Consider the following 70,008-nt stretch of genomic DNA (forward strand, 5'->3'; position numbering starts at 1 on the left):
AGTCTTATTGTAATATGGAAAAGATGGAAAAATTCATCTAATTCTATTTCATTCTAGAAAATTTTCAGTTGTGAAACTAAAATACAAAATCTATGATAAAGAACTGCTTGCCATTGTGGATTCTTTTCAAGAATGGCACCACTTTCTTGAAGGCACCTCTCATCAGGTGATTGTATATACAGAACACAAGAATCTTGAATATTTCATGTTAGCTCAAGTCTTGAATAGTCACCAAACGTGTTGAAATATATCTTTATCATGATTTGACTTTTATATCATATATCCATCCGAGAACCAATAAAGATTATCAGATGCATTATCAAGACATTCCAACCTTAAACTAAAAGAAGGCAAAGCAACGTATGATCAATAATGAGCAACCTTGTTAAATTCTGAGGAATTTCATCTTCAAGCAACTAATATATCAATGCCTATGGATTTATCATTTCTTGATCAAGTTTGTAAAGCCTTAAACATGGATCTTCTTGTTCTTAATATCAAGTGTCTTGCCAACAACCTTCCTAAAGAATCTTTTAAATTTAAGTATGAAGACAATTTCTTATTCTTTAAAAAATGTTTGTTCAATCTTGAAGGGCCAATTCGCTTGCATGTTCTTCAAACACGCCACGACTTCCCTGTAGTAGGATATTTCGGATTCAACAAGACCTTTGATCTTCTATCTACAAACTTTTGGTGGCCTAAAATGTAAAAGAACGTTAAAAAATTTGTATTATTATGTGATACTTGTTCAAGATCAAAGAACCCTCAACATTAGCCATATAGAATTTTTCAATCCCTTCTTATTTCAAAACAATGATAGTTATCTATTTCCATGGATTTTATTATGGATCTTCTACCATCAAGCTCATTTGATACTATCTTCATAGTTTTTGATCAATTGACCAAGATGGCACGTTTTATACCTTGTAAGAAGTCAATTATCAGTGAAGAGATAGTAAGATTTTTTATTGAAAATGTCTATCATTACCATGGGTTGTCAGATGACATTGTGTCATATCGTAGGCCACAATTTGTATCAAGATTTTAGAAGGTACTCTTCAAGATTCTTAAAGTTGTCATCAATCTTTCATCTACCTTCTACACTCAAATAAATGGCCAAATAGAATGAGTCAACCAAATTCTTGAGCAATATTTGAGGTACACCATCATTTATCAATAAGATGATTAAACTTCCTTCTTGTCATTGACAGAATATGCATATAACAACACAATCTATGCATCTATGCAATAAATGCCATTCTAATCAAACTACAATCATCATTCAAAGTAGGATATGATAGAGCCTTCAAAGTCAGAAATTCAACAATAAAGAAATTTGTTACGAAGATGGCTAAACTTCAAGCAATCATGAAGATCCACCTAGAAAGGATTCAACAATGTTATAAACTAGTGGCCGATGAATTGACAAAAGAACATCCTCTATTCTAAGTTGGTGACAAAGTATGGCTTCTTTGGCACAATATAAAAACCAATACGCCATGTGATAAGTTGAACTATTGAAAGTTGGAACTATTTGTGATTCAGAAACAAATTAATAATGTAACTTATCGCTTAGAGTTACCTTAATCCATGAAGATTCATTTAGTCTTTCATGTTTCACTTTTCGAAAAATATAAAGAATTGAACATACTAGGTTAAAGACAACTACTACCTCCTATGATTGAAATCAATGATCATGTTGAATTTGAGGTAGAAGAGGTACTAGATTCAAGGATAAGACATAAAATACTTGAATATTTGGTTCATTAGCACGGATATGATATCAACAATCGCTCGTGGAAACTAATTGGCAATCTTATAAATGCATAAATGAAGGTTCAAAAGTTCCATCAATGACATCCATCTAGATCAAAAGCAGCAAAATGAAGAATAGTAGCTTAGTAAGATGGCTTCACCATGAAGATTCTTAGTTTTTGGCTTTATAAAGAAGAAGAAGAAACAGCCTCTAAAGAGAGATTTTTCAAATATTTAAAATAGTATAAGTCAATAGTTTGTGTTCACGACCATAGCCTATTAATATTCTTTTAGACTTGTCTACTATATATGATATGAATAGTCAAGAGATAGATACCTTGCTAATCATATTATTTCACCTAAGTAGCTTGCAGAGATGACCCTGAGATGAAGAATCACATAAATCACAAAGATATCAAAGAATACCTAGTAATAGGTTGCTAGTAATTGTGTTTGAAGTAGAATATGCCTATGAAGGATATTCAAAATAAATGTTTGTAGGATAATTCTATAACAAAGATATCAAAGTTCATGCTTGAGCACAAGTAGAAGGCTTGGGGTACTATCGATGGCTACAGGGGCCTATAAACCATTTGCCTCATAAAAAAAATTGGAATATATAGTGGACACCATGTGATAGACCTTCAACTTCTTCCACATATGTTGACTTGCAGCAACATTACTTCTCAGAGACTTGGAAGCTAGAGGACGAAGTGATGTCAAAGACGTAGAATTGAAGAAGATTTGACAAGATTCTAGGAGATTCTAAAAATTTCTAAGAAGGTTCTTATAGATCCCAAAAGATTTTAGATGGTTCCAAAAGGTTTCAATAGGTTCTAAGAAGGTTCTAAAAGCTTCTATTAGATTCTAAGAAAGTTTTAGAAGATCATAGGAGATCCTAAAAGGTTATAAGAAACTTTAGATGATTTAGGAAGTTGTCGAAGAAGGATCTTAGGCTTGCTTTGTTCTCAAGCCTCATCAAAACTTTTCAAGAAGCCTCCTAGGACCTAATATATATAAGAGTGAAGGCTAAGGAGATCCTCAGTCTCAACAACTCACTTCTTGTGGTCTAGCTAAGACCTTCTTACCTTATATCTAGTATTGTTCTAATATCAAGTTAACTCCATTTCTTGATCTTGAATCCTTATCTTATATATAGTTTCTAATAAGTGGCTTCTAAGCATCTAATGCACTTTGATATAGTTAAAAAAAATTATTACAATAATATGTTAATAATGATGGCACAACTAAATAGAATTTATGCCTTTGAGCTAGCCACAAGATAAAAAAAACAATGCCACAAATTATTAAATACTAGATAATTTTTTATACTTAGATTATTTGATAATCTAATCAAAGGTCCAACTAATGTCATAATCATTAAATTTATTACAATATGAGATGAACTTGCAGTGTCTTACAACACTTGTGGTCCAACTCTAGATTAAACACATTTAAGAAACACACTACAATCTCTTCTTTTTAAACAAAATAAGGTAGTTTATTAAATATTATAACTTATTTTACATTTATAAAATAAAAAATAGAGGCAAAATGAGATGGATCTACAAGCTTGTCTCGAATATGTAATGACAGCCTTACAACAATAATTCAAGAACACAATTTTGCAAGTAGAGCTTTCTTCATGCATAGACCATTTAAAAGTCTTTTAATCAAGTAAAATCGATGTACAAATTATCAAAAGCTACCTTCATTAGAAACAAGTTGGCGGTTGGTACTTATATGAGTTTTTTTAATGTAAACTAAGAACACTCTACTATCTCTATGTTGTTCTCATTGTGTTCAAGCTTCAATATACCAAAGCAATTGAATTAATAGAAGTGGATTTGAATACGGAGAAAAACTGGTTATATGAATTGGGTCTGTTAGTATCACAATTGACTGTACTCTAGCTATCTGAAATCAATTATCAAACTACAAAACACCAAGGCTTACTACTTCTATCTTAATTCAACACATAATCCATTATACGACTATCAATTCAACAATACTTCCATATTCTTATCAGTTCATCTTCCACTTATTCTTTTTATAGTTTATATATATTCAATTATTGATCTCCAGCTTACTATTATATTCAGTTTCTCAATTCATCACACAGAATTGAATTCGATAATCTCAATTCTCAAGGTTATAGATTTTCTCCAAAATGGTCAGTCCAAAGTTATATTCCATAATATTCTAATCACACTTTCAACAATACTTCTCTCAATCACAATTCTTCATAAGCAAATAATAAAAGCAAAGAAATCAAAGAGGTAGCACCAATCTCCCACTTTTCAACCTCTTTATCCTACAGATCAGCAGATTCCAAAGGTTATGATCCTTTGAATTCTTAACCATTTTTTCCTCTAATAACCTACTATTACCAACTAAATTGCCTAACCATAAGTTTAATTCTCAAGGTTATCAATAATCAACCAGTAACTTACCAAAAAATTTATTTATCTATTCTACACTCTAATATAACCAAATTAGAAGATTTAGCGAAATAGATATACACCAATTAAGTTGCAATAGCTTACATATGCTCTACTTATTATAGTCACTTATATTCTATTAGACAATCCATTCATACATCATATGAGATGAATAACTAAGTACTTTGGTTGATAGCAAATTAATTAATAATAAAGATGAAAGCCAAATTATTAGTATCTTTTGTATTCAAAGAATTCTTAATAGCACCATAAGAGATGTCATGTAAGAAGTTACTAAGTCTTTATGACATAGCTTAGAATTTTATACATTGTTTTGGAACCTAATTAGACAAAACTATCATAAGATGATTATACGTAACATCAACACATGACATCTTCTATAAGGAGTTACAACAAGAATAATAGTTCTATTACATAAAAAGGCTTCTAGAAGAAATTTTATAAATTAAAATTCTATCACTTTATTCAACATAGATTACAAAATTTATACTAAAGCCTTATAATTAAGCCTTCAACTTCTTCTTATAAATATTTTTAGGTCGAATCAATCAACTTTCTTGTCTCAAAAGTCCATATTAGATAATTTGGTGCTTATTCAAGAAACCATGGCATAGACAAAAGAATTGAAATAATCTCTTTTCTTCCTCAAGTTGGATTTTTCTAAAGCTTGTAATATAATAGAATGAGATTTTTTATTTAAAGAAATATAAAACCGTGATTTTTTACAAAAGTTTGGATATAGTGTGATTAATCTTCAAAGATGCATTAGTATGTGTTATACTCAATGAAACACTTTCTTCTCCATTTCCAATTGAAAGAAGACTAAGACAAAGATGGCCATAAGTTTCTTGTTTTTTTTCTTATAATAATAAAAGTAATAAATACAATGATAGTTAAGGAAGTTTATAGCAGTAATATGAGAAGAATCCATCTTTCTATCAAAAGCATGCACTAAGTGATAGCCTAATATATTAATGATACCTCTCTAATCTTATTCAGAGAGATAAATTCAATAAAAAAAATTCATATATACTTTAGACACATTTTTTCTTATATTTGGATTAATATTAAATTAAGAGAAATCCAATGGCTAATAGAAGTTCAAACAAAATAATCTCAAATCACCATAGACAGATCAAATGGAGATATCATAGATAGAGAATTCAGAAGTTAGCTAGCTCTTAAGTGCCTCTTTTGGGCTTTCTTTCACTTTATCAAATATTAGTGCCTTTTTATTTAATAAAATTCATTATAAACTCACATATTGGTATATTACAAAAGTGAATGTTATAAGTAGAGGCATAGTGATTAATAATATGATCTCATCAACTATATTTTTTTTATGTTAATATGAGGTGGAACCCAACGTGACATTGCCAACATAAAAGTATTGTTAGATAATTACCTTACAACTAGATTAATGCAAAGGCCACAATCTAGAATATAATGGTTTTAGTGATGCCAAGAAAAAAAAAATGAGAGCATCAATTTAATTCTTCTATAGGATTTAGTAGCTACTCTCTTAATCAAATGGATGGTTAAGGCTTTAGAGCTTGGACAATTCAACCTATACACAATCCTATAATATCAACTACTCGAATGTCAACCCTATTCCAAAAGTAAGTAGAATCTCAATATGGACTACTTCACCTTATAATGCCATCAAAGCAAACAAGGTTTACTAGTCTAGAATAAAGTATCACATGCATAGAAACATATGTTCTCTAAAATTAAATTTGTGTCTTTAAGCTATTACAAAGATCTTATAAGTTGTAACTATTGGTTTTACTTATCAATACAAACCATATAGTTAGGCTTTTCTAAATCTAAAGCAACCAAACTACATAAGACTAATATGATGAAGATTTGGAATGTTTTGATAGCAAATCACTTTATGTCATATGCAAAAGTCTTCCAAATATATAGAATATTGCTATAAAAAGAAAGAGTATGGCTAGTACTTACAATTGACCTTCATTTAATATAGAGGGATTTTTTACTGCCATCTAATACTAGATGTTCAAAAATGATCTAATTCAATCTATTTGATAATGAAATGGGCAAGCTCCACCCAATCTTTAGTCAAGATTTGAAAAATATATAAATATGGTCAATGGCACAATTAAAAGATTTCTTGTTAATCACCAATCCCATTAGTTAGTAGCCTTACAAGAATCTAGTATATCAACAATTATTAAAATGGATGATTGAATGCCCCCTCCTTAAACCTAGATAGAAGATTAACTTTATCAAATTAGAGTTGTTGTAATTCAAAGAAGACAAGGAAAACTTTGTATCCTACTCTATTATAGTAAAGTTGACAAACTTGAGTGGGATTATAATCAATTTACTTGATGTTGTCGTGTTGTGATTTCAAGAGTTTTGTAATAGATCTATAAGTGAAATTTTGTGAGTTAATGGTTATAGTTGTGTTCAATATATATTGTGAATTTAAGCTCGATCTAACGGTTGAGTTGAAGATTATTGAGGTTTAAATGAATGAAGGTCTCAGAAAGTAGAATTTTAGGTCTAAAGAGGATTTTTAAGATTTCTTGCAATCTACTAATTGGATTGGAGTGAAATTTATGTAAGAAGATACTAGACTTGTTTTTCTATGTGTATGAAAATTTTGAAATCAATCAAATAGTAAAAGAGAGATATTGGCTCTGAGAGATTGGCATCAAGGTTGGAGAAGGAGGCCTATCAATATCCGAGCACGTTTTTGAGGTTATCGTCTATTTAGTAACTCCGATTCTTTTCAATTTTTTTGTCCTTGTTTTACACTTAGTTTTTAAGAAGTGTGCAAAATTTGAATTAAGACCAACGGTTCATTCACTAGTTATTGAGGTTTAAATTTGTTATAGAAATTAGTAGGGTTTGGTTAGGATTTGATTTAGGGTTAGGGTTTGGTTAGGATTTGATTTAGGATTAGGATTTAGTTTAGGATTTAGAGTTTGGTTAGAGTTTGATTTAGAATTAAGTTTTGGTTAGGATTAGATTTAGATTTAGGATTTAGTTAGGGTTTGGTTTAGGATTTAAGATTAGGGTTAGAATTTGATTAGGATTTGATTTAGGATTAGGATTTGATTAGGATTTGGTTTAGGATTTAGGATTGGAATTAGGATTTGATTAGGATTTGATTTAGAATTAGGATTTAGGATTTAGTTAGGGTTTGGTTTAGGATTTAGAGTTTGATTAGGATTTGATTTAGGATTTAGGATTTTATTTGAGTTTATTTAGGATATAAGATTTAGTAAGTTTTTGGCCTAAAAGTTGAATGAAGTAAGGTTTCAACTAGGATTATATTAAGATTGAATTGAGATGTATTTGAGATATGTTTGTAATCATTCTAATATTTCTTTAAGATTTTTTATTGTTTCTTTGGAATTCCTTTGAGGTTTCTCTGAATTTGATTAAAGCTTGTTTAGCATTATTAGTATTCTATTAGAATTAGGATTTTGTTGTTGCAATTTCCATTCTACCTCCCATAGTCAGGTGCCCAAAGCATGCTCAAGTAAGACTTCATGTATTACGACAACGTGATACAATACCAATTATGGCATATATAGCTACAATTGATAGAAGTTTGTTCAAATCAATACACATATTATCTACCATGGTGCTATTCAAATAGCAAAGCATTCTTTAAGCTAACTATTGGTTCAATTAGATAAATTCTTCAAATAAAGAATGTATAAAGAAAGAAGCAAGCTTATTCGTGAATGTTGGGCAAAGACAAACAAACAACAAAGTGGACCAAAGTTACCTTGTCTACTTACGTAAGAAGCACGAGATGGTATTGTATTAATTTTAGCAATGTCTTTCCACCTAAAGGGTGTAGAAATGGAACATCCATATTTTACATTTATTCATAGAAGAACCACCTATACCTAAGCCATCATTGAGAAGTATAAGTGAACAAGCTCACATAATTTTAACAAACAACAATTGAAAGAAGCATCATTATTGGAGTTCTCTCTATCATAAAAACATTATATTTTTACTCATTGTAAATATAGACTATTCAAACAAATCAATTGATTGTGGCTCCTTACTTATAAATCAATTACATAATTACTATAGATGGAACAAAACAATATTGTAATTAATAATACATTCTATCCATAGAATAGAATGTACCATAAAATTTGATTGAATTTGATTGATTACAAATAGAAAACATGGAATCAAATCAAAAACTATTGCAAGCATAATCCAAGAATATGTGTTGCTACATATTTCTAGTTATTAGTTATAATTGGCTACTTGTACAAGTCATGTGTATGATTAGTAATTATAATTATTAATTAGAAACGTATTGACAAAAGTTTGAAGGATTGCTAAGATAATTGCATTGAGATTTAAGTCTATCAACAACTAATTGGATACAACTATGAAATTTATAACATAAACACAATCTGATACATAAAATGTGTTAATTATCACTCTGGTTGAAATTTGTATTGTACAATTTGAAACATGAATATTTCTAAATAGCTTAGAATGCATCACATGTAAACTTTTACTTCACTTTTTGGTTTTTTTTTAAGTATTTATTCTATTTTTGTTTTCAGTCTTTTTTGAAAATCTTGAAAGATATATCAAACTTTAAATAAACACATAAAAATTATAAAGACTTTGATAGCACTGATACTTCTTTACAATTACTGATATTATTTTTCAAAATCCTTAAAAATAATAACAAGCACAATAAAATATTTAAAATATAATGCAACTTGATGGTTAAAATTGGCACACTAATTCTGAGCTTCCTTATGCTGCAAACCAAAACACACTCATGGGGATGGTCATTTTACAATAAAAAAACCAAAACTTGACTGTAGCTTGAATGATAATAGAGAAAGCCCAAATTTATGGATGGAAGGGAACAGTTAAAAATCAATTGATGACGCAATTTGGGTCAGACCTTAAGCTCAAGAGCACTCACCCTCGAACCCTTAATTAGGCAAGATTCTGAAAGGGCATCACACAAAAAGTTTTGAACTTACCAGTTCTGCCCACAATTAATAATCCAGACATATCTTGGTAGTAGAGTCTCTTGAATAATAGCAGGCAATACTAGAAGTGCTTCTCCCACCCTCACATGGTTTTGTCCTAACCAGTGACGAACTCGTGCCCGCTAGACACAATTGTGCACGACCTCTTGGCAAGCCTGCAAAACAGCTCTGGGCCTTCATAGAGGGAATAGTTCACGAGAGGGAACATCGCATAAAAGAAAAAAGCAGAAGTAACGCTACGTATTGCAAATAGGTCGGGACATCTTGTGCATGCCTTGGGCGTGCAAAGGGCATGAATCTACAACCATGATTCATACAATATGACTCTGCATGAACTGCGTAGACATGCCTCCTCCCACCAGAGGCTCGCAATCAGAATCGGCCAATCAAAAGAAAAATGACCAGCAGAACTCGTAAGCCAACTACACATTCTCAGATGAAAACAAATTTACTTCAAATGCAAGTCCCCTTAGCCACCAAGGACAGCACAAGACGCAACTCAAAAGCATCGTGGAAAATTTGCTGAACCTCACGAGTGTTAATGTAATAGGTGGCACGCAGCAAAAGGCACCTCTCAGACAATAGAGTTCCGCGTATATTCTAGATAATGGTGGCCAAGAACTTGTCTAATGATTCCTGCTGAACTGACTGCCGATGATGCTGCGACTAAAAAGATAAAAGCTTCAACAGAAGAAAGTGCAGTGTTCCAAGTCGAAGACTATGATTCACAAGATAACTAGGATGATTTTCCTGAATCCGTAGTACAAACCAAACAAGCCTAGATTCTTCAAAAAAAGATTGCGCCACAAGAGAACTGAGACCAAGCTTACCAGCTGAGAAATCCTGGGTAGTTGAAGCAAACGAACATGAGCATGATTTCTAAGTTATTGAGCAAACAAAATTCATGATTACCACCAAGTCTGGCCAAAAAGTAATAAGGACAACCACAAACTAAAGAAACCATTCAGCATCGACCAGAATCGATGACGTTAATATTAAGCACGCCCAGTCGTACAAACAATATTTTCTTAATAGAATTAGAGAAAAGAAAACCAGTTTGCTACTCCCCCGACAAGGAAAAAATCGCAAAGGAAAAATAACATGAGATGTCAAGAGGACATGAACAACATTAAGCATTAAGATACATGCACCATTTTGCATTGAAGCAAAATATTGCCGCAACATTATTCATAAAGAAATGTTCAGAAAAAGAAAGGTTTGAACTAGTACTGCCACTCCTTGGAGCTTTTACTGTGCATGTGGCTTCTTTAAATCTGTCCAGTTTGAGATTGCACATAACCCTACATCGATTCGACATGGATTTTGATGGTTCATTGCAAAAATGTTTAACGTTGTTGAAATTTTTTGAATGAATTCATTTTCATGACTTGAAGGACAAACAGTCAATTAAACTGCATGGATACGATCAGGAGTCTAGAGGATGTTACCAAGTCGCCTGCCGATGTGCTTGTTGCAACGGTGCTGGTTTCCCAAAGCTGTCACTGAAATTTGCAGGCACTTACAACTCGACCATATTCAATAACCTGCTTGGAACGCGTTAACGATCAGTAACTTCAGATAGAGAAAGTTGGCCACGGAAAAAATCGCCAATATACTCCTAACCCTCCACGTAAAACAAAAAGCAACAATCAAATACAACTTTGCTAAAGCGTAATAGCAGGCTAGTGAGTTGGAATATAACATCGACCCACTCTGTCAAGATCTAATGATCAGCTCCAAAAACTATGTTTGATATCTCAAACACCCATACACATATACGCACACGCACCTGACCGATACTAAAGAGGTCCCTCTGGTTGCCAAGGACCTGCGCAGAGTACGCACTACATATCAGAATCACGAATCTTGTCCACCCAATACTGGAAACCATATGCAGCTTATGCGCAACTTGATGTTAAATAGAATGAAGAAAAAAGGAAACCGTCCGTCACGAATCTAAATACCGTTCATCTTAACCGAATGGGAATGAACAACGCCGTCACTACTGGCTACAGACTCCACAGGTGGTGTATTTACAAGAGACAACAGCTTCCGCCCTGTTCTTCAATGTTCTGGTCATGGATTACTGTCAGTTGGAGGGATTAATGTTAGCAAGTACCTTGGAGTCGTGACGTCAGAATTCTCAGCTAAGTCAGAGGCATGGGTCAGAGAGACATCAGATTCGCTTGGTCAAACCTCAAAATAAAAACTATGTCCACCCGATCGTGACAGGTAAAAATGAAGAACTTCACCATCCTAACTCCTCGATAGTTTGAGTCAACAATTCCATATACCGAAAAGTTGCATTTGGACGTCTACCGCTCACCACTCACGCTTCGAGCATTAGCAAAAAAGGGACTTGCTAGCAGACTGTTATCCCAAAATCACATGAAATGGAAATTTTCCACTGCCAGCATGCACATTGGACACAAACGTTGCACACTAAACCTGACTTCTTCATAATGCAAATATAGACATCCAAACAAACTTAATTTAAAAGTACTCACCAATATCCCTCTTTAAAGCACATGGTTGTCAAGGACACCGTATCACAATGAAAACCTCTAAAAAGTCAAGTTCGACAATACGTAGTCCAAACTACTCTATTTCTGGTCAGTGGAATTTGCAAATCCTCAATATGAACCCTCGATACTCGGTCGTCAATGTCCACAAACTGAGCAAACCTAAAAATTTCAGAGCCATCTAAGAAAACTGGGTCGCAGAAGCTCTGGGACATTTGTTTACGGTGCTAGTTCCTGCCTACACCTACATCACCACTACCTGGTGGATAATTGAACATCTGACAAGCAGGAGAAGAAACCATAGAGTCGATTCTTCAATAGGGTCTTATATAGTTATTAACTGCACCTTCTTGAAAGCAAAGTGATGCCGCAACTTGACATGCTTCACTTGTCAGCGATACTCATACATCGATGTCACCTCAGAAAGGATCCTCGAGAATGAGCAGCAGGAAATCTTAGCGATGATATTCCCAGGATGGTCCTGAGAAATCATTAAATTAGAAGAGTTCTTGGTGACACTTATCGCCGAGTTTTGGCACGTTTCATTTCTGGGTTGTTGAAGGGGGATGCTAAGCCACTCATGAATGCAGGACTCTCCTCACGTAAAGTGCCATTTAACATAGCTAGTTCACGAAGCTGAGCCTTCTTCACAATATCGAATGTCTCATCCTGAAGAAGTTGTACATCAGCCCACACTCGTGAGTGCTTATTCACAATTTGGGTCTGTCAACATTTTTCAAAACAGATAAAAGCGATAGAAAAGACCTGAAACAATAAAATGTGATAACTTTAGAACCTTTCGGTGCAATAATTTCCTTTTTTATTTTATTTTTACTGGCTAACATATATCCGACGTAAACATACCACAGGCTTGAGCAGATCCAGAAGTATATCACGGGCATGAATAAGTTGCTGATCAATTATGTTAGCTGGGAGCTCTGCCTCGACCAACACATGCAAAGGTTCATTCAAATGCTCGAAACCAGGTTTGTCTCTCATTTTATCTTCCTGCAAACACAAATACCCACCAATTTAGGAAATTGGGTCCAAGCAAAAACAAAGAGTACCAAAATGGAGGCATCATATACGATCCTTTGCTGCTGTTTCAAAAGAGTGACTGTTGCCTGTACACCTGGTATCAGCACTACATTAAAGATTGGAAAATATAAGATTGAAAGACATGAATTGTAAAAGTTGGAAGATGCTCAATCCATCGAAACTTTCAGAACTGAACTGACCTTAGCAGTGTCTTTGATTGAACCCCGGCCGCGAATTAACACACGGCAACCTGTTGAAGCCTCAACTCGCTTAAGGGAATTTCCACGAGGACCCAAAATTCTCCCCACAAAGTTGAACTGCGAGGGTTAATGACGACCTCTTAAGCCCGAATGTGCCGCGACCAGTGAATAACTAAAAACTCATTTGGAGATTGAATACTGAGGCAGCATCGTTCACATAAAGCCCCTCGATTACAAACTATTCAGCACATGAAATTCGATACATACATTAGGGAACTTATCAACAGGAACGTCGATGCGTTGGGTCCTCTTCACTATTGGCCCGGCAGGAGTAGCAGGAGTCCCATGCCAACCTGATTGAGATAGTCCAAGCCTCTGAAGCACCACATCCACAATTTATGAATAATCGTTACTTAGACTCAAGTATTCAGGAAGAACACAACGCAAAGCAACATAACTATAATTACATGCTGAGCAAACCGATGCACCATAAAAAAAGGAGTGATCAGGGGCATACATCTCCCCAGCCATTCAAGTCGCCTGAACCACCATTATTTATACGTGTGCCTAATGAGAGAGGACTTCCATGATCCACACCATCTTGGTCGAGAAAGGACGAATTTCCAACAAGCGCTGTTACTCGCACAATCTCTGTCCAACACGTGCTCCGATTGTTAGAAACCATCCTATACAATAATGCATTATAGGGGTATATGTTTCCGTAAGACAAGACTACAAAACCACTTACTGATTGTTGCATATAAAACTGGTGAGAATAAATGAAAATCAATGAGTCGTGAAGAAGTTATATTTTGAAGAAAGGATCCATAAAAACACCTAATAATCACCTTGACTCAACAAACGACTGCAGTTGGGAAGCACTTGCATGAAAGGTCCTAAATTCTGTCTTTCCGCGAGCAGTTCAGAAAGATACCTGCACATTACAATTACAAAGCCATCTGGTCAAAAAGTTCTGCTTGTGTGGTACTGGAAAAGATTTGAACTTGACCTGCACGTTCGACTGAGACTCCGACAAAGACTCTCTAGCCTTTTTCCAGTTAAAAAGTAGTTAGACAGCATGTTTAACTTCTTAGAAATACTCTTACTACAGCGAACATTGAAACAACAAAAGGAAGGGTACGACAGTCCGATGATTGTAATCTCCAAATCATTTCTATTTTCATAAGAATTAAGTCAATAATTGGAAGAATTGGAAGGAAACGACAATCTGTTCATGACAGTAAGACCAAGGATAAACGATGAAAAATTCGTGTTGCATCTAACCAGACTACATCTTCGGTGTCAAACAATATGATGAGCAAAACTCCAACATTTAGACTTGTGCTAAAATCCATCAAATTGTAATCTGCATTGACTGGCATTTTGCATCGTAACAAAAACTTTCTTGTATTCGCCTCCGTTACAGAAAGAAAAAAGAAAAAGAAAAAGAAAAACAGGTTCACAGGGGATAGAACTGGAATGCTCTTTAATAGCAGAATCAATTGAAAGTTATGATAGACGAGGACAAAGGACGACGTCACAACCAGCAGAAAATGAAGGAAGCACTTGATTGAACTTTTCAAACATCATCAGACTTCCTGTTTTCTATCTAGCTCCTGAAGATGGCTTCGCACTCAATACACAGGCGATGAAGATCAAATCAAACCCAGACACCAACTCACAAATCAGAACATAGACTCCACGACAGAAACGCCAGCGATTCAAGGAAGAGAGCGAGAGCTTAACATACTTATACTTATCGTGCTCAGCGACGACACTCGAGGGGCGTATGCCTAGTTGCGGAGAGCCTCCTGTCGATGGTGAAAATTGCGTATATCTCCCTGCCATTCCTGTCCTCTCAGAGCTGTTCTCACTCCACGCTCCACGCTTTCTCTCTCTCTCTCTCTCGCAACACCACCCCTTCCGTCATTGACCTAACACACCGCCATCGCGAACCACAAGTCCATCCACCCGAATTCCCCTTTCTCTTGTGAACACGCCTTAACACCAACACAGCCCCTTCCTTACACTCATCTTCAAACGCCTTGACCTAACACTTTCAAGCGGACGACCACCAGGCAACGCTCCACAATCCAATCAATACCTTCCAACAAAAGAGCACAGTCGCAAAATCCCGACACCACGAGCACAACAACACGCACGGACGACAAAAACACAAAATGTGAAAAGGGATTATAGCCTCAGCATTAGAAAAATTGCACTCACTCCTCTGTCTCAGCAAATCAACGAATAGCGAGCTCAACTCCCACGTCCCATTGTGTGTGAATTGCCTCTCCTCCCACGTCCTCCTCTGTCCTTCGTCGTTTGTCCTCGTTCTCTATCGTTTGTCCTCGTTCTCTATCGTTCGTCCTCGTGATCCGTCGTTGTCCTCCTCGTCGTCGTCCCATGGAGTGGTGCGGCTCCGTCCATGGGACGTTTGAGCGTGACGGACGGCGGACCGACGGACGGAGGTTCGTTGGATAACCGCCTGCCTTTCATCTTCATTCCAGTTGGAAGTGAACCTTCATTCATGACACGTGGTCGAATGTGAGGCTTCCTTCATTCCTTGACCGTGCTTTTCTTTTTGTGTACGAATGAATAAATAGATATTTTTTCATACTTCACTTGGTTTTGTAATTGAAATGTGTGAACATGATTATTGTAAATTTAGGAGAATGTTAAATAGACCCAAGTTTTTACTGATTTTGATCTATCCATCATGAAGAATATGGTATTCATAATGAATGTGGTTGGATTTCATTGGTTTGGGATCCAATAGTGGAGAAATGAATCTAGAAATTATATTTATTATCTATAGAAATTAATTTTACTTCCTTCATATGCATTTGCAATTCCATTGCTTTAAAGTATTACTCTTAAAGCAAAGCAAGGAATTTTAATGATAGATAAAACATATATCAATGTATATGTATGTATGTTTGTATATCAAAGAGACAAAAAGAGAGTGTAAGTTACATAACTTTTTTTATTACATAACTTCACATACATATACACTCACACAAAGCATATTGATAGAATTGTTTGATTGTTAAGCATAAATAATTTTTTTTGTAAATTATAATCTATTTTTTGTTTAAAAAATAGTTTCTACTTTAGAATTTAGAAATATGTCATATAAGTTATATAGTTCTTTTTATTATTATTATTTTGTCAAGAATAGGAAAAAAAAAAAAAAAAAAAAAAAAAAAATCTGTTATTAACTTTTATAAATTCAAAGTTGATATTTGAGTTGATAATTTGTGCCATTAAGATGACTTAAATACTACCGAAGAATATCAAAATAGCTTTAGAGCTACATAATACAAAAAAATTGTACTTTAGCATGTTATTTATGAATACATTCAAATTAGAATAGAATCTAAATTTTGTAAGAAATAACTTGTGAATATATTAACGTTATATTTTGTTATCAATAGATACTTAGTTGAAGCAACTTCGTGGCATATTGTATTCACTTGATAATAATGAAATACTAATACAATATGTGAATACAAGTAGAAAGTGTGTAAGTTTGTAGAAAAGTTTTTGTTAATGTGTTGTACTTTAGAAGAAATAAAGTCATGTTACAAATATGCAATATTTTTCTTTTTGATATATAGTTGTGACAATCAAAAATGATTTAAAAAAATATCTTTAGATTATTAATGAAAATTATATATTTTTATTTATTCACTATAATAATTTTAAAATAATAAATATAATTATTTTTAAATTATTATAATTTAATCTTTTAATTTAAAAATTGTACAAAAAGATTAAATATTTACAAAAACTAAAAGATATCAACAATCTTTTTGTAGAGAGGTTAGACTTCTTATTAATTTAGTTGGCATATGCACTCTAATTAACAACCTTAGCAAAATTATTTTGCCTAATTGTTGCTTAAAATTATATTGTTATATAATCAACAACAAATGAATAAATAAAATCAACTCCTTTTTGTTATTCCACAAACAAGAAATATTTAATGAGATAAATGCACATTCATTCAAGAAGTCTATAATAATAGATTGGAATTTTTTTTAGGAGGGCTTTATACCTAAAAGCCCTCTTTGAAAGCCATGGTGAAAAAGCCTTATAAGAGTTTGTCACTTAAGTGAAGTCTTTTTTGAAAACCTTGGCCTATAAGTATAGCATAAAGTGAGAAGAAACCATGTAATTGATCTAATCATTCTTTTAATATAAGTCTTAATAGTAATCTAAATATGTCAACATATTTCTTGATTCAAACAATTACAAGAAGCATTAAACAATATGTTTTAATGTCATTTGTTAATAGTCATTTAAAGCATTTTTTTAACACATTTATGCCATATTAGAAAAGAATATACTCCACTTCATCTTTTCTCTTTAGGGTATTTGGCTTAGACTTCTTAATTATAATACCAATTATATAAAATTTAACAATTTTAGCCAATCAAAAATCTTAAAAAATTATGACTTCTAATCTCCTCCCTGTAGTATAAATACCCACTTAATATTTTGAAGGGAGAAAGACATTACGAAATGGTTTGTCACCCTTACGATGAGCTACATTATTGGGTCAAGTATCAAAATCCCCAATCAACTACGTAAACAGCCACTGCCACCCTTTCCACCACTAACTAGCTAATTGGATTTAATAACCTAACCAATCCTCACTGCTTTGTGAGGAACTTGGCAGAGTATAGTTCATATACTCGTGGGCAAGACCAGAGTATGGTGTAAACACAGAATTAGAAAATTATGCAATAGTTGCAGAGCATAAAATTACGGATCAACTAAACTTGAGAAACGTACATTCTTCAAAAGTGTAAATGAACATAAATGCCTCCGTAAACCGGACAATAGTGTAAACTGTCAATACCAGGGACAAACAGTACATATCAAAGGACATAGCAAGTATAATGCTGCGTTGGTTAGGATATGATTCCATGTATGTAGACCCGAACATCTCATTCGAATGCAGCATAAAAACTTTTCACTTGTGATATATATACTGATCGCCGATTAAGAACTTAAGAGAAACACGCTCTGTTCTAAACCGTGTCGGCCTTAGTAGGAAATTAGCGATGGAGATGAGCAATCAGGTAGTAGTATGATGCCCGACATCTATGTACTTGGACATATTCTATTATACGTCCAGAAGGCGAACTTTAGTGCACAACTACTACATGCATTTGACTTACTATTGAGTGATTGCCAAGCCAACCAGTTCGGAAAATGGTGCAATGTCAACGCTCAAGACGCGACAAAATCAGCCCCACAGTTTCTCACAATATAATAATTTTATTGCGATTGGTCCGTGCGAAACCATTTGTCCCCTACCTTTTCCACACTTACTGAGTCGAAGACTAGTACCCTACTAGCTTTGCCTTGCAATAGTACTATAATATGCCTTGAATCTTCAAACTACGTAAAGATACTACGTGAAGGATTGTTCAAATCCACTGCCACAGGATGCAGACGAATTCAAAATGGCCAGTAAAATTACAGGTCCTACTAGTTTAACGAATGGACATAACCAGCTAGTCTTCTCAAAACCACGTCAAGATTGCATGAGAACAAGAGGTGCTTACCAACAGAGAATTATCTGACCAATGATTAGATGTTTTCAAGCACTTGATATCAAGTATCAGATTTGATGCTGCCATTTCCTCAACATACCGGGAGAAACTGATGACGAATCCATCACCATTCCCGTATTCGCGTCTCCCAATACTGACAAAGAGCCAGAGCTTGGTGAGTCGTGTGAATCTCCTATTCCGATTAGAGGAGGACACCACCCCATGCTTTCCTCGATATAGTTGATGTCATACCTATCATGCAAAAAGGTCAGGCATAGCCCCTGTAATCGTCAGACCATTGTTTTCAGGGTTCAAAGTTTAAAATGGAGAGGATACGAAAGCTATCTCCAGTATTCAGCAGTATAGATCATAACGCCCAAAAGTTTACAGTTTTTTATTTTGTTCATTCCAATTCCCCATTGCGTTTGAAAAGAGTAATATACCAACAGTACACAAAATCGCCCTATCCATTTGAAAATCGAAGCAAGTAAAACAAACCCATCTCTTCGTTTCAAAGAATTTCAAAGTTTGGAAGATGTAAAAGCGTAAAATACTCACTGAAATGCGTCTTCAGTGACCTTTTGTAAAGCAGTGTTAAGATCTTGGAGTATGCTCGGATCACATTTTTCAGTGAGCTGCGATCCAATCGATGCACCGTAAATACAACAGTCTCAACATGTTTTCCACGTTACAGCCCCTTAAACTTATCCTCATACATCAAAAAACAAACATGTTGGATGAGAATTTAGGATCTCGGATCATGATCTGTATTCGAGATCTATAGACCTTGTACGGCACTAAAGAAAGATATCTACCTGCTGTAAACACAACTCTACAGTCTTCCCAAGCATGGTAACAGCAGCACACCGCGTCTCTGGTTTTCTTAGTAGAGTGATAATAGTGGTGACAGCGCCTGCAAAGGACAGATAAAACTTCATCTAATGGATGAACATCGAATATGAACCAGAAGGTTCATACAGATGGTGTAATTAAGCGCGATGTGGACCTTCCTTCCCAAACATTAAAACGAAAGAAGATCCAATCCTTGAACGCACCATTCATTGGAACAAATTCCAAGTTCACAAGAGTTGCAAAAGCCTCAGCATGAGCAAAAAATTCCATGCGACTTGCTTCCACTGGTCTCCTCACTGTCAAATGCTTCAAAACCTTCAAAAGTAACACATGACTTTGTGAGGACACATAACTCAGATAATACCTTGTATGCATATGACGAATTTAACCTTGATAAAGACAAGGTTGCCGCTCAACAAGAATGTATTAAACTGTAATCTTCTTTCCCGTGTTAACTATTGCAAGACCAATACCAATCTCGAAAGTGGCCTAAATGTAACAAAAATACCTTAGGAATAAGGAATTCCCGCATTCGAGATTTTGCCTGATCTGGTAGTCTGCAGGATAAGAAAAAAGATCTCGAAATAAAATTCTAAATAATGTGATAATGACTCTTCAATAAATGATACAATCAAGTCCTACTTATCATTGTCAATTAACCGGGAATGTCTTCCATTTCAACCCCCACACGCCTGAACTAATTGTAATCTAAATTCATGATTATCTTGCTATCATCAAAACTGTATGTAATAGCCATGGAAGTTCAATAAAGAAACCAGACTCCAAAAACAATGCTAAGCTGACCTCGGCAAAAGGAACATGAATGGCACAACACTTTGCTGTCGCAAAACCAACTCATGGTTAAACACCACAGCCACAAAAGCAGCTTGAAACTCCTCTAACATCTGCAAATACAGGGCCGCACATTGGAGATTCAGCTCCGAAAAAACAAACAAATAAACAAAACAACCAAACAAATAAATATAGCAACTCGATTCTAATCGCTTGCCAAGAGCTCGAGACCAGATACACTCGGATGATATTGCGAAAACCTTGGAAAATGTTCCACACATCCGAGTAGTTTCTCCCAAATTTCAATTTTTTAATTTAATTTTAACTTTTATTTTGTTTCCTAGTTACACAAACCACCAAACCAGAGAGGTTATGATCTGTCGTCCGCTGCCACTGCTAGGTGTTCTCATGAGTGTATGAAATCCATGCTCCTCCTAATTAAAAACCACATTTGTGCAGGTAAGCGTTATAATTGAAGCCACTGGGCAGTAAGTAAGGCGAAAGATGCTAACCATTTCAGATGGATCTGTAAGAAGAGTGGCGATTTCTTTACTGACTCGATCAAGCTGGCTGCCATCCTCCAGCCTCAAGATGAGAGTTTGGAACAGCTTACCTACGTCTCGTGTTTTCACGTGATCTGTTAACGCCCTGATGCCAGTCGAGAATACAACCAGTCTTCAATTACTACTCACTTTACCTCTGTTAGTAGTGGCAATCATGGACAGCTAAAAATGCCCTCAAGTGCCGAAATTCATGATTGCAAATGAAATCTCTACACATATGTATATATACTAGAAGCCTGAAGACATCTCTAACAGCACCTCAAAGCCAGGACGGAGATTATATCATGGCAACCTTCCATACAACCCACCGAATCAAATCACTGAGCTCGCTTGAGTAGGGGCCTAACCTTGACAATTATACACTAAACCATGAACATAAACCCTCGAGCCCAGAAATACGCATTTGACACCAATCAGCACCAAAACCCTAACAACATTCGCCTTGGACCTTACAGCCAGAATTGAGAACATTCAAAAAGGATGACTAAGGTATGCCATTCTTGTTTTATTTTTTTTTCTTTTTTTCCTTCGCCTTCTGTTTCAAAATAAAAAATGAAAATGAAGAGATAAAAAATAATAAAAATTGGTGAAGGTAAGTGGGTTTGTGGAGAGCTATCCTAGCACCTAAAATCACGTATTAATCTTCTTCAGGAAAACTCCATAGCCAACTCGACCCTAGCTCCAAGCCACTTACCACTTCCACCACAGACTCCATTCACTCTCCTCCACCTCCAGAACAGAAAGAAGCTCTCTACCACCACTATTTCGAGCGACGTCCTACTCTGAACAGCCAAAAAAAGATGGTAAAAATAGGGAGAAGCGCAGCCACCTTAAAATTCGAAAGAGCTCCGTTGCTGAGGGGATTTCATCGGGACTAAGTTCGACATCGATAAACAGCTTCATCAACGCCAAGGGGTGAATGACCCTCCCGTAATGAGAGCGGTCCGAGGAGACAGAGTAGGAGGAGAGCTGGCGAGAAGGAAGAATGCGAGCGGGCGAGCGAGGGAGAGGTTGCCAGAGCAATTCGATCGTCCTTGCTTGCTCCACAACCACCACCACCATGAGGACGACGACGACGACGAAGAGGGCAAGAACAACCCCCCCCCCCCCCAACCCTTCCCCTACCCAGGCTACAACATGCGATGTATATATCCGGATCAACATAGCTCTCTATGTCCTCTAACCCAGATAACTGTATGACAAGATCCGGGTATCAAGCGGATCTCAATTTACGCTTCTCATTCTGTCCCACCGTTGGAGGGAAGAAAGCATGGCTTTCAAAATAGCTTGTGCGCAAAAAACAAAATCTTAATGTCATGATAGTTTTCTCCATTTGAGAATTACCCCACCAAACTATTTGATTCACTTCTTGAAAAATCATCTTCTTTTTTTATGTTTGTAAGTTTTTTTGTTTCGATCGACTGGATTTTAGGAATTATATAATGAATTTAGTTTATTTCAACGAGCCACTATTGTGCCAAAAATATTTGCAGGTCAAGTTATTTATTTAGTTTAATATGTACCATAAAATAACCATAATGTTTTTGTGAGCTTCAACTGTAAAATAATTTAAATCATTGTAACTGTTACTTCTGTCACTTGAAAAATATTTGAATGCAGTCTATAACACCTTGAAAGTGATTTAAAAGCATGTGTTTTAAATATGTGCTTTTTGTGTGAAAGGGGAATTTTTTTTAATTTAATTTAATTTAAACGAGGAAGAATACATACGCAAAAATTGTTGAAACGTTGCTCCAATATAATATAGCTAAGAAAATAATTTATAAAATAAAACATTTTTTTTTTAACTCTCACAACTTAACTTTATTGACTAGATTTTGAATATCTAAGTTTATTCATAAATCTGAGACTTAAACGTTCTACAGAATTCGAAAAGTTATTTATTCCTTCACACGAGCTCCATTGTTCTGGCTAAGCTTGGCCTTGCTAGAGAAGTCCACGTCACCTGCTGACGTTGCACACCCACAACAACAGTGGGAGATGGACGAGTTCAGAATGAACGAGAAAGAGAGGATGAGATGAGGGAGGTAATATCATCCATCTATCTATCCATCCAAGAGGATGGGGAGTGAGTGCAGAGCCTTGGAATGAACCACAAATTATGTGGGGGGAGGATGGGGCTTGCTGGATGGCCTGGCCGTGTCACGCACTCTCTGTTTGTTTTTGTTTATCGTGGCGGTGGTGGTGGTGGTGGTGCAGTGTTTTTGCAGCGATTCCTCTGGCTATGGCGTTTGCATGCGGTTCTGCCTCGTGTGTCACGGGCTCCACCTTGCAATGGCGTAGCTCCGCACCTACTGGTGACCGAAGCAGGCGCTTGCTGGCCTCTTCTTCGTCGCAGCTGGTCACTCTGGACGCTGCCCTGCTTCGATTGCGGATTGCTGCGCCGGGTCATCCCGTCAGGTGTGAGTTCCCTGTCCAGTTCGCTGTCGATTCCGCCTGCTGTCGTGCATTAAATTGGAGGACTAAACGGTGTTTTTGCGCAGAAAAGGCGGCAAGCTCAAGGGCCCAGGGCGATGGTGCCGTTGGAGCCGATAATATTGGCGCCTCCAGAAATCGACGCCACCACATTTGTGCTCGGGTCATTGGTGACCGGTGCTCTGAGCTTCGGAGTTTTCCGCACTGTCGTTTACTTTAGAATGCAAGTGAGAATTCTGAATTTCTCGAGGCTTGTCGAAATTCACTGTGTTCCACGTGTGGTATATGGCTCTAAGCGTTCTGCTAGTTGAGGGGGAGTATTCTTTTGAAAGTGCTGGATTCTAATGCAAGGTAGAGTGGTATGAAAACGAACATTCAATTGCACGCCTCATTCCTCTCATTCTGAGGCATCTATCTGGAACCTTCAATTCTTGGTTTTTTAGTCCCTAGCTCTCATCTTCCCTCTGAACATAACTCTTCATGTGCAAATAGTCAGATTTCTTAGAATTTCTAGCTACTTTCAACCGAAAATCGTGATGTGTTCGAAAATTATAATTCTTGCCTTGTGCGGTCGTAGCATAGACTGAGTGATTCCACGTAGCAATCTTCTCTCTGGTATTGTATAGACGTGAGTCGCTTATATGTAAATGACGAAGAAGGTGGAAACTCGGGAGCAGTGCTGAATCGACTTGGAAATGTCTTGCACCAGTTGATTATAGCACATATGCTTGCGCTGCATGTGCCAAAAGGTGGGGCACGGGTCGTGGATTTCAGCGTTGGAGAAGGCCGAAATTTGTATTATTACCCAAAGGATACAGTGCAAGTGGTTGGAGTCAATCCGAACCCTAAGGTTCCGATGCTTGAAGCCCAAGGTTTTATTCAAACAATCTTCTCATGTCATGGGAATGTGTTTGACTTCCAAGGATGACGTGGACTGTGCTCTTATCTCTCATTTGTATGCTTGATTCTGAATAATTCATGCGAAGATGCTGCAGTGAATCTCTATCTTTCTAGTGCCAAGTGTAGCTCAGAACTTTTTGTTCTCTTGCGATTCGCTCAGTTCATAGTTGTCCTAACTTTTGACGTCCGTATGGGAACAGCTGCTTACGCGAAGGTGCCCATTCGAATTTTACCTGACGTCTCACGGCTTCCAGCAAACAGTATGGACGCAGTGGTACATTCATATCCATCTCGTGCGGATCAACAGCGATTTTGTGCTGAAGAAAGGCTTCTTTATCTGTGTATAATGATTATGATTATTATTATTATGACTGTTATTATTTATTTGTTTTGCAACTCTCGTCATGTTGCGTGGAAAGCAAAGATGCCTTGCTAAAGAATACGCTTTTTCTTTGATGTCTAATTTGTCTGTGTTTAAATCTGCAGGTTAGTGTTCAGGGAATGGAAGATATGTCAGATGAACAAGTTGAAACTGTCTTACGTGATGCTGTCCGAGTATTGAAGCCTGGGAAGGTGCATCTTCTACTCGCATTTCCTAGAACATCAACACAGATTGGATTGTGACAGCTTTGTATGGATCTACTGCAATGCCTTTGTTGTTTGGTAAATGCACTTGGGTTATTAATAAAATCTAAGGTCGCATGTTGCTAGATCATGTCTGAGAGACTATCAATGTTGTCGTTCTTTAATGGGGGAGTTGTCCAACACCTTCATTATTGGAACAGAGTAGAACAAGGATTCCAAGGTTCTTAGTATTCCCTCGCATGTGTAATAAATGCAGCCTTGGGCGTTGATCTGCCACTTCGTAACTCAGTTACTTGATGCAGAAATTTATCTACATCGAGAATGTTGGAGCTGAGAATCCTTTGGTGCTAGCAGCTCAGCAGAGTATAGAGGGCCTCGGAAAGTTGTTTGGGAAAAAATATACCGTCACACGCGACTTATTGTCGTTTATTCTGGTACTGGGGCTCTTTCACCGTTTTGTATGGTTAACTGAGGCTTACTGCTGTCTAGCTTTTTTCCTCAGATAGACGTAAGTATTCTTAGTAAATTGTTAATCATGCATAAATTGGTAAATGCAGGAACGCAGTCGTTCACAGCTGAAATTCCGGACGCAATCTTATGTAGTGCTAGTGTCTCAATTGTGAATACTCTTTGTGTACTACAGAAAACCAAAGGTTTCGAGGTTATAAAGTACCAAGTAGTTCTTGGGTTCCAAGATCCTCACATTGTGGGTATCGCCACCAAAAAGCAACAAACCACTACCGGTGCAGGCATTGGCAAAGATACCATCCCCAAGAAGAACAAAAAAGAGAAAGTTCCTCAGCAGACAGGACTTTCAGATCCTCAAAAGATTGAATTTTCAGGACAATAGGATATGGAAAGATTGGACATCAGTTCAGTGCACCTCAGACATCTGCCGTCTAAACGTGATTTTGATTCATCAAGAGGGAGTAATTGGCAGTCATTAATTGAGACCCTCGAGCTAGATTTTAGGTTAGTGCAGAGTGGAGGTCCGACGAGCAACTCGTGCGCCTTTTTGATATGAGTAGGTCTGTATTCTACGTAGCGCCAGAAGCGTGACACCCCAGTACTCAGTGCTTGCGACGGGTCATGTTCAGAACTGGGACTGTGTTGTAGTTACACCTTGGCAGCAGTTTTCAGCGGTTGTTACCAACAGCAGTCCTTTGTGAGGAAGGCCAGTTTGTGGGTGATGCATTGAGCGACCGTTTGCGTGCTCTTTGATATGTATTAGTGCCAATGCCGGGAATTGGCTAATCAAACGATGTGTCCTTGCATCATTCTTGTCGAAGCATGTCCGAAATAACCATGACCGAGACACCAGATCAGTTTATTCAGAGCGACTATGCCATTCCCATTGTCCATCCCTTCCATTTCACACTGCTTAGTGCCCCAATTGCAATCTGTAGAATATTACTATGACTGGATACCTATTTAGTGTTGATTTGGCATTACACTTCAGACATGCTTCAAGCAATCGGCTGTAAATTAGACGTGGATGGATTTCCCGCTGCCCCAGAACTAGCTCAATCCGTTGGTTTTCAAGTTTACAGGTCCAACGCGTTCTCTATGATTATTTTACTATGTAGGGTGTGATTATTTTACTATATAGTGTGTGAAATAAATAAATAAATAAATATACTGTGTTGCAAATACTACCAAGGTTTTTGTTATTGCCACAACTTATTCTTATTAATTCTTCAAATTTATTTATTTATTTATTTATTTTATATATTTTTATTTTTGGGTGATATGTGGTGAATGACAAATTGTGGTAGCATTAGCAATACCCGACATATATATATATATATATATATATATTGTTTAAACTGTCAACAAATTGCTATTCTAATGACTCATACTGAGTAATGTGTTTCTATCACAGAGTATGCATTCTTGAATCTATCAAAGGATAGTAAAAAGCTGTTAATTTATTATAATAATCACATGTTTATTAAAATCACTTCTCTTCTACCTTAAACTGACAATTTCTTGAATCAATCAAGAGAAAAAGTTACTGTACCAAATCACACCTTTGTACTAAATATTATACAGTTGTTGTTCTGCCTAATAATGTTTTGAGATCATTTTTTCCCTCTAACTATTATAAACAAATAAATATATATATATATGTAGGAGAATGTTGAAATGACCCAGGCTTTTGTTAAATCGATCCACATGTTTAAATAACTATTGCACCCCCGTTCCCCCGTACCTGTTCCCCCGTTCCCAATCATGTCCCCAGTCCCCTTCCAGTTTCGGTGTTGACTCTTGGAGGCGGTATTTGTGCAGCAGCAAGTCCTGTCAACGCAGCGCGTACGAGCTCGGGGGTGATCTACCTTTTTGCGCTAGTGTCACTAGCTTCAAAGCATTATAAAATTCCAGAGTTCCAGACAATGAACACGACGATGATGAACGTTGGAGGACGCCGACCCTGCAGTGCTATCATTGTCTTCTTGTGAGGCTTCGAAGAATTGGGAAAAGATAAGTGAAGATTGGGTTTCTTTGTTCCTAAACCCCGCCGTATTAGACGAGCATGCAGGACCTCTTCCTTCGGATCTTGAGAACTACTCGCAATTTGATTGTACTTCAAAAGAATCAAAGGACCCTCAAGACCTATTGTCAGATTCTTTGTTATTCCACTCCACTGACGATCAATTGTTACAAGTATCACTCTTAGCAAAATTGGCTCGCTTGCTGGCTGCTTCCATCCAAGATGCTGTCGACGTGATGGGCTAATGTAACTTGTTTGCGTGGAAGATTATCTTGTTTGTGGAATAGAAAGTCAAGTGTGAAGCAATTCTCATCTCTTTGAAGAGATGCATGATAACATGTAATCCTTTAATTCATGCCCATCACGTCGACTACTTCTCGGATTCTAAAACAGTACACTCTGACCACACGGAGCACCCATTGACCGGCTTGCTACGGAGCGAATTGCGAGGGGAGGAAAATAAACTAATTTATTCAGTGATACATGAGATGAGCCTCCAGTACTTCAGCTCATTCAGGAATAAGTTACACAATTTTCTTAAATTCAAATTGCAGCGATAAAATAAGTCTTGGTAAAAAACCTGAAAGCACTCTGGTAGAGGTACCGTGCATGCTAGTTTTCCTCAATTTCGAGGTTCTTAACGACAATCAAATAGCTCAAACATTTCAGACAGACCGCGTAAGATATTTGGACTCCACGGCTCTCAACCAAATGAAATGAAATCCTGAAATGAGAGAAACATTAATTTCACGTCAACCTCTGACCGAGAGTCTTCACTTTCAATACAAGAATTAGAACACAATCATCGGCAATTGCTTTGAGAATAACAGAGGAATCATATTAATATTTTAGGGCGGCGCCCTCCACGAAGTAATGTTTGCATCAGTGACAAAGAAACTCGAACTTAGATTCGGCACCAAATGTCACGCCAACAGAATTGCCTGCCAAATGGACTGGTTGGTCCGGGAGAAATTGGTCCTTGAAATTCAGCGCCTACTAATTCATGTTGGACGATACGCCCCCTCAGTCAATACATAAAGAACCTAGATATCAATAGGAGGTACAGGAACATTACCCTTGACTGGGTATCTACCCATTGGGGTAAAACTTTTGTATGACTCTAATCTTGGACTTTAATTGACAGTTAGCCTGACGCCTGTAGTGGTGTCACCTTTTGCTAATCTCTCGTGTTATTTTTGCTTGAGTGTAACGTTTGCTTAATGAGTGACACTATGCATCTCAGATACTTATTGTAGTGCTTTATTTTCGGTCATAGAAATTGGTTAGCCTTTTACTGTTGTTGAACGTTGTCGTGTTGTAACACGACTACATGGTGAAAGATGATAATATGGATCTTATTATAGAAGAGCCAAGTTAAAAGAAAAGATAGAAAAATATGGATAAAAGATAGGAAGGTAGTAAATTTTTAGTAGTAAAGCTGCCATTTTAGAAAAAATAGCTTCTACTTACTTTGTATGGCCAAAAATAAGGCAAATCAAGGTAGATTAGAAAAATAAAGGATATAAGCATATTTAGGGAGGAGTTAGGAGTGCAAATTAGTATAAATTACCTCAAGAAGACGAAAGTTGATACCCAAAGAGGACCGGTTATGAACCTGGGTCGAAATCAGACCCCAAGGCACAAAACCGTGCTCTAACGGCGACTCAAGGACTCTTTGGCAGATCGGAGAATGGGGTTTGATAGAAGATTGAATAGGGTTTCTATGGATGTTGATTTTGGGTGATTTGGATCTGTATTGACTTTGTAATAGCTTTGCAAAGTCAAGATTTGTTTCGGATGACTTGGATTTTATGAAATAAAATAGGGTTTATGTTTTGGATGATTTCAAGAGTTTTGTAGTAGATCTACAAGTGAAATTTTGTGGGTTTATGGTTTTAGTTGTGTTTAGTATGTGTTGTGAATTTGAGCTCGATCTAACGGTTAAATTGAGGGATATTGAGGTTTAAGTGGATCAAGGTCTCACAAAGTAGAATTTTAGGTCCGATAGGGGTTTTTAAGATTTCGTGCAATCTACTAGTTGGATTGGAGTGAAACTTATGTAAGAGGATATTAGACTTGTTTTTCTATGTGTATTAGAATTTTGAGATCAATCGAATGGTATAAAGAAGAGATATAGGCTCTGGAAGATTGGCATCAAGATTGGAGACGGAGGCCAACCAATACCCGAGCACATTTTTGAGATTATCATCAATTGGGTAACTCTGATCCTTTTCAATTTCTTTATGCTTATTTTGAACTTAGTTTTTAAGAAGTATACAAAATTTGAGTTAAGATCAACGGTTAATTCATTAATTATTGAGGTTTAAATTAGTTGAAGGAATTACTAGGGTTTGGTTTAGGGTTTGGTTAGGATTTGGTTTAGGATTTGGTTTAAGGTTTGATTAGGGTTTGATTTAGGGTTTAAGGTTAAGGATTTGGATTAGGATTTGGTTTAGAATTAGGGTTTGGTTAGGGTTTGGTTTAAGATTTAGGATTTGGATTAGGGTTTGATTTAGGATTTGATTAGGATTTGGTTTAGGATTTAGGGTTTGGATTAGGGTTTGGTTAGGATTTATTTAGGGTTTAGGATTTGATTAGAGTTTGGTTTAGGGTTTAGGATTTTATTAGGATTTAAGATTCAATTAGTTTTGGCCTAAAGTTTTAATGAAGTTTAATAGGATTTTAACTAGAATTAAATTAAGATTGAATTAAGATATATTTGAGTGATATTTGTGATCCTTCTATTATTTATTTAAGAATTCTTATTGTTTGTTTGAAATTTCTTTGAGGTTTTTTTGAATTTGATTAAGCTTGCTTAGCATTATTATGGTCTAATTAGAGCATTGTTAGTATTCTATTAGAATTAGGATTTTGTTATTGCAATTTTCATTCTTCTTTCCACAGCCAAGCGCCCGGAGCATTCTCAAACAAGACTTCACGTATTATGACAACGTATCATGACATTAGAGCAAGTAAACATGAGTTAGAAACATCTAGTCAAGAGAGCTGTGATATATAAGCACTATGGATTCTATCATTGCACAATCTAAAATGCTTGTAGGACCAGAAAATTACAAGGGGTGGAAAAGTAGGATACAGAGCGTATTCGAATGAAAAGATTTGTGGAACATGGTGGTACCAACGAAGAGCTCACAGAAGAAACCACTCGGGAAGATAACTTCATCAAGTAGTGGGACAATATCTATGATGGAAACCGAAGAGGAAAGAACAAACAAAGGAGAAACTGAACGTATTGGGAGTCGAAGCTCGAAGACTGCACAGCCAACACCACAAGTGCAAGAGAATCTCCGCAAGTGAAAAATGCGAGTGAAGGGATTTCTCCGTCTTTCGGTAACAGAAATGGTAAAATCTCATATCTTAAATGCCTCTGATCCTGCAATATCTTGGAAGATCTTAGCAAAAGTGTATTCCACACTAACTATTGTAGATGTGATGAAAAATCTACATAGGTGGGAGAATCTAAAAATGTTAGAGGACATGTCGGTATTCACATTTATGTAGCATGTTTACGATCTATTAAATAATCTGAGAGAGATTGATGAGCTACCCTTAGAAATTGTGGTGGTACACAAAATTCTCAAAAACCTTCCTGTAAAGTATGAAACATTTGTAAGGATTCTACAAGCAGAAAAGATTACACCATCACTCATGAACCTAACTAGCACACTCCATCTGGAAGAGATGGAAATGAGTGTAAGAGCAGATTCAAACAAGGAGGCATTAATCTTCAAGTTGAAAAATATTAAGCGAAAAAAATCAAAACCTTTTGTGGGATTCAAAGCCTTGATCTTCGCAAACAATTTTAACTAATGAAGGATGAATTCTTAGCAACAACATAATTATATGAATGACCAACATAAAGGATCTGGGTATCACTGGCGTGGCAAATTGGGACACATCACAAGATTCTGTCATACGTTGGAGTCCTAATCAACAAATCATTATCAACAAAAAACAAACCTCGTGAAGGAAATGCTGAGTGAACAATACCCCACCCCAAGCAAGATCCAACATGCACTGAAAATATTATTTGTGGTATCATCACAAGAAAAGGATTGGATTGTCAACAATGGAGCATTGCGACACTTCATCAGTGATAAAGAATTTTTTTCAATTTTAGAAAAGATACCAAAGTATCATTCAGTAGTTATTGCTGATGGTTGATCGCACTCATTAAAAGGTTGAGGGAATGTACATATTCGAGACATCAACAATGAAATAAATCTAAAGAACATACTCTATATCCCCGACTGAAACAAAATCTGATATCGGTCAGTCAATACGTGAGAAATAATAACCACGTTTTGATTTTTGAGAGGTAATGGTGCATGGCAGTCACCAATTCCAGTCCTAAAAAATTCATGATCCTATGTCATTGAGATAAGAGATCTAGGCTCTGCAAGCTAAATCTTGAAGATATAAGATTTTAATCTTGGATCATTATCGGTCGTTAGTCCTGTGCCTACGACAATATTACTTTTTGCTAATCTTTCATATCATTTCTTCTTGAGTGTGACGTTTGCTAAATGAGTGACACAGTATATCTTAAATACTTATTTTAGTGTTTTATTTTTGGTCACAAAAATTGCTTAGACTTTTACTATTATTGAATGTATCAATTCAGACTATATCATGCAAAATTTACAACCTTCATCTTGCCATCCTTAATTTCTTCCCATACTAGTGTCACGGACATACATATAATTACCTATATGAATAGATAAAAGTATGAAAAAGTAGGTTAATTGTGTAATATCTTCTAGAGAAGCTTCTTAGAAGCTTCATAGACGCTGCTTTGACTTTATAGGAGTCTATAGTTGACTTTTAGGTTAGAAACTTGGTCAACAAGTTAGCCATGTGCCACGCATGTTGGAAGCTTAAAGAACAAGCTAACTACGTGGTCCATCCATAGAAAACTTGCCTTGCAAGCAAAGGCATGTGGCCTAGAAAGTCAACATATATTGGAGGTCTTATAGAACATCGCCACGTGGCTTCTAGTTAGATAGTATATATAGAGGCAAGAGTGAAGCCCTCTTCACTCTTGTCAACTCCTTTCTTGCTTCTAGTCTAGTTTCAAGGGTCTCTAGTTTTCTTGTATTTTGGCAATAGCCATTCCAGTTTCTTTCTTAATATACATATTTCTATTTTGTCCTATTTCTTTTTGAGAAAAGTCTCACTTACTCTTTAGCTTTCATCGAGTTCTTGTCCTTGACAGATTGACAAGAGTGCACTTACAATATCAGAGCTTTGTCTTTTCTTGATTAAGAGTGGATTACCCCTTTTTCTTGATAAGACATAAGCGCATTAGAAGTTGCGGATTACCCTCTTTTAAACTGATATTGTTCTTAGTATTTTCTTTGTTATCAATTCCTCTCTTCTATTTATTTTGAGCGTTATTAGGCATCTTCTCTTTTCTAAGTGCTACTATGGCAGAGCTTGTTGAAATGAAGAGTGCAATGGCACAGATGCAAGAACAATTGAGGGAGTTAATGCTTGCGATGCATCAACTCAATTTACCACCACAAGGAGCAACAAGAATGGTAGGAAGTGAAGATATAGAGATGATTGGGGCTGCTTCAACATCTGCACCAAACCATGTCCCTTCTCCCAGAATGGAACACCCTTCGAGTGTTAGAGAACCGAGAGTTGCCTTGCTCGAGAAGTTTGATGGTACCAGATCCAAGTTTCGAGGATTCATCAATCAGGTCCAACTAGTGATTGAACTTCAAACCCAGAGCTATCCAACTCCAGGGTCACAAGTAAGATTCATTGGTACACTTCTTTCAGGTTCAGCATTGTCATGGTTTTCATCTTTTCTTGAACGACGAGATCCAATATTGGATAATTTAGAGGCTTTTTTCGCGGAGTTTCGATCCATGTTTGGAGAACATGATGCAATTCGTGTTGCAACCAACAAGATCCGTATTTTGCGACAAGGCAATCGATCAGTAACATTATATGCTTCGCAATTTCGACAACTTGCAACTGATATCAAGTGGGATGATGCCGCACTTGTGAGTCAATTTCTCTACGGATTACAATATGAGGTAAAGAAATTGATGCTTAATTTACCTGATCCTCAAACATTGAGTCAAGCAATTGACTTTGCTGTGAAGTGCGACAATCGACTTTTTTGAATTTCGATCCGAGAGTCGCACAAGTGGGCCTCAACGTTACTACAATTCAATGGCAACACCGACGTCTCCTCAACACATACCTTCAGAAGTAGAGGATATGCAAATTGATGCGGTACGTTTCAAACCTCTTACTGAGCAAGAAAAGTCTCGTCGTCGACAAGAAGGATTGTGCTTATATTGTGGAGAACCTAAGCACACTGCTCAACATTGTCCAAAGAAGCGACGTAACTACAAAATGAGGAGTACGGCTATCAAAGAAGACAGTATGTCGGAAAACGAGTACGTCCAGCTACAATAGGGACCGTGCGGCTGGAATCTTGTACAACTTCTAATAAAGGTCCTATCCTCTCCTCAGAACCATCTCCTTGTTTTATAATAGATGTGCGTTTAGGACCTAATAATTACAAAGCCTCTGCCTTGGTAGATTCAGGAGCCTCATCTTGTTTTTTAGATGAAGAATTTGCTAGATGTCATAGAATATCATTAATACAAAAAACTAAACCTGTACACGTAGAAGTCATAGATGGTCGTCCGTTGTCTTCTGGAGATGTAACTCACGAAACACTTCCTGTAGATGTAGTAATAAATGGTCATAGTAGTTGCGTAATTTTTAATATAATTAGATCTCCCTCTAATCCAGTAATTTTAGGCTTATCATGGTTAGAAAAGTATAATCCTCGAATAGATTGGATTTCTCGTAAACTTGATTTTCCTCAGAGCATTAGTAACAGTTCTATTAACCAAGTAAAAAACCATGAGTCTAGTATAGTAAAACTCGCACCTATAGGTGCAAAAGCATTTATACACGCAGCAAAAGAAGGATCAACTTTTGCTATTTATGCTGCACCTATTTCTGAAAGCGTAAAGACTTCAAGTGGCATTCCAAGTCAATATCAGGATTATCAAGACGTTTTTGAGAAAAAGAATGCAGATATTCTTCCTGAGCATCGCCCATACGATTGTTCAATCGATCTCAAGGAAGGAACTCAGCCACCATTTGGACCAATTTACAGTTTATCGCAAGATGAGTTGGCTGAACTCAAGACATATATTGACGAGAATTTAGCGAAGAATTTCATACGCCATTCAAAATCTCCAGCAGGAGCTCCAATTTTATTCGTAAAGAAAAAAGATGGATCTTTACGAATGTGTGTTGACTATCGAGGACTCAACAAGATCACAATCAAGAACAGGTATCCATTACCTTTGATATCAGGACTCCTTGACCAGTTAAATCAAGCTAAGATCTATACAAAAATAGATCTAAGAGGAGAATATAATCCAGTACGGATCAAAGAAGGAGATGAATGGAAGACTGCGTTTCGAACCAGGTACGGGCATTTTGAATACAATGTCATGCCTTTTGGACTCACGAATGCACCAGCTGCTTTTCAACATCTCATGAATGATGTATTTCGTGAATTCTTAGACAATTTTGTCGTCTGCTACCTAGACGATATCCTGATTTATTCTAAGAATATTGAAAAACATGAAATACATGTTCGTCAAGTATTACAAAAACTCAGAGATGCAGGATTGTACGCCAAGATGGAAAAGTGTGTATTTCACACTACTCAAGTTTACTTTTTAGGATACATCATTTCAAATGATGGTCTTATGATGGATTCTAAGAAAGTCCAAACAATCATGGATTGGAAGATTCCAAAGACTGTAAGAGATGTCCAATGTTTCTTGGGATTTGCCAATTACTATCGGATCTTCATCAAAGACTTCTCACGAGTTGCAGCTCCACTTACACGCTTGACTAGTAAAGATAAATTCCAATGGAATCAAGAAGCGGAAGCAGCATTTGAAGCCTTGAAGACATCGTTTGTCTCTGCACCAATCTTATATCGTGTTGACTTTTCCAAGGCATTTTTTATGGAAACAGACGCATCGGATTTTGCCTTGGGTGCAGTTTTATCACAAATGGGAACAGATGACAAACTTCATCCGATAGCTTTTCATTCAAGAAAATTCTCAGCAGCCGAGATCAATTATGAGATCCACGATAAAGAACTTCTTGCAATCGTGGATTCTTTTCAAGAATGGCGTCATTATCTAGAAGGTGCTTCTAGTCCAGTCATTGTGTATACAGATCACAAGAACCTCGAATATTTCATGTCAGCACGCGTGTTGAATCGTCGTCAAGCTCGTTGGAGTATGTCTTTGTCAAGATTCGACTTCATTATCACTTATCGGCCAGGAAAACAACAAGGTTTGTCCGATGCCCTGTCTAGACGTTCTTATTTTGCACCAAAAGAAGGAGATGCAGCTTTTGAGCAACAAAGAACGGTCCTCTTGAAACCGGAGCAATTTCATCTCCGAGCAGTGAAATCAACATTGACTGTTGATTCAACTTTTCTCAAGCAAATCCAGTCCAGTATGTCCTCAGACCCTCTTGTTCATGATATCGAGGATAATTCTTCCAAGTCTCATGATTCTTCTAAGTTCGAGTTCAAGAATAATCTATTATATTTTGAAGGACGCCTATATGTTCCAGAAAAAAAAGCACGTTTGCGTGTTCTTCAAGCACGTCCTGACTTTCCAGCAGCAGGACACTTTGGATATAATAAGACTTTGGAACTCATATCAAGAGATTTTTGGTGGCCACAAATGTGGAAGTCAGTCAAAGACTTTGTACAATCATGTGATATTTGTTCAAGATCAAAAATTCCTCGACATCGACCTTACGGACTTCTTCAGCCATTACCTATACCAGAACAACCATGGTCTTCTGTTTCTATGGATTTCATCACAGATCTTCCAAACTCAAGATCTTATGATTCTATATTTGTGATAGTAGATCGTTTCACCAAGATGGCACATTTTATGCCATGTACAAAATCTATCACAGGTGAAGAAACAGCTAAGCTTTTCATTGATAATATCTATCGCTATCATGGATTGCCTAAAGATATCATATTGGATAGAGGAACTCAATTTGTGTCGAGATTTTGGAGGACTCTTTTCAAGATTTTAAAAGTGGACATAAAGCTATCTTCAGCTTTCCATCCTCAAACTGATGGACAAACAGAGCGCGTAAACCAAGTCTTGGAACAGTATTTAAGGTGTACCATCAACTACCAACAAGATGATTGGACAAACCTTCTGCCATTGGCAGAGTTTGCTTATAATAATACGGTACATTCCTCCACGCAACAAACACCTTTCTTTGCCAATTATGGCTATCATCCACGACTTGATACTTTTGATTTTTTAAAAGTTGATAATCCTGCAGCAGAAGATATGGCAAATCGGTTGTCAGAGTTACATGCAATAATGAAGGCGCAGTTGAAGAAAGCTCAAGAACGACAAAAGATAAATGCAGATGTATATCGTAAAGAGCAACCACAACTCAACGTGGGTGATAAGGTATGGCTACTTCGTCGCAATATCAAGACCACTCGACCTTGTGACAAATTGGACTATCGTAGGCTTGGCCCCTTTTCTGTTTCTGAACAGATCAACCCAGTTGCATATCGGTTACATCTAACGGAGTCAATGAAGATCCATCCTGTATTCCACGTGTCTCTTCTTGAACCATATAAGAAAGTGGATATACAAGGAAGAAGACAAATGCCACCGCCTCCTATAGAAGTAGATAATAATGAAGAATTTGAGGTGGAAGAGATATTAGACTCAAGGCGGCACCGAAATAAGCTAGAATATCTTGTTCATTGGTGCGGATATGATATTAGTGAGCGCACATGGGAGCCATCCAGGAATCTAGCAAATGCATCAGCTAAAGTCAAAGTTTTTCATCAACGACATCCATCAAAACCAAGGTGAAAACCTCTCTTATAAAAGAGACAAGATTGAGGAAGTTATGAAGGCCTCAACAGTGATCAAATAACAGGGTGGTCTTCTCGCCCTGGAATGGAACACTATCGATGGCTAAGAGGACCCATCAACTATCTTCGAAGAGAACAAAGATCAGAGTATGTAGCAAATACAATTCGCCGCATATTAGATTTTCTCAATATATAATCACTGCTCCTCGTGGAACTCGTCCCTAGAAGGGGGGGTAATGTCACGGACATACATATAATTACCTATATGAATAGATAAAAGTATGAAAAAGTAGGTTAATTGTGTAATATCTTCTAGAGAAGCTTCTTAGAAGCTTCATAGACGCTGCTTTGACTTTATAGGAGTCTATAGTTGACTTTTAGGTTAGAAACTTGGTCAACAAGTTAGCCATGTGCCACGCATGTTGGAAGCTTAAAGAACAAGCTAACTACGTGGTCCATCCATAGAAAACTTGCCTTGCAAGCAAAGGCATGTGGCCTAGAAAGTCAACATATATTGGAGGTCTTATAGAACATCGCCACGTGGCTTCTAGTTAGATAGTATATATAGAGGCAAGAGTGAAGCCCTCTTCACTCTTGTCAACTCCTTTCTTGCTTCTAGTCTAGTTTCAAGGGTCTCTAGTTTTCTTGTATTTTGGCAATAGCCATTCCAGTTTCTTTCTTAATATACATATTTCTATTTTGTCCTATTTCTTTTTGAGAAAAGTCTCACTTACTCTTTAGCTTTCATCGAGTTCTTGTCCTTGACAACTAGACGTACAAAATTGTCTTCTTGTAAGTCAAAATTGCTAGATTGTAATTTAGTAATTATTGTCTAAAATTTTATAATGCTTTGAAGATAGTGATACTAATACAAATAAGTAGAGAAATTATCCCTAAGCTCATACATGCTGTATTGACAAGACTAGCTGATATACAAATCCTGCTTCTAAGAATCAACACCAAAACAAAGATGTAGGGTAGGAAATGGAGATAGGATTGAAAATGGAAAGAATGGGTATTAGAGAATGGGAGGTACAATTATTATTTAAACATATGGATTAATTTAACAAAATCTTAGGTCATTTTAATATTTCCTTATATATAAAGATTTGTTAAAGCCACACCTCTCTTTTCACCTCATGATTCATTTTTATATAAGTTCCATATCTCCCACCCTGTTTCTATTCCACATCTCCGTTTTTTGCCTTGATCCTATCACCCTGTTTCTATTCCACGTCTCCGTTTTTGTGCCTTGACCCTATCACCTTGTTTCTATCCCACGTCTCCATTTTTGTGCCTTGACCCTATCACCTTGTTTCTATTCCACATCTCCATTTTTGTGCCTTGACCCTATCACCTTGTTTCTATCCCATGTCTCCATTTTTGTACCTTGACCCTATCACCTTGTTTCTATCCCATGTCTCCGCTTTTGAGCCTTGACAATATCACTTTGTTTCTATTCCGTGTCTTTGTTTTTATGCCTCAACCTATCACACTATCTCCACCTCCTTCTTGCTCAACTCCATTACTTCAATCCCTCTTATTTGACTCCATTGCCCTATCTCCACATTATCCTTTCCTTCACCTGAACTTGATCTTTTTTTTCTTCCTTTATTTAATATTAATTCTATGGTGGTCTTTTTCATTTATCTACCTAAGTGTACAAAAATATTAAATTATACTATACCAATCCAAGTCAAGATTGATAATAGTATTAATAAGTGATTACTTATTAATACCACTAAAAATTAATTTTTTTGTTCATATGTTGAACCACTGTTAAAATAAAAGTAGAAAATATTACCTTGTATAGGATATTACCTTAAGTAAGTTGCTAGTGGTCAAAGGTTTGACTCTTGGTATATAGTAAGGGCATCCAATGGATATAGGACGAAGTCATGGACCAAGAGTCAAAGTCAAAAGGATAAAGTATTAACAAGGGAATATCCGAAGACTAAGTATGAGTCATTAGTGTGTGTCCTAGGATACATTCGTAGTTCGTGAGATGCCAAAGGATCCTAAGAGCATGTGTGTAAGATGTAAGAGTAATTAGTATTGGACATAGGATACTCTCGGGACTCGTGAGATGCCAAAAGGATCCTAGGACTATGTGTGTAAAAGTCAAAGAGTGGACGCTGTCTTTTAGGGCACCAACTACCACCTATAAGTAATGGGTGTTGGAAGTGAGAGATATCTTACTCCATACTCTCTTTGTGTACAACCTTGCTAATGCTAAGTATTGTGTCTTCTAAGTACCTATTTTCTTAATAGATTATGGGCCCACTCACCTTTACTTGTGAGTTTTGAAGTATTTTGAATTCTTTCTTATTGTAAGGAGTAGATCTTATGGTTATTATTGAAGTTTGAGTTTGTTATCTTCTAAACCTTCTTATGCATCTAGTTGTTGATGTAATTTTGCTCTTATTTATTGTTAAGTGCAATCATAGTCTTTGTTGATGTTAGACTCCATATAATGATGTTTTAGAACTCTAGTGTTATATTTCTTTGCTGAAAATTATCATTGATGTTCTAACTTTGTGGTTTCATGTACTTAACTTCTTAAGAGATTGTTCTATTTTCACAAGAAGTATATTTTGTGAGGTTAGAAGTATTTTGTGAGAAAAGAGGGGTGATTGAAGAATGGCAAAGCTTATACAAGAGGTTTAGATAGAGTATAAAACTTGTGAGAAGTCTTATATGTGAAGTTGAGAGTGATACAAGAGTGAAATCACTTGTTTACTTATATAGAGGGCATTTTGGGTTTTTAAGGCAGTAACACCATTTTGTTGATTTTGAGAGTTCTATATCTTATTTTCTTGATTTCCTTTCACACATCCCTTCTTTAGATATGGCTTCAAGCGAGGGTGAGAGCTTGAGAGTAATTGAAAAGTTTAGGAGTGACAACTTTTATCATTGGAAGAAGAAAATGGAGCTTTTGTTGGCTTCATTGGACCTTTGAGACAATGTTGATGAAAGTGAAGACCCTCCATGTGACAATGCTGATATCAAAGTGAAAAAAGAGTACAAACGTCGTGAAAGGAAGGCTTTTGGGATGATTGCAACAAATCTTGATGATGCCAACTTTTCATATGTTATAGCTTGTAATGGACCAATGGAAGCATGGAAGACTCTTTGCAATATCTATGAGAGTAGAAACCTTGCCAACATCCTTTGGACAAGAAAGAAGTTCTTGACAGTAAAGATGGAAGAAGGAGATGACCTCATGGCTCATGTTAACAAGGTAAAAGCACTTGCTAAGCAACTAGTAGTTGTTGACAAACCAGTTGATGATAAGGACATTGTATTGACATTGCTCATGAGCCTTCCCGAAACCTACAACTACCTCATTGTAGCATTGGAGTCCATCAATATGAAGGAGCTTACCATGAATTATGTCACATCAAGACTTGCCTATGAAGTGACCAAGAGGAAAGAAAAGAAGCTTGCAAGTGATGATTCAGCTCTATTTTCAAGACAAGGCAAAGGTAGCTATTATCACCAACATGATAATTCAAAAAGCAATATGAGGAATTGCTATATTTGTGGAAAACCAAGTCATTTTGCTAAAAATTACTACAAAGCAAAGAAAGGAGATAGGGAGAATGCAAACAATGCTAGTGATAGATTTGGTAGAGATGAGTATGCTTTCATGGCAAAAGAAGGAGCCTCTATGGCTGCCATGTCAAAGTGGATTATAGATTCAGGTACTACTAAGCACATGACACCATATAAGTGTTCATTTGACACTTATGAAGAAATTCCAGCAACAAAAGTGTAGTTGGGAGACAATGGCATGGTACAAGCCATTGAAATTGGCTCCATTGTAGTGGAGATTGTTGTGAAGGACCAAATGAAGAGGATTAGATTGAAAGAAGTCCTATATGTGTCAAAAATGAAGAAGAACCTCCTTTTGGTGAGTAAACTTATATCACATGGTTGTAAGGTTCAATTTGATATGAATGGATGTTTTGTCAAGACATTGGATGGCCAACATGTTGCCAAAGGCCTTAGAGATGGAAATCTCTACATCATCAATTACAAAAAGGTGAATGGAGTTGAAGTGGCGGCATTTGCTGATTTTCTACAAGATCAAGACAAGTTTAGAATTTGGCATCAATGACTTGGTCATTTGAATGCCAAATGCATGAAGGAGCTCCAATCCATGGTAAGTGGCTTGGATCTTGGTCAATTTAGCTACAATGCCATGATACTTTCTTGTGAAGGATGTATACAAGGTAAACAACAAAAGTCTTCATTTCCAAGTGGAGTTGCAACACGTGCAACAAAATTGTTGGAGATTGTACACTCAGATATTTGTGGACCAATGAAGACACCATCAATTGAAGGAGTAAGGTACTTTGTTACATTCATTGATGATTTCTCAAGAAAGATGTGGATTTACATCATTAAAGCTAAGAGTGAATGTTTTTCAAAGTTTAAGGAATTTAAGGCTCTTGTAGAGAAACAATGTGAGTGCAAGATCAAAGTGTTGAGAACGGACAATGGAGGTGAATACATGTCAAAGTATTTTGATGACTTCATGAAGATTCAACATATTGCAAGACAAACTTCTACTCCTTACACTCCATAACAAAATGGAGTTGCTGAAAGAGCAAATCGTACCATTGTAGAGATGGCAAGGAGTATGCTTCATACACAAAACCTTGGGCATGAATATTGGGTGGAAGCTGTAGTAAATGCGGTGTACACAAGGAATAGGTGCCCTACAAGTGCACTTACATCAATGACTCCACAAGAAGCTTGGAATGGAAAAAAACCTTGTGTTTCACACATGTGGATTTTTAGATGCATTGCTTATGCAAAGGTATCAGATTGTATGAGGTCCAAACTTGATGCAAAAGGTACAAAATGTGTATTTGTTGGATATTGTGAAGGTACCAAAGCATATAGACTAATGTGTTTAGAAACCAAGAACATCATCAAAAGTCGTGATGTAGAGTTTTTGGAGCATAAGAATGCTTTTGAGCACTTAAAAGAGTGTCCAAGTGGGAGTAAAGGTGTGTTTGTGGACACATCTTCAAGTTCAGCAAAGAAAGAAGAAGAAGAAGAAGATGATGATGACAATGATGATAGAGGAAATAGAAGTCAAGATCAAGTGCCAAAGAAGGTAAATCATAGTGTGCCTTCAATTGCTCGAACCAACAATGAAGACAATAAAGATATTGAAGGTGATGATGATGATGAAGAATATCAATATTTGAGTGAGAAAAGACAAGCATTGAGAAAGAAGAAGGATGGAATGCTAGAAGAAGGGTCTTCTTCAAATGAAAGGAGATATCCTTTGAGAGAAAGAAAACCACGTGGTGAATGGTGGAAGGACCACATCTTTCCTCAAGTAAGTAAAGAACATGCCAATGTTGCACTTCTTGCTGATCCGTTGAGTTTATGTGATGCAATGAAGTCCACGGATGCATTGAAGTGGGAGAATGCTATGGAAGAAGAATACAAATCACTCATGGACAATGGAACAGGGGAATTGACTCAACTTCCACCAAATCAATCTTCAATTGGTTGTAAGTGGGTGTTTAGAACCAAAAAGGATGCAATGGACAATATTGTAAGATATAAGTCTAGATTGATTGCCAAAGGCTATTCACAAATTGCTGGTATAGATTTCAATGAGACATTTGCTCCCGTGGCCAAATTCACCACTATTAGAACCATTGTGGCAATTGGGGCAGCAATGGATTTGGAGATGCATCAAATGGATGTGAAGACAGCTTTCTTGAATGGAAGTTTGAAAGAAGACATCTACATGGATCAACCTCAAGGATTTGTTGAAGAAGGCAAACAACACCTTGTTTGTAAGTTGAAGAAATCTTTGTATGGGCTAAAGCAATCACCAAGGGCATGGTACCAACGCATTGATACATTCTTTGTGAGTGAAGGATTTGTAAGGAGTGAGGCTGATCATTCCTTATATGTGATGCAATCAAATGAGTTCATATTGATTGTCATCCTCTATGTTGATGATTTGATTATCTTAACCAATACATTAAAGATGATGGATTGGTTGAAGGCAAAGTTAGAAAAGGAGTATGAAATGAGTGATTTGGGAGAGCTTCACTATTATTTAGGAGTGGAGTTTGTAAGAGATCATGCTAAGAAGACCATTATAATGAGTCAAAGCAAGTACATTGAAGAAGTATTGAAACGATTCAATATGGAGGAGTGTAAGCCTATTAGAACACCATTGGAGGTAAACTTGAAGTTGATGAAGCTCACGGATGAAGAGTTTCCTGAAGTTGAAGGTCAAATGTAAGGTGTTCCATACAAGGCAACAGTAGACTCATTTATGTATGCAATGGTTGGTACAAGGGTAGATCTTGCATACGCGGTGAAAGTTGTGAGTCAACACATATCAAAGGCTGGACCAATCCATTGGACAACCATCAAAAGGATCATGAGGTACTTAAAAGGCACTTTGAACTTCAAATTATGCCTTGGAGGTGATAACATTAGTTTGCACGGTTATTGTGATGCGGATTGGGCTGAAGATGCAAATGATAGAAGATCAACAACGCGCTATGTATTCTTTGTTGGAGTGGGAGTAATTTCATGGAATTGCAAGAGACAACCAACAATTGCAAGGTCAACAATAGAAGCAGAGTTTATGGCAGCAAGCCATGGTGCAATAGAGGCAATATGGTTAAGACAACTTTTGGAGGACATTGGAGATGTGCAAATGGAAGCAACTCCAATGAAGTGTGACAATCAAGGATGTCTTGCATTTGTAAAGAATCCAAAGCATCATTGAAGGATCAAACACATTGACATTCAACATCACTTTATAAGAGAGAAGATTGAAATGGGAGTGATTGATATGAAGTATTGTACAACAAAGGACATGCTTGCTGATTTGTTGACAAAGGCATTACTAAAAGATAGATACCACATGTTGACAAAGGCATTAGACTTAAAAGGCATTTGACCAATAGCAAAGTGGGAGTGTTAAAATAAAGGTAGAAAATGTTACCTTGTATAGGATATTACCTTAGGTAAGTTGCTAGTGGTCAAAGGTTTGACTCTTGGTATATGATAAGGACATCCAATGGATATAGGACGAAGTCATGGACTAAGAGTCAAAGTCAAAAGGATAAAGTATTAACAAGGGAATATTCGAAGACTAAGTATGAATCATTAGTGTGTGTCATAGGATATCTTCGTAGTTTGTGAGATGCCAAAGGATCCTAAGAACATGTGTGTAAGATGTAAGAGTAATTAGTATTGGACATAGGATACTCTTAGGACTCGTGAGATGCCAAAAGGATCCTAGGGCCATGTGTGTAAAAGTCAAAGAGTGGACGTTGTCTTTTAGGGCAGCAACTACCACCTTTAAGTAATGGGTGTTGGAAGTGAGAGATATCTTATTCCATACTCTCTTTGTGTGCAACCTTGCTGATGCTAAGTGTTGTGTCTACTAAGTACTTGTTTTCTTAATAATCACAACATCATGAAGAAGATTATACATGGTTTTTTATTTTTATGTTTTATATTTATTTATTTATTTATTTTTCTATTAGTAATATAGAATATTAGAGAGGATGTAGAATGGAAATGGAGTAGAAAACATAGGACTTGTACAAAAATAAAATATAAAGTGGGAAGAGAGGTGTGGCTTAAACAAAGTTGAGATATAGCTTTAACAAGTCTTATGTATATATATATATATATATATATATATATATATATACAATATTTTTGGTTTTCATGTGGATTACTTGATTGATATTAGAAGTATAGTTAGATTATATTCATCTTAACTTAGGTGCTAGTTTTTTTTAAAAATAAAAGGATTTATGTATTCATATATCATGATTCTTATTTTATATGAAATTCTATTAATTTTACATGGAAGAGAAAAAATACTATTATTATCATTTTTTTACAATAAAAAATATTTTTTATATCTTATAAGAAATTAAAAGCTATTTATTTATTTATTTTTTTAAATATCATAACTAATAATCAAATTGCTGATTTTACTCAAAATCTTAGTTAGGAAAAAATACAAGAAAGATGAAATCAATCATACTTAACAATTGAGAGAAATACAAGATAATCCAATCAGGTGTTAGATAGTCTCTTACTCCAATCTAAATGTTGAACTTCTAGAACTAGTATCTCTTTTTTGAATTATTGAATTTCTCTCAAATTTTACCTAAAATGTTGAAAATCGAGTCTAATATCCATACAAAAAAAATCACTTCAATCCAATAGATAGATTGCTAAAAATCTTAGAAATATTTATTGATCTTCAAACTCCAATTTTTGAAATCTCAACCTACAAAATCGTTCATATACTTTGATATAATTATTTCATCAAAATTTGCACATATATTTACAACTATTACACTAACACATTGCCCAAAATTCACTTGTATATATACCATAGAACTTAAGAAATCCTCAAATTTATAAACATATTTTTATTTCTCAAAAACTAAACCAACTAAGAACATTATTAATTTTGAAAATCTCTCAAAAACTTAATATTAACTCAATTGATATAAAACTAATGTCCAAAAATCTCTTCTCAAGTTTGATCTCAAATCCCTTTCTCCAATCTACTAAAGGACCTATAAGTCACCATAAGTTTGTGGTTTTGTGCCTTGGGGTCCAATTTTATTCCAAATTATCAATTGGTCCTCTCCGCATATCAATTCTTGGCTTCTTGAGGTAAATCTCACTAAAATCTACTCTTAACTCCCTCCTATATATGTCTATATTACTTAATTTTCCAATATACTTTGTTTTGCCTTATTTATAATCCTACAAAGTAAATACAAGTCTATTTTGTAAAAAGGCAGTATTAGCACCTTTTAGTTTTATTATTATTTTTGACTATTACCTATATTTCTAAAATGATTTGTTATAATATTTTAAAATAAGATCTTCCATTATATAATATTTTCTTCTTTCTTTTCTTTATTAGCCATGTTATATCACAACAACAAGCAAATGCTCAACTTACTTATCGAGGTTGCAATGGTCATAGTGAGTTTTGTTTTTTTTTTATTCCATGCATATGGACCTACTGCAATGCATGAATTCTATATGAAGATGCAACTATAATGCACATAGAAGTGTATGATTTTGTTTGGAGGTAAATGAGAATGCACATAGATGTTGGAAGGTTTATGGATTAGCTTATTCTAATTCTTCTACATGATATATAAAAAACTTGTGGTAAAGAATTTATTCGTTACACAATAGACATTATTTTTTTAATATGGTAGCCAAAATAAAATACTTTTTTAGGTGGTTTGTATACCTAAGTTTTTCTTTTGTATGCATTCTAATGGATTTTTGTTCATTAGGATACAAGAAATGTCAATATAGAGTATTTATCAGTTCTTAGAGAGCACAATGGGGTGGATGAGGATTGCTATATTGTGTTATGTTACCCACCTAAGGTAATCATATTTGCCTACAGATAAGTTACCTATCTAAGGGATTTTTATCTACCTATGAATAATACTCACCAAAGTAACTCAATGTTAGCAAAACAATAAACAAGAAGATAAAAAGTCATGATGGTGCTGCTAGAATTAATGAAAGCACAACAAGGTAGAAGCATATTTAAAGATGGGAAGAAATATAATAAGGTAGTGAAGAATTAGCACAATGCTTAGTTAGTCCAAGTAACATCACAAGGTAGAATAGTGCTAGGCTGAAGGATGTGTGATTTTGATTGAATTAATAAACAAAAGCTTATTTATCCAATCATTATTCAAACTACATTTGATTTTAAAAGGTATTGTCTTGTGATTGCTTGTAATACCAAAAGCCCTACTAACATGTTAATCACCCATTTTAATCACCCAATAGCTTGGTGAGCTGATATGATATTGAACATGGTATTCTAACCAATTATCGAGCTAGTTTGTCACTCTTGAGTTGACTTGAGACACTAGCCTCTTTTCGATGTATTTTGAGAAGCCTTGTAAGCTCTGAAGGTGTGCAGGCCAAGGTAGTATTGTAATTAAGCTTCCGACCACATTCAATGGAGAGGAATGTTGAAGAGACAGATCACTAGTTGATAAGAATCCAGACTCCTCTGTGGAGCATAGTGTGCATGATGATAACAAGGCAAGTTTTTCTATATTCTCGTATTCTCTTTTAGTGAGTAAATCGATTTTGTTTTAATGTTATGATTGATTTTTATTTTTGTATATGTCGACTTCTCTGACGTTCTACTATCTTCGCACAGGTTGCAGTTTTAGCTCAGCTTGTGGAATTGCCTGCGATAAGTTGTCATGCGGAACATTGAGCCTCCTGTTCTCGAGAACTAGCAACTTGAATGTAGTGGGTTGGTTAGTAGAATTTTAACAACATGCAGTTGTAGGTGTAGGAAGATCAGATCCGACTTGTCTGTTAGACACCGATTACTTATTTGTTTTTCGGTACGTTTTGTTTGAGCTAGCTTTAAGTTTGGGGTTCGTTTTCCAGTATATAACTGATACATCCATGGAGCTGCAACCTGTAGAGCTCGTTGTAGAGATGCACGATGTCCTGGAACAGCTACATTTCAAAATCTCAAATCTTCGTGCGATGGTTCAAGCAAGAGGCAACCATCTCGATGGCTGCATTTGTTCACCATGCATCAGAAGACACAGGCTTCAAATATCAGTGCAGTCTCCACAAGAGTGAAAAATTTGGTTATGTACACAACCTGGCTTTGAAGCATCACAGTGTGGCTCCCTTCAGAGGACACGCACCCTTGCTTAAAACCTTAGATGTGCATACTACATGAGGTCACGTATTGGCTGCTACACTTGCTTTGACGGTCTTTAACACCCTAGCTGTTTCAGTGAAGAAAAAGTCTTAAATTTCACTCCGCAATTCAGATATGAGGGTTGCAGACGAAGACGAATGTAAATGCTTTATGTAAAATTCTGATACAGTTGTTAGGAAGACCACCAAATATATGGACGATGTCTCTACTCGTGGACTAAGAGGTGTTCTAATGATACTTCAGGAAATATTTACTTCATTTTTTTGTATTCATCCATTGTTGTCGTCTAAAGATCTGTTGGTGGGCACAGTCTCGTTTCTCTGGCAAAGAACAATTCCAGGTGATATTATGCCAAACGTCTATGGAGTATCGACAGAAAATCACAAGGTTGTGGTTTTTTCTCTTAGCAACCAATTTCAACCAGCGAAGATTAAGATTGAGTCCTCACCTTTGGTCATCACTTTGGATTGTCTCATGCTATTCTTGGCGAACTTCGCACCCTGATAACACGGGTACAACAATTTGGACCAAAAACCTTCAGGAGGTTGTTTCTTCATGGATGTTAGAATATGCTTTATCTTCTCAAGGGCTTATAGAGACACAGTTTCCATTCTTCCTAAGGGTCTCATTCTCTCTCTTACATGGTTGTTCTTCGAGCTTCAGGCGTCGAGCAACTACTCTTGGCGAAGATAAGTTCTGCGTGAGACTCTGCAACCATGCAGCCTTCTTCGTCGTTGGAATGAGCTGTTGTTAGGTGATGATGTGTTTATTAAATTACTCCAGTCAAGGTTAGGCTTACATTGCTGAGAATTCGCTCAGAGATGATTGAAGACATCATGGAGGATGTCTTACTATTACGTCGTGTAAATTCTGAGCTCACTACGGTAGTAAAAGCAGTATGCCCCAGCACGTTAACCCGCATCTAGTTTCTTGGTGGGAACATCAAAACTTTGTGATGATGTCCTTCGTATTGTTTCAGTAAAGGGCAATGTGAAGTCATGCAATATCATTTGTTGGTGGGCGAGAATTTTCGCCTCCTCTTCAACCCCTGTTGTATAGCTTCGACTGGGAAGTCGAGCGTTGGAAGTCAATTTAGCAGGTCGATTTACAAAAATCTGGCGTTTAGAGAGGCTGTACCATTGCAGGTTATAAATAGGGTCCTCACGATGTCACATTTGTGCACATCATGTGAGGAAAACCTCATCCCAGCTACCAGGTTCTCAGTCTTACCAGACATCGGTGAAGCTCTGGAATGTCATTTTTTGCACAAGTAATGTAGTTAGCAATAATGTAAGCGGCACCTTGGGTGAGCTGGAGCTGTGATGAGAAGGGTGCTTCGCTTGAATTAAGTCCAGTGGGAACTTGTTAGTGCAACAGCTATAGTGCTCTCTGTCCAGACTAGCCAGGACAACCTGTCGGCTAGTCAATTGTACTGCTTAGCTTTGCAATGCTTTTGTCACGAGTTTATTGAAATACAATCGTTAGCATGTGATAACTCATGGTGGCTTTGCTTGCAATGCTGGAACATAGTTAGAAATGACCCCTACCCAAAAAAATTGCAATAACACCAATGAGAGTGAAAAAATAAAACGATGACGGCTCGCGCTCGTATTTTTCAATTGGACATCATCAGTGTTTCCATGTGTCTCATTAACTCGATTTATGAAGTGAGTGACTTGCATTTTTCGTCCTCTTCGACCTCAAAATTTACCACAAATTTAGGTTTGATCACAGCTGCGTGATCCATTTGTTTGTCGCTGGTGGAAATTGTGGGTCTTAAATGTTGACGGTCATTCTAGGTCGAAATTTTCAATAGGAATTGTCACGTGGCAGATTGATCGGAAGGCTATTTGAAGAATTTTTCTACGTCCCAACTCTCGACCTCCACGTTTAATAATCAGTGTTAGTATCTCTCCTACTTCACATGACAAGTCATTGGGAGGGTTTTCCTGCATGTTGTTTCGCATATCAAGCCTTTTAGTTCGGAGTTTCGATGCTGCGTCCGGAAGAGCTTGGTGTCTTGCCCTTGGTGATGGTAAATGGATAAGGGTTTACCTTCCCCGCACTGATTTCGGGATTATTATCCAAGCTCATTTAGCCCTGCGTGGAGAAGAGCAGAGTGGATCTCGTAGGATTTGGATGGGAAGGTAGGGCGTGAAACTCAATGGCATCGAAGAGTTTGCTAAGGCTGCGATTTTCTATTTCTTTTAAAGGTGTTTGACAATCGCAGGCATGTATATGCGTTAAAATTCAGGCTCTCGATGATTGGTGTGATTTTCTATTTCTTTTTCAATCTTTTTGGATGTGGGTTACGACTGGGTCTCGGTGTTAAATAGAGCAGCCCAGCCACCCAGCGACATGGTGTGCATGCAGAGGAAATCTCAAGTCTGCGCTAATTTATTCTTACAATTAACAGAAGTTCCACTTTATAGTCCCTTTGAACTTGAGCTTTCTCAGATCTTCATAATTCTTGTCCGTGTGCGTTAAGGTGGATTCTGTGAGAGCGGTAACATACAGTTGAAGTCGCTACTATCATATTTGTGCCTTGTCTCCACAAAATAAACTATGGATTTCTGCAATCAGTGTACTTGTTTAAGCGTTGCGTAAAGCAGAGAATTTCTTGATAGGTCCATCCCGAGCGTGAATAGATCTTTCTTTGTTGATAAGCATTTGACTATGTTGATTGAATTTTTTAACGTACTACGCAGGGCGTTCCAGAGACTTAAATTGGGGCCCTTTCTACAATGGTGCGCTATCCAGATGGTCCTATACCCTGCCTCGAAGATGAAACCTGTCATGTTAGGATCACTGATATAAGAGATGCGGGACCAATTGTTATATTGGGATTCTGGGGATTTGTACTTATCTTCTGCAGTGCTTTCGCACTGTGGCGGTGGTATTATTCGTACCGGTTCCCAATTTTGCCAATTATTATCGAAGAGAAAAACGGGAGTGGCGTTAATGAAGATGACAAGGGCTCAAGGTAAGCTTGAAGTATCTCCAAGTTTACATCGTCTTAGAGTGGTTGTGCAATAATTTCTTCAGAGGGAAAGACTACAGCTTTGAAACTAAAGCATTTGATAGCGGAAAAAGAAAAGGTGCTACGAGATTTCTTTGCTCGCAATGTTATGTTTGATCAATGGTCATGAATATAGACTCGATTCAGAGGTTTCATTTTGAAGGTCCATTACTCATTATATTCTGCTAAGTTTGAACTTGACTGCATGTACTATGAATGGCAATTTGCAGTGTCCAAGAGGGCACATCCAAGCACACATCAACAGCGGAAGAGCTGCATTTGGAGTTGGACGAGGCCAGAGTGCTATTAATCACAGGGTACACATGGACATACTTCGGACAGTTTTGTTATTCGCTATGCTGCTTGATATCGCTTCACTGGGTTGCTCTTTATGTACTGATTTTGATAGACACCTACAACAAGTGCGAGATTGGTGGAATCGACAATCTTTGTTTCTTTGGTAACAATGTCATCTTTGGTACCTACGAACTGAATGGCAAGGTGATTTCTTCTTTGTTTTTCACTTTCATTGTGCAGATTTTGTTGTGTATTCCACGATATGATGTAGACTTGTTCACTTCTTGTAAGATGTGGTCCATCTCTACTTCGGAATCGAGTAATGGACCTTGCCATCTGACGTGAAAGCAACTTCAAAGTTTCTTCTGATTAGATTCGTCAATGATTTCTACAGATTTTTTTTCTTGTATGGTGGCTGTCTACCATCTGGTATACAACCTGGGTCCTCAACAAAGGGAAGGTGCACAACTGGTTTCGCATGCCATGTGACCTTTCTCTGGCGACTGTTGTCTTTGTGTGGGTTCAAGGTCAGCAGGAAACACTTTCCAACAATGTTTTCTCTCTCGTCCACGTTCTGCAGCAAGCCAAGGTATGTTCTGTTAGCTTTTAAGCTCTTCTGAGATATCAAACAACTGATGAATCCAAGGTGTTGCATTAGAGTGAAATATTACGTTTACAGATCACATGAAAAGGATTCAAATTCATCCTCGTTTTGGGGTCATGTTCACTTTCTCCAGAATACACTAGTACCTGCAGACTGTCGGGGTAATTTTGAAACTATCGATATATCAACAACAAGTCTGGGTCAACGGTACTTTATTATGCGAGGTCAACGTTACTTGGTGAATGACAAGGAACTGCAACGCGCATCTCTGAAAGTTGGGACCAGTTATATTGATTTTTACCAGGTTTTGGCATGTCCTGAAGCGTTATCTAATGCATATTTCTTGTGTCTTTTGTCATTTATTGTAATTTAAAAAATTCTTTAAAAGCCAATCCAATTCCACATAGTTAATCAAGGAATCAACGTGTTCCTTGACTTCAATTTGTGTACCAATGAGCAGGCGGCTACTGGACTTACTACACATGAAGCAGAGTCTCGTTTGGAGAAGATTGGCCCCAATGAAATTCCTTTTAAGCCTGAAACTTGGATGTTTACAACTGTCGATGAACTCTTTTCACTATTCCATGTCTACCAGCTTGTCATGTATATGCTTCAGTTCTGGAATAGCTACCTTTTCGTGGCATCACTTATGACCTGCATAGTACTGCTTAGCGCTTCTGTTACCATATATTCACGACGGCGAAGTCAACTCGCAATTGTAAAGGTCAGCCACTGGAGCTATTCAAATATCTAAACCTTTCTGGAAATGACTGGCAAATGAATAAGCCGTTGAGATTCTTTGACAGTTTGTATATGTAGCATGCAGTTCTTGATTTTACCAAGTTGTATCCGTGACATGGATCTGTACTCTGGGTGCAGGTAATAGAAAATGTTACGGAAGCCTATGTGCTTCGTGATGGAGAATGGGCGACAGTTCATTCAAGCAAGCTTGTCCCTGGCGACCTTGTCAGAATTAAAAGTGATTGGTTACTACCTTGTGACCTCCTGATTATAAAAGGTTTAAAGTTTCTTTTCACTCCTTAAAGTTTATTCAAGTCATATGTAATGTTGATTAGTGAGTATCCCAGCACAATTTCTATGATATTGTCTTCGATTCTTTCGTTAAAATGATTTTTTTAGCTTTGGCTTGAGCCTCTTAGACTTAAGCACCATCGTTTCTAACTTGGGTCAACCCAACCGGCCCTTTCCTTCTATTAGCCGGCAGGTTGCTTGGATTGGTTGTCACCCACTCTCTGCAAATATTGTCTATCCAAGTATTCTGTCTGATAATTCCTGTTGCAATCTTCTTACCTTAAGGATTCTCTGCAGGTTTTTGCGTATGCAATGAAAGTGCTCTAACAGGAGAGGCAATGCCAGTACAAAAATACATGGCGGCTAACAACATAGAGCGTTACAAGTCTGATGGAAGTGGGGCTCGTCATACACTCTTTTCAGGGACCACTGTACTTCAGGCGGGTGGCTCAAATCAAGACGATGTTCTAGCAATAGTGACATCTACAGGTTTATCTCCTACACGAAATGCGTTAAAGGAATTCAATAAAATGTATATATCATTAATCGAGTCAGTTGCCTTATACAAATTCTCTGGACAGGTATGGCTACTTCAAAAGGAAAACTACTGGCTAGCATCTTGTATCCAGAGAAAATGCTTTTTAAATACGATGAGGAGCTACCAGTAGTCGTGTTGTTACTATTGGCATATGGAATTATCTGTTTCGTCATCTCCATCTTCTTCCAGGTATGTGTGCATGTACCTTTCTTACCTGCTAGTACAGTTATTTTCGTGTTAGACGCAAGATGGCACCAGCGAGTTTTGGGCTTTTGGTTAGCATTCTCATGAAATATTGGAGCACAACCATTTTTTATATCTTTCATATAATGAATTAATATTATAAACTAGGTGTCTGTCAGAAGTAACTACATTGAACGTCGCTTCGGCAAGTTCATAACTAAGTACTGACTGCATGAATTCCCTTGCTCAGTCTAAGGCCCAATTCTCTTGTAGAGTCACACAGGGGCGCAAAGTTATTGGGTGACCAAGTGGATATATTGCATGGCTATATTAAATCAAATTATGTCTCCGCTTCTTCCAGTCGCCCTCGAGGTTGGTCAACTGCATGCTGTGGAGCGTCTCAAGGTGAGCATTGTGGGAGAAAATAATATGCTAATAGTGTGAAGTCAGTGCATTCTACAGGATCTTCTGCGTATAAGTGTTAGAATTATGTAGCGCTTTTCAGACATGAAATCAATAAAATTTTGGTTGGAGTTTCTCAGGCACGTGGCATTTATTGTTTGAACCCGAAGCGCATTGCAATTGCTGGAAAGATACGCGTTTTTTGCTTTGACAAGACCGGAACCCTCACCAAAGAAGGTCTAGATTTTGTTGGTGCTCAGAGTGTTAGCTCAAGTAGTGATGGACCTGTCTTTGAGTCCGTGAAATCGCCAGTTAACGGAGATGATATTGAGGCTAACACGATTCATGGGTTAGCAACTTGCCATGCTGTGACCAAATTCGGTGGCCAATATGTTGGTAATCAAGTGGAGGTCAGCATTCAGAGCCTTGTCGGCGGGGTTGTATGATCGTGCTGTGCGTCCTGTATGTTGACTTGCTTGCGAAATGTGGTTTACTGTGGAAATTCACCTGCTGTATGTTTCCTCTTAGGTACACCCAAGGTAATTTTACTATCAAAGTGTTAGCATGAAATGGAATAGAATGATGAATGCTTTGGTCTGATGCACTGCAGGTGGCAATGTTTTCATCTGTGGGCTGGGAGCTTGTGGAGGACGCCAATGAGGCACCATGTGTCCGTAGCCCTTCTGGGAAAGTGCTCAGAATTGTGAAGCGTAATGAGTTTGACCATGCACGAGCTTCCATGAGTGTTGTTGTGCAAGATGAAGAAGGTCAATTGCATGTATATTGCAAGGTAAGTTGTTGACTAACATTCCTTACTAGTAGTGTGATTATCTTCTACCTTCCAGCTCAATCTTTTTTAATTATGCATGCGTTGGCGTGCTGTCTTCTGTGCATGGTTACTTCATTTCTGTTGAAAATTTATCTGCTTAGAAATGCTTTTGCTATCGATGTAGACAGTGTTCATAGAATTCACCCAATGTTTTCACTGATTGTTTAACGTGGAGAATTGTGGGGCAGGGATCCTTTGAGAAAATTAAGGACTTGACCGCTTTTCAGAGTTTTCCTACAAACTACATGCACATAGCACACCAGCACGCTCAAGACGGGTGTTACGTCCTTGGTCTAAGCTTTAGGTTCGTTAAGCTGCTTCTTTTGCTTTCGATTCGTAATTCTTCTGCTTTCTTTGTTCATGCACGTACATACATCACGTGTATGCGGGTGACCCCTTAGTCAATTCAAATAACTTTTTTGTAGCTACAACTTTGATTCTTGTCTTGCTCTCATTATCTTATTGATCACTTTGCACACAACTTACCACAGAGTTAATATATTAATGCCGCCACAGTCAGAATGTCCGAATTTACTTGTTTGAGTGAATACTAGTCTTTCAAATTTAGAGGTTAGGGTTTAGAGAAATTTAGAGGTTACATAATTCAATTTTTATGTTTTTGTATTACAGAAGTCTCGGTTCTGATTACAACTTGGAGAATGTGGCAAAGTTATCGCGTGATGAGTTGGAGAAAGACCTTGATTTTGTCGCACTCATATTATTTCGAAATGAACTAAAGCCCGACAGCCGGAATGCAATTGAAGCTTTGAAGGAAGGAGAGGTTGAACTTCGAGAATCGCAAATCATAATCTGTCATTTTTCATCTGTGTTGTAGCTGCTAATACAAAACGAGACTTTATAAGATGATGGTAATCTGGAAAGAGGTGATCTACTTCATGTGAGAATGTGTATTTGAATGATTAATATTGTTGTAATGCAGGTTCGACCAGTCATGGTGACAGGAGATAATGCTCATTGTGGGCATTATATTGGGAAGCAGTGCATGATAGTTGCTCCAGGTGTACGCGTTTTACTAGGCGATGTTGATAGTGATGGGAGGTAATTCTCATCCATCTATTATAAAGAAATTTAAACTGGTGGTTGAAACTTCATCAAAGGTAATTGATAAAATGACTGGTGGTGGAATATCGGGAGAATGAAATTCCGAAATTTGTAGAATTTATGGTATGTATGATGGGGGTTTTAACCAGATTGGGTTGGAGATCTATGGGTTTGAAAGGAGAGGACAGCACCCAACCTTTGAGTACCGATGAACTACTGAAGGATCATATCAAGGATCTCGAAGCAGGTGTGGAAGAGTTGGCAGTGACAGGACGAGCATTCACTGTCTTGCGAAGATCCGATGTTATTTACAGGCTTTTGCCTTTTACACGAATATATGCACGTTTTACTCCTGCAGATAAGGTGCTGTTTAAGGGTATCATTAACGTTCTGATGAACCTTTCATGTTTTTCAATAATCTAGTTCAGATTGAACTAGTAGATGAGACGGTGATGATGACGGTAATGATTGATACTCAGTTTTTTATCGCATCATCTGTGGTCAATCTATGACCTCATGATTTGAATATGTGAATGTTGAGATTGATCACCATGCAACACCAATTTTTGGAATTTTTGGTGGTAGTGATTCCATTTATCAAAATGACTGCAGTGTTCGTCAAGAAGCTGCGGCTAAGAACTGACTCTGAATCGTCCCAGGTACTAGTGGCAAATATGCATCGAGATAGTGGCCTGATAGTAGGTATGTGTGGAGATGGAGGCAACGATTGTGGCGCTCTACGGACTGCACATGCAGGAATAGCGTTGAGTGAGGCCGAGGCATCAGTGGTTTCCCCATTCACCTCTAAAGAGAAATCAGTAAGAACTTCAAATTCACCTTATGTTTCTCGCAGTTATGCCCTGAGCCCTGGAATTTGTTTGTTTATGTATTAAAAACGTTTTTGTTTTCATTACGGGTTTAGACTTACGTCATTTCAGCTTTAGGTTAAGTGAATGTAACGTGCAAGCTCTGGTATACATGGATATGGCCCTGAATGCTGACGAATCGATGACATCATCCCCAATCACTTGACCTTGGTTCATGAATTTATTTGTTCATGTCTTCTCTTAACAGCAATTTCACACATCTTTGATTCTTGTATGAGTTTTAGTTAGAAGCTAATGACTGACTCGTACTATTGTTGGTTTTTCGATAGGTAGCCTCAACAGTCGAATTAATAAGGGAAGGACGTGGAGCTTTACACACATCCTTTGCTTGCTACAAGTTTCTGATTATGTATGGTCTCATGTTTTCTATACTCAAGCTTTGTGCTTACTGGTAAGATTCCTCTACTTAACAATCATCCTTTCTCGACTCGTATCCTTATTGGGGAGTGTTCGATTGTGAGGCACAATTAATCATGTATACGCTGCGGCATTATCCTTTATCTTCTGTGTTGTGTTGGATCCAGGTATGGTATTATATTATGTCAAATGGACTACATATTTATTGATGGAGTTGCTGTCTTGAGCTTGGGTTATGCCATGACTTTGAGCTATCCAGAAGAGAAGCTTGCGAAGGTATTTCTTGTTGTATAGTTTCTATTGTATTCCAGTTTTGGGTGTGATACATGTAGCGCTGTTTCCTTTTATTCCAAAAAGATGATTCAATTTGGTGACTGGCTTTCTTGCAGATGCGCCCAACATCGAGTTTGCTGGGCCCTTTGAATGTGGCATCAGTTGTGGGTGTCTGGGTGATTAACCTGTTGTATCTGGTCGGTGCGTTAAATTTTATGGTCAACCATGCTGACTACGTCAAGTGGCCTGCAGTGTGAGCGTTTTCAGTCCACTGATGTAGACCTTGAAAAGTTCCAATCTGCATTAATTTTATCAACATCTTGACTGTTCTGTTTTATGTTAGCTTACAAATAGAAGGTTATTTCAGAAACCTTTTCAATTTTTTATTGGTTCAGATGAATATATTTGCGATGCAATTATACTTAGTCCCAATTATTTCCGAGACGAATCCTTGTCAATACAGACTTACAGAGGGACTTTGTGGAATGCAGCTATTCGCATGGTGCAAGCTGGTGGACATTGGGTGATAATTGGGAGTCGACTGTTATTTTCTTTGTTATGTTCTTCCAATTTATTACATCGGCATTTGTGTTTACCTTTGGATCTGTGTTCCGAGAGAATGTGTTCAAGAACTGGTTTCTGATGGTCAGTGTGCCGAACGCGGGTTCTTGTTGCAATATTGGTGTGGGAAGAAACATTGTTTTTCTTGCACTGAAAATATCACACAATGATTTTGTCACATGGTAACCAGTCTAGCTAAAACTTTGACGGTTACTGCAGGTGTCTTACGGAGGTCTGCTAGTATTTATGTCTGTTCTTTTGCTCTTGCCCTTCTCTGGATTCACCAGCTATTGGCACGTTGCAAGCGAGCAATTCAATAAATTGAATAGTACCTCCCCTGTTTGGATGGCCTTTCAGGTGAAAGTCAAACCAGCTAATTCAGATCTGATAGCTTCCTTTGAAGTTTGTACAAATTTCAATATTGAAACAATTAGCAATGGTTAGATGACGAAAGAAAACTTTCTTCCTGCACCGTAAACTTTCGTTGAGACTGTGAAATGCTCTAAACTTTGCATGCTGCGACCCCCAGGCACATGGAGGCAGTCCCTCGAGTGCCATGCCTTTCCGATTTCGATTTCAGTTATGGGGGCTGATTATGACAAACTTAGTCGTCACCATCTTCTGGCAGAAGGTATCACATTTGCACGGTTACTCCGAGGACTGCATGAAGAATTCATACTGATTATGGAACTCACATTCGCTGTCTTTCAGTTTCTTCACCTAATTATCTCCTTTTGCGCAGGTTGTTGCAGAAGGCCCCGTTTCCAAAGCATTCGCCAACAGGTTTCCTTCGTTACGTCCTAAGTTTTCTATCTAATATTTGCGCCTTTTAAAACGAACTTTAATAAGTACTTGAGATTTATAGTTCTACAAAAATGCTACAGAAGAAAACTTTGTCTTGTGGCTCATTAAAGACACCATGCTCCACAATTGGCTCGAATACCTTTGGTGAGAGTTTCTAAAAGTGTTTTCTTTGTAATGATTGTTTTGAGCCTCGTATTACGATTAGTTTAAACAGGAAATTACCCATTAAACCCAGCTTGCATGCCCCATGGCTTTAGGTGGCTTGATGCGTAATTGAAGTATCAGTGCACCGGAACTACATGACATTCTGTCACATGACCATGATTTTCTTACTGCTTCTGAGTCTATCCATTCAAACTTTCGAGTAATTGCAATTGCTAAACAACATTCTATTTAGAACAGTAACATTTGCTGGTTTCGCCTTGATATGCTGTTCGCTATGCACATGATGCCTTTCATGTACTAAGTTGTAATGTCGGATTTTGGTTACATTGCTACATGCTTCCTAAAATGTGTTTTTAATTTCGATGGGTACACGTCAGGTGCAAGCGGGTGCAGTTCCTTCACTACAAGAGAAAAAAAGTTGGACCCTTGTTTGTGTTTGTGTTACCAAAAACTAGTGCAGTCGTGATGCTGGTATTGGCTCTGAGTACTTACATGATCAAAGAACTGTATTTCCACTCAGACAGGGTGAAAAAAGGAAGTTCCAACATTTCCAATTCAATTAAAAGAGAATGGCTGCATGATTCTCTTAATTTCAGCCTAATCCAGAAAAGAGAAAATCTTCATGCAGTCCTCGGAGTAACCGTGCAAATGTGATACTATGGCACTGAGGTTATTACCTTCAAATGGTTCTGAAGAGATGATGTGGTTTTCAGAAGGAGTATTCAGCAAAAATCTTTTTCACTGCATTTATTTTAATAAACACACAGCATGTTTAAGCAGGTATGCGCACTCCACTGTATTTAAGAGCAAAAGAGAATTAAAAAATCATAATTTAACATGAATACTAGTAATACTTCAAATGGTCTTGTTTACATGTCTTCAGAGCTGCAAAAGACTTCTATCTGATGCACTTGCACAAATTTTACGTGTAATCTATGGAGTTGTTCTCTTTAAGCAAGCAAATTTTACGTGTGATCATGATGCAAACCTCTTCCAAACTTATCTTGGATTGAATATTTAATTGCCCATTGAAAAGATTTCTGGTTTTGTTGGAGTCTTTACAAGTATTACTAACTTCACTTCTGTGTTTATTTTTAAATAGCAGATTTCATGTAAAAAGTCTATAATGATTACAATATATTTTAGATAAGCAAGTGAGTGTAGAACAAAAGTGACATTTCTTTGATGAAACTTGCTATTGTTGTTTTTTGCAATTTAAATTGCTTTGTTATAAAAATAAAATAAAATAAAAAAAAAATGATTTTAGATATGTAGTGATAAAAAATTGAAGTTTGTAGGACAATTTTCTATATGGTAGAAATTAAGAGGTAGAAACTAAATGCTACTAAAAAATTAATAAAATATTAGTTCTTAAATGGCACCATTTCTTGGTGCAAGTTGAATTACTTAATGTTTGTTTTGCTATAGAGCAATGAACAAATAGAGTAGAACCCAATAAGATTCTAATTCTACAAAATTTAGTAGATTTTTTTTGCGAAATTGGCAAAGAATAATTAGGAAAAAATCAAATAAAATATAAGAATCTATTCTAATATAAAATTACAAAAATTTACTAAGTGGGGATGGTATTAGGTATTGATTCATTGATTGAAAAAGAGTTTACAAGAGATGTGATACTGCAAAGATAGAATAGATAAACAAAATAAAAATAAATAAATGATTATTATTTTGAATACTTGCTTTACAAAATTCTAAAGCATTTTAGAATAAATTGCCAACTAAAAGCTCTCAATTCTATCAAATTTGAAACCAACTTGAAAACACCTACAAATTTAATTATATGCTTGGTTAATCTCAATCAAATTTCTACTAATCTTACAAGTCTTTTTATGTGTCTACTAGATTTATGGTTGTTGTGATGAATCCTTTACATTTCTAAGTCTCCTTATTTACAAAACATGATTGTAGTGAATCCTTTACATTTCTAACAATCTTCGAAGTCTTTTTTTTACAAAACATGATAATAGGCAAAAAAAATACTACATATGAAGAACACGTAAGAATTCACTACAACAGTCATTAATCTAATAATTACATGTTAGACTTAACTTGCACATGTGAATATCTTTCATCAAATAGAAACTATGGGCATTTCTATGGTTGGGGCTCCTCTGAGTTCCCAGTCTCCCAACCCTTCCACGCTAACAAGATTTGCAACCAAGGTCCATGACATAATTTCACCAGCTACAATCCTTAGGTCCGGTCTCAAACACTAAAACCTTCACCTTTAATCTTACTGTTGCTAGATTTTAGCCGGCACTGGGGAGAAACTGGACACACCACCGCCAAAAAAACAAACAGTAGCATGACGACGATAGTGGGCTGCAAAAATCGCCTCTAAAACTGGAGGAGGAGGAGCAGGAGGAGATTGTTGTAGTGAATTCTGAAGGATTTGACTGAATTCTGAGGTGATGCAGAATGCAAAGCTCTCCAGTCAAGGTGTTGTGAGACCCAGGTGATCCGGGTATTAGGGAGGAGATTCGTGGGTATCAAGGGAGGCCCTTCTTCTTCGGTTGTGGCGTGTGTGTGTGTGAGTGAGTCCGTGAGTGTGAGTGTGCCGCAGCAATACTCCTTCGCCGCCCACTCACTCTTCGCAGGATCCGTCTCGCCCCCTCCTCCCCCTCCCTGTTCAGGTCTGATTCGCCTCCCGACTCTTCATCGCCCTCGCCATTCCCTCCCCCTTGATGCTTTTTTTTGTCTCCGTGTTGCGCCTGTTTCTCTGTGTTTGCTGTATCGTTTCATTTCATCCCTGTTACTATCAGTGTAGGGTTTTAGCTCTACCAAGCCCCCCCCCCCCCCCCTCCTGCTTCTGTCTCTCTCTCCATCGCATTGCACCTTGTTCGGTTCTTAGGGCTTGTGATTATGCTTCTCAACTTCCTTTGTCTTCCTAGGGCAGAGAGGAATCGCAAGGATCGGGACTACTGTCTTCATATGTCGTTGAGTTTTTAGCTTACGGAACACATTTTAGGCTTTCATTTTGGATCATCGTAGTTTCTCGTCGCTCTTTGAGGTCCACCGCATGCTTTGTAAATTCTGAACCGATTGAATGACATGAATGTTGTGGTTTTCGAAGGTGGATCGCTAAACTTGAGGTTTGATCTTTTGTTCACCGCGGCGTTGCTGATCTTTGTGTTGTCTCGGCAGGCACCTAGTGGCGATGTAAGCTACAGCTTGATCCTTTGTACACGTGGGGATCGGTAGCTGGACTGTTGTGCGATAATGAAGACCGCGTTGGAGGGAGGGGTTCTACTGTCCTTATTATTGGCATCATTTCTTCAAGGGGCTTTTGCTGATGCTATTCTAGGATGCGGTGGATTCGTTGAGGTGATAATGGCGGATTTTGATTCATAGTTTTAAGTTCGACCGAGCTGTTATCTCATGTTTTTAATTCAGACGGTGTTTTTTCTTTTATCCTTCCTTCCTTCTTGAATCGAATCTCGAAAGTATCATATATAAGTTTCCAGACGGCACATGCTGACAAATAGCACAGTTGAGAATCTATGATGCTGAGATTTCTTCTCTCAGGCACAACACCTAAATCTTCCTTGTGTGTTATCACTTACAGGCCGGCGCAGCTCTTGCGAAGTTGAGGAAACCATCTGACCCAAAGATTGACTATTCTCACATCACAGTAAGTTTGCTATCAGGCTTCATTGCATTTAGTAATTGTTGCTGTTTTGCCTTGGAAGGCATGACTATGTTTCTGGTTTTGGGAGTCGATTAGTTAAATTAAACTCGGTTATACCATATGGTCTTTGTGCAGGTAGAGCTCCGGACATTAGACGGACTTGTGAAGGATAGCACTCAATGTGCCCCTAATGGGTACTATTTTGTACCAGTTTATGACAAGGTATGCTTTGCAAGATCTTGTCCTTCATCATTGTTTTTACTGTACCATTTTCATCCTTGTTTTCATAAAAGTTTTTTCTTTTCTTTTTCCCCACAATGCTATAGAATATTCTATGTGGTGAAATTAGTTACAATTCCAGAGCTATCCATGAGTACAATAACTACATTCCGTGATATTGCAGGGTACTCTGATAGTACAGATTCAGGGGCCAGAAGGGTGGTTTTTTGAACCTTCTCAGGTACTTCACTTGATCATTCCTTAGATCTCTTGTAAGTTATTAGTCGTGCAGACGCGTGAGAACTGCCTTACTGCATGGGAATATTATTTGATCACTGATAGTCTGATATATATATATATATATATATATATATATATATATATCTATCTATCTATCTATCTATCTATATAGAATCTTTTCACAGCAGTTTTAAGTTGCCCTATTTTCTAATCCAATACTCCGAACCTGTCCCATGTTTTTACAGGGCTCATACTGATCCGGCCTTCTGCATGTCATGACTCTAGAACGAATGGCATCTTTTTTAAGGTTGATATTTTTCCTTTCTACAGTTTTTCATTTTTTCATTTTTCTTGCAGGTCTCAGTAACTGTGGATCAGAATGGCTGCAACAACAACGAAGACATTAATTTCCGTTATACTGGGTAAGTGATTCAGTCTTATTACAGTATTGTACTTGGTCATGGGTCAGCAGTTGCTGAAATTGTTTGACAATTGTTTGTTTGGATTTTGTCGCTGTTTTAGAATTGTGTCAGAAATTTCAGAGACAATCTCTTAAGTTCCCTGAAGGTACCCCAGTTAGATCATTCTGTCGTTTACTATATTCATCTCAAAGCACAAACTTATTTTTTTTTTTTGATTTGGCAAAATGTAGTTTCACCCTAGCAGGGAAGATTCTTGGTGGCGTTGGAGGTCAAAGCTGCGCAGGTGAGGAAGGACCTGCTGGTGTGAAGGTAACCCTTACTACGTTGGAAGGAGGAAACCCAATTGCGTCCGTATTAACAACTCCAGGAGGCAGCTATAAATTTGAGAATCTTCTTACAGGTATCTTTTTACTTGACCTGCCCTTTACATTTTTCATTTTTCTTAGAAAATTGTCTCTATAATACATTGCTTTGTTTTTCAGGGTCACTTTTCAATCACTGCATAGTACCCTCTATTTGTTTCTCACAATAAGCTGTCTCCTGGATGTGTGTTGCTATAATCGTTATAGGGAGTTACAAGATAGAGGCTTCTCATCCAGACTTGAAAGTCGAAGCAAAGGGCTCTGAGCAGGTGTGTGGTTTAAAATCTTTTCTTGATTCCCTAGCATCGTAGCTCACTTTTGGCAACGATTATTTCAACGGAGTTAAGTTGAGATTTTCTAGTATAATATATTGAGCTGGAATAGTAGCGAGCCTGTAGATGATTTCTCGGCTGTTCTTGATACGACCAGTCACATTTGAAATCAGCCTACTAAAATTGTGAAATAGCAGAAGAGTTCAAGATTTTGCGAATTTTCACAAGGCGACGCGACTGTGGATGTTCTTAGTATTGCCTGACAGCGTAACTTTGATACATGCTGTTTCTATCGAGGATATTGTGATAAGTACAGGGGGATCATTCTGCTGACGTTTTCCGCCGTCAATTGTTTATCACTGCACAGGTAGAGTTAGGGTGGGGGAATGGGAAGGTGGCCGACATATTTTTTGTAGCTGGATATCATCTGGAAGGATCTGTTGTATCTCAGGTATTCTAGTGTTCTAGCACAACCACCTTCAGAACATTTGTTTTTACACCATCGTTTGTGTCATTTATGATTGGCGAGTAATGTATCATGTAATTCATTCCCTCCTTGTATTCACCTTCCAGTGAAGTTGTAACCGAGTGTACTCTGACGAAATGTTAGGTTGGTCTGTACGGAAGGGCTTAAGTGAAACTGAATTTAATTATGTTAACAAGCAGTTCTTGTCTTCTTAATGGCAGGGCAATCCCGTGCTTGGCGTTCAAGTATATCTTTACTCCGATGAAGTTCCTGAACTGTTTTGTCCACAAGGGCCTGGCAGCGCTACTCCTTTATCCAAACCTGCTTTATGTCATGCTGTTTCAGATGCTGAGGGGAAATTTTCCTTTTCTGGTGTTTCATGCGGTACGTGATATAGATACGTCATGACTAGAGTTCGTTATCAGCTTATCCCATTCCTCATGATTTCATTAATTTGCCTTCTGAAATGTATACTAATTTACCCTCAATGTTGAGTTTACAATCGAAATCCATCTGGTCATTGCTTCACTAGCAGACTTTCTTGAAGGACAAAGAGTAAGTTACCCTTATTTGGTTTTTGTTTATTTTTTCAGGACAGTATACCTTAGTGCCTTATTACCGGGGGGAAAATACCCTCTTTGATGTTTCGCCTTCATCCAAGGATATTTCTGTGGGTCACGAATCCGTGAAGCTATTGGAGGCCTTTCAGGTTATCATGCTTTCCTAAATTTCGATACCGTTTTTTCGAGAGATGAAGTTATATAACAGGCTCCATGGGATTCCTTCGCAAGTTTTTTATCCACAAAGTTAAGATCGTGCTTCCTTCATTTATTGTAATCATCATTAGCATGATGCCTTTCATGCCCAGGTCTATTCGATTTAGCTTAATACTATCGATTAAGCGGCTAGGTTGTATCTGCTATTTTTTTGGACAGGTGACAGGTTTTTCTGTAGGGGGTCGTGTTGTAGACAGTGAAGGTAATGGTCTCATGGGGGTGAAAATTGAGATTGACGATACGGAAAGAGCTACGACAGATTCCGACGGTTACTATAAGCTTGACCAGGCATGATGACTTAATCTTTTTTTATTTTTTTAATTTTATTTTACTGCATCGTACCTGTACTGTATACTTTGATCTAAGGTCAAGGATCACTTTTTTCGTTTCTCTTAATGTGCGCATATGCCTCGATTTAGTACCTAATACTTTATCTTGATTTTTATGTCGATCACGTTGTCTTTATGTACTCGAAGTGCACGGAATGATTTGCTGGTTGTTTGAAGACTAAGATGTATTTTAGTTGCTTTATATTCATGGAAAGTTACTCGGCATTATAACAGGTGACTTTAACACACTATACAATTCAAGCCAGGAAGGAGAACTACAAGTTTAGCTCCCTTCAAAACTTTAAGGTGGGTTTGGGCTTCTAGTGATTAATGCTATACTGCTGAGCTTTTCTTTTTATTTCTAGACATGCTGTCATGTGCTCGTTGTATTTCCTGCACCTCACTACGGATACTTGATTAGTTGATAATTTTTTGAATTGAGCAGTTTTTGAGATATTGCGCATATGGCTATTTGTATGTTTTAAGTTGAACTTATGTAATGACAATATCATTTGTTATCAGTCGTGTAAATCAAATACTTTTCTGTTCGCAGGTCCTCCCAAACATGGCATTCATTCCAGAAATTAAAGCAACTCACTACCGAGTGTGTGGATCAGTTCATGCTGTCAATCCGATTCATGCTCAAAAGGTTAGTTCATCTAAATTTGGTGTCTTGTATGTTGTCACATCCTTCGCCTTGTTTACAATTTCATCACTGCTAAGAATCGAATAGTGTGTCTCGTAATTTACCTATAGATTTCTGCGGCTCTTCTCACTTGTCTGATCTACGTGTGTGTCTTTAGCGGCAAATTGCACTTACCCATGGTCCAGACGGAGTGAGGCCTCAGACTACCCCCACTGACGATTCTGGTTCTTTTTGCTTTGAGGTATAGTACTCTTCTCTCTGTTCAAGTTCCATCACTTTTATAACTGCTTTTCTCAATCTTTGATGATCGTGTTTCTTTTTGCCTGCCTGTATAGTTAATCCGAAATCCTGGTTAGTGATTCATTAACATTTCACATTCTTTATAATCGACAGGTGCCACCCGGTGACTACAGGTTATCACCTGTTACCACAGCTGCTGAGAATGCATCTGGTCTGATCTTTTCTCCCATGCACATGGACTTGACTGTCACGAAACCCGTTCTGGATGCTGTTTTCACTCAGGTATTTGCGTTGAATTGGTTCTTCTAAGCACGATTTTTATGAATTTTCATTTCGATCAGCATCCTCTCTCCTACTTGTTTTTCTTCATTCCTGGGCGCCAAATATTCACAGGCTAAGTGCATCGATGATTTGTAACATGAGTGACAAGAAGATGTTATGTTTGTATTGAGCGTGATTCCCTTGAATGGTTGCTTGGTTCTTAGAAAATGCAGTCAGCAAGCTCTTGGAAATAACCGTTTATTCTAAGAGTAGGGAGTAATTTCGAGTGGGTAGCGACTTCGATTACTCTGGTCAATTCTGTACGTAGCTCCTGGTTTAAATCTACTGGAGGGCAAAATATAGTTATCCTCACACTTCCGATTTGCAAACTCTGCCTATTGTGCACGTGCAGGCTCAAGTGAGCGTTTCAGGTGTGGTGAAGTGTAAGGGTGCATGCTCTTCCCATGTGAAAATTTCTCTTTCTCCATCTGGGTCATTGAAGAATGAAGTCAGTTTGAAGCAAGTAATTAGCTTGTCTAGTAACAAGTTCTCTTTTGAAAAGGTTCTACCCGGAAAGTATACACTGGAGGTGAGACTGACCATCTGGTACTCTCTTCTCTTTTTCGTTTCATATTGGTTTGATTAAACCGAATCATTTCTTTGATAGATTTAGTTGATGGATAGCAAGAGGAAGACGATTTTCTAGCAAATATTGCAGTATATGATATTCCCAAGTCTGGTTCTCACAGATTCAACATAAGACAAAGGGCACTGTTGAAGACGATGATTGGTGTTGGGAGCACAAAACTCTGGAAATTCTCGTGGGGACAGAGGATGTAACAGGACTTGAGTTTTTGCAAAAGGGATTCTGGATGAGTGTCAAATCTACTCATGCAGTCGATGCTTTCCTTTTACAACCTCACAATGAGGGACTAAATTTGAAGATTCAGGTATTCCGACTCTGCCCTTCCTCATTAGGAACACTATTTTTTTTGCATTCTTAAGTTACCTTCTTTTACGAAGATGCGAGGGTTCAGTGGATCTGATTGTTTTTTAATGTTGTTTAGTGAGAGTCATGGTGCGATTGTTCATTGAAGTCGACGAAGTTTCCGTGTTTTTTATCTCCTTTTAAATTGTGGTGTGGTTCGTTCAAGTTGTGGCAATTCAAAGTATGGATACTTATGCATGTTTCTTAAATATTTGGCAGAAAGGATGGCAGCAGATTTGTCTGGGGACACCTGGGGTTCACGAACTTCACTTTACAGATCCTTACGTTTTCTTTGGTGCTCATGCCTTCTACTTCGACACTGCAAAACCATCTGTATGTGTCCATATCCTATAGTTCAGTCATGAAAAGAATGTCTATTGCTATTTGCATCTTCTTGGGATTGTCTCTTGTTTCGATCATTTGGCTTCCTCTAGTTGTTATTCATTCATTGTCTTGAATTCCTGCTGACTACGACACTCGATAGTTCATAAATGGCATGCAACTGTTGATTTTATCTGACTAGGATTTTCGGAGCTTTTAATTCCACTTCGTGCGTGTTGTTGCTCACGTTGCTTGCAGCCTTTGGAGTTGGTTGGTCAGAAGTATTTGCTCTCTGGTGAGATCCATATCGATTCCGCTTTGTATGGTGCCGCACATTTGTTAGATGACTCTTTGATCGTCAAAGTTCAAACTCATGATGGTCAACTGGTAAACCTCGACAATCATCCCCGTCTTGTTTCTGAACCCAATGACATGAATTCGTATGCGGCGTATGCGTATTCTCATTGGGCGGCGGTGGGGGAGCAACTGACCTTCTCTGCTCACCATAGAAGGTGTGTTGAAGCAAAGTTTTGATTACTGTTATTTATTTATGACTATCATGTTAGCAATGTTTTGTAAGGTTCTTTTCTTTTCTTTTCTTTTTTTCTTTTTATTAATGGGTGTGGATTATGTATGATCTATGTGTCAAAATGTTATATTAATCCTGATTTCCACAAGCTTTGGTTGATGTGTCTTGTGTTGTTGCCAGAGAGGAGGAGAGCTCATTGCCACAAATACTATTCTACCCTAGGAAACATCATGTAAGCATCTTATCAATTCGATTTGTTCTTATTCAAAGTCTTAATTCCCAGTTTGTATTCATATCGACTTTGTTTGCCATATGACAGGTTCATGTGACAGTGGAGGGAAAACAGCCGCAAATTCCATTATTTCAAGGGCGTCCTGGAATATATGTGAAGGGCAGCGTTACTCCTGCTTTGGATGATGTTAAAATTACTGTTGTGTCTGAAAAACATAGTCTAGCTGGAGGATTGAAAGCAGGGGAAGTTGCAGTATCTACTGTTACTGGTTCGGATGGGACATACGTGGCAGGACCTCTTTATGACGATACTACATATATTACTCGGGCTGCTTTGGTATGGTTTTAGTTTTCCCCATTGTAGGTTGTGTCGTGTTTGGTATTTCTTTTCCTTACATCACATCAAAATCAACAAAAACTATTTTCAACCTTCCAGTCGCTTTGAAATAGAAAAAAATGTACTGTTATGTTGATGTAATTAGGAAAGAAAAAAGTTATTCGAATGTTGGAACGTTCGAATAAGTAACTCGTCATTGTTTCTTTCAAGTTTATTGCTTTGTTATTTTTAATTTCTTTAATACTTTTTATCTTCTTTCTCATCAACTTGCAGGCTGGTTTCCACCTCAAATCACTTGGGGACAATTCGTTCTCTTGCCAAAAACTTGGTCAACTTCTTGTAACAATTACCCCTGGCGAGGGCGCTGAAGAGATTCTTCCATCTGCTTTACTCTCATTAAGTGGGGAAGATGGATATCGGAAAAACGCGGCAACCACCCCTTCGGAGGCTTATGCATTCACAAACCTGTTCCCTGGGAGTTTTTACCTACGCCCACTACTGAAGGTAACATTGTCCTCCTGGTTGCAAACGCTCATGAGGTCACATTTTGTCATTCAAACTGGCTGTGGTTTAACTTAAGGATAGGCTTATCACTCGCCTCATATCTGAGGTTCATGCAAAATTGGTTAATTGGGATAACTGAAATGCCCATTGCTCTGTTTTTTTGACAATACAGGAATATAGTTTCACACCATCAGCATTAGCAATTGAACTGGGTTCGGGAGAGACCAAACACATATCATTCAGCGCTCGTCGTATTGCTCACAGGTTCTTTTCTATTTTAATCGGATTAGACGTTCATATTTTAACTCTAT

The 70,008-nt window shown here is 37.3% G+C and overlaps 5 protein-coding genes across 18 annotated transcripts in view; 3 read left to right on the top strand and 2 right to left on the bottom strand.

Moving 5' to 3' along the window:
• Positions 1–9,058: 9,058 nt before the first annotated feature.
• Positions 9,059–15,236, bottom strand: LOC112291884 (KH domain-containing protein At5g56140). 3 transcript variants are annotated; one of them, XR_016506467.1, is made up of 11 exons: positions 14,746–15,158; positions 13,844–13,929; positions 13,513–13,646; positions 13,263–13,370; positions 12,996–13,112; positions 12,622–12,765; positions 12,104–12,426; positions 11,200–11,321; positions 11,025–11,063; positions 10,684–10,779; positions 9,059–9,390 (listed from the first exon to the last, which is right to left on the bottom strand). XR_016506467.1 is itself a non-coding variant. In XM_024539837.3 (7 exons), exons 1-7 carry the CDS (start codon positions 14,841–14,843, stop codon positions 12,277–12,279), a joined length of 837 nt encoding a protein of 278 aa, XP_024395605.1. In that variant the 5' UTR covers positions 14,844–15,233; the 3' UTR covers positions 11,709–12,276. The 3 variants fall into 3 exon arrangements, 1 of the variants encoding a protein (XP_024395605.1); XR_016506466.1 differs by lacking the exon at positions 11,200–11,321 and having other exon boundaries at positions 14,746–15,236; XM_024539837.3 differs by lacking the exons at positions 9,059–9,390; positions 10,684–10,779; positions 11,025–11,063; positions 11,200–11,321 and having other exon boundaries at positions 11,709–12,426; positions 14,746–15,233.
• A 3,028-nt stretch (positions 15,237–18,264) lies between these two features.
• On the bottom strand, positions 18,265–21,873 carry LOC112291885 (uncharacterized). 2 transcript variants are annotated; one of them, XM_073538716.1, is made up of 8 exons: positions 21,599–21,873; positions 20,719–20,776; positions 20,219–20,319; positions 19,923–19,971; positions 19,618–19,729; positions 19,378–19,475; positions 19,121–19,197; positions 18,265–18,814 (listed from the first exon to the last, which is right to left on the bottom strand). In XM_073538716.1, the coding sequence occupies exons 1-8, from the start codon at positions 21,829–21,831 to the stop codon at positions 18,631–18,633; spliced, it is 912 nt and encodes a 303-aa protein (XP_073394817.1). In that variant the 5' UTR covers positions 21,832–21,873; the 3' UTR covers positions 18,265–18,630. The 2 variants fall into 2 exon arrangements, with proteins under 2 accessions (XP_073394817.1, XP_024395606.1); XM_024539838.2 differs by having other exon boundaries at positions 20,719–20,854; positions 21,599–21,872.
• A 1,016-nt stretch (positions 21,874–22,889) lies between these two features.
• On the top strand, positions 22,890–25,978 carry LOC112291881 (uncharacterized). 6 transcript variants are annotated; one of them, XR_016506469.1, is made up of 7 exons: positions 22,890–23,192; positions 23,274–23,432; positions 23,915–24,077; positions 24,306–24,379; positions 24,592–24,678; positions 24,947–25,124; positions 25,248–25,978. XR_016506469.1 is itself a non-coding variant. In XM_090256083.1 (7 exons), exons 1-7 carry the CDS (start codon positions 22,905–22,907, stop codon positions 25,311–25,313), a joined length of 969 nt encoding a protein of 322 aa, XP_090112209.1. In that variant the 5' UTR covers positions 22,890–22,904; the 3' UTR covers positions 25,314–25,978. The 6 variants fall into 6 exon arrangements, 4 of the variants coding, with proteins under 4 accessions (XP_090112209.1, XP_090112208.1, XP_024395600.2 ...); XR_016506468.1 differs by having other exon boundaries at positions 25,334–25,978; XM_090256083.1 differs by having other exon boundaries at positions 24,993–25,124.
• Positions 25,979–49,420: 23,442 nt separating this feature from the next.
• LOC112291072 (uncharacterized) lies at positions 49,421–59,699 on the top strand. Of its 6 annotated transcripts, XM_090256084.1 has the most exons (26): positions 49,456–49,559; positions 49,726–49,794; positions 50,601–50,875; positions 51,142–51,412; positions 51,603–51,797; positions 51,946–52,116; positions 52,273–52,536; positions 52,692–52,830; positions 53,142–53,333; positions 53,426–53,571; positions 53,839–53,970; positions 54,108–54,377; positions 54,578–54,757; positions 54,985–55,100; positions 55,427–55,577; positions 55,737–55,855; positions 56,008–56,221; positions 56,518–56,676; positions 57,015–57,136; positions 57,270–57,378; positions 57,492–57,628; positions 57,867–58,020; positions 58,156–58,293; positions 58,466–58,567; positions 58,679–58,719; positions 59,283–59,699. In XM_090256084.1, exons 3-26 carry the CDS (start codon positions 50,637–50,639, stop codon positions 59,557–59,559), a joined length of 4,038 nt encoding a protein of 1,345 aa, XP_090112210.1. In that variant the 5' UTR covers positions 49,456–49,559; positions 49,726–49,794; positions 50,601–50,636; the 3' UTR covers positions 59,560–59,699. The 6 variants fall into 6 exon arrangements, with proteins under 6 accessions (XP_090112212.1, XP_090112210.1, XP_090112211.1 ...); XM_090256086.1 differs by lacking the exon at positions 49,726–49,794 and having other exon boundaries at positions 49,421–49,559; XM_090256085.1 differs by lacking the exon at positions 49,456–49,559 and having other exon boundaries at positions 49,675–49,794.
• A 1,724-nt stretch (positions 59,700–61,423) lies between these two features.
• The window catches only part of LOC112291200 (uncharacterized), a 10,357-nt gene continuing 1,772 nt past the window's right edge, over positions 61,424–70,008 (top strand). Inside the window, exons 1-24 of the mRNA XM_024538310.3 lie at positions 61,424–61,559; positions 62,071–62,250; positions 62,492–62,557; positions 62,690–62,776; positions 62,958–63,014; positions 63,371–63,435; positions 63,666–63,835; positions 64,005–64,066; positions 64,437–64,520; positions 64,757–64,919; positions 65,129–65,244; positions 65,471–65,599; positions 65,875–65,946; positions 66,194–66,289; positions 66,444–66,527; positions 66,680–66,808; positions 67,200–67,376; positions 67,537–67,737; positions 67,995–68,108; positions 68,355–68,608; positions 68,806–68,857; positions 68,945–69,193; positions 69,467–69,697; positions 69,870–69,961. Of these exons, the coding sequence (XP_024394078.1) occupies positions 62,146–62,250; positions 62,492–62,557; positions 62,690–62,776; positions 62,958–63,014; positions 63,371–63,435; positions 63,666–63,835; positions 64,005–64,066; positions 64,437–64,520; positions 64,757–64,919; positions 65,129–65,244; positions 65,471–65,599; positions 65,875–65,946; positions 66,194–66,289; positions 66,444–66,527; positions 66,680–66,808; positions 67,200–67,376; positions 67,537–67,737; positions 67,995–68,108; positions 68,355–68,608; positions 68,806–68,857; positions 68,945–69,193; positions 69,467–69,697; positions 69,870–69,961 (2,855 nt within the window). The 5' untranslated portion in view covers positions 61,424–61,559; positions 62,071–62,145. The remainder of the gene's footprint in view (positions 61,560–62,070; positions 62,251–62,491; positions 62,558–62,689; positions 62,777–62,957; positions 63,015–63,370; positions 63,436–63,665; positions 63,836–64,004; positions 64,067–64,436; positions 64,521–64,756; positions 64,920–65,128; positions 65,245–65,470; positions 65,600–65,874; positions 65,947–66,193; positions 66,290–66,443; positions 66,528–66,679; positions 66,809–67,199; positions 67,377–67,536; positions 67,738–67,994; positions 68,109–68,354; positions 68,609–68,805; positions 68,858–68,944; positions 69,194–69,466; positions 69,698–69,869; positions 69,962–70,008) is intronic.

This window comes from Physcomitrium patens, chromosome 14 (genome assembly GCF_059467195.1).
Source record: "Physcomitrium patens ecotype Gransden chromosome 14, ASM5946719v1, whole genome shotgun sequence".
NCBI classification, from domain to species: Eukaryota; Viridiplantae; Streptophyta; class Bryopsida; order Funariales; family Funariaceae; genus Physcomitrium; species Physcomitrium patens.

Excerpts from the sequence above, each read along its gene's own strand:
- LOC112291885 (XM_024539838.2), bottom strand. The coding sequence starts at position 21,831 with ATGGTGGTGGTGGTTGTGGAGCAAGCAAGGACGATCGAATTGCTCTGG. Across the intron at positions 20,855-21,598 it reads GAGCTCTTTCGAATTTTAAG|GGCGTTAACAGATCACGTGA; the intron begins GTGGCTGCGCTT and ends GACTGGCATCAG. Across the intron at positions 19,972-20,218 it reads TTCATGTTCCTTTTGCCGAG|ACTACCAGATCAGGCAAAAT; the intron begins GTCAGCTTAGCA and ends CTTATCCTGCAG.
- LOC112291884 (XM_024539837.3), bottom strand. The coding sequence starts at position 14,843 with ATGGCAGGGAGATATACGCAATTTTCACCATCGACAGGAGGCTCTCCG. Across the intron at positions 13,647-13,843 it reads CAGTCGTTTGTTGAGTCAAG|AGATTGTGCGAGTAACAGCG; the intron begins GTGATTATTAGG and ends CGTGTTGGACAG. Across the intron at positions 12,427-12,621 it reads TGGATCTGCTCAAGCCTGTG|GATGAGACATTCGATATTGT; the intron begins GTATGTTTACGT and ends CAACTTCTTCAG.
- LOC112291072 (XM_090256086.1), top strand. The coding sequence starts at position 50,637 with ATGGTGCGCTATCCAGATGGTCCTATACCCTGCCTCGAAGATGAAACC. Across the intron at positions 57,137-57,269 it reads CTCAAGCTTTGTGCTTACTG|GTATGGTATTATATTATGTC; the intron begins GTAAGATTCCTC and ends TGTTGGATCCAG. Across the intron at positions 57,629-57,866 it reads TACGTCAAGTGGCCTGCAGT|CTATTCGCATGGTGCAAGCT; the intron begins GTGAGCGTTTTC and ends TGTGGAATGCAG.
- LOC112291881 (XM_090256082.1), top strand. The coding sequence starts at position 22,905 with ATGGGGCTTGCTGGATGGCCTGGCCGTGTCACGCACTCTCTGTTTGTT. Across the intron at positions 23,433-23,914 it reads TCGTTTACTTTAGAATGCAA|TTGATTATAGCACATATGCT; the intron begins GTGAGAATTCTG and ends GTCTTGCACCAG. Across the intron at positions 25,125-25,333 it reads ACTTATTGTCGTTTATTCTG|AAAACCAAAGGTTTCGAGGT; the intron begins GTACTGGGGCTC and ends TGTGTACTACAG.